Genomic DNA, 72,089 nt, shown 5'->3' with positions numbered 1-72,089 from the left:
AGTCAACGGTCGAGGGGCTAATGAAAAAGAAGAAAGGAGATAAATCAGGACCGAAGGGTGAAGGAGCCAACTCTGCAGGTTCAGTAAACAAGGATAACGCGCAATCAGAGATCAGCAGGAAGCAGAAAGAGATATTGGTGCTGCAGACGGAGAAAGAGTTCATCAAGAGCTCTTACGAGAGCGGAATTGCGAAATACTGGGATCTCGAAAAGCAGATCAATGACATGCATGAAGAAGTCTGCTACTTCCAAGAGGAGTTCAGCGAAAGCGCCGTAATTGAAGATGATGAGGCCAGAGCCCTGATGACAGCAAGTGCACTTAAATCTTGTGAAGACACCATTTCCAAACTGCAGGAACAGCAGAAGTTATCGTTCAGCCAGGCAATGGTTGAGCTGGAAAGGGCCAAAGTTTCAAGAGATAAACTGAAGAATATCATGAAAGAGCATGGTAAAGTCCTATCGGATTCAGGAAATTCTCTCTACGAGAACACGACAAATGATGCCAGCGTTGAGATGGATGATGTGTACTCTATGAAGCAGCAGAAAATCGAAATGGAAGCGATAGTAGACAAGATCAAGGAATATTTTCAGAAAGACACTGATATTTCTGTGGCAGAGATCGCAGAAAAAATCGATGATATAGTCAATAAGGTTGTTGATTTGGAACTTATGGTTTCATCACAGACTGCGAAGATAGATAGGCTGTGTCTGGAAAACACAGAGCTGGAGAAGTCCTTGCATGAACTGGAGGAAGTGAAAGCAGTAGTAACTAGTGGCTCAGGTGAACTGAACGTGAAGCTCGAGAAGGCAGAAGATGAGCTGATGAGAGTACAGTATCTTGAGAGCTCCTTCCATGAAGAAGAAAGTATAGTTTATTCAAATTTCGCTGAAACTGTAACTAGTTTCTGTGATATTACAGATATGTTGCAGTCACCTCTCATTGAGTACCAAGCTGACCAGGTGCCCACACAGACTGATGAAGCAACACCATCCAACCACACCGAACCATCTGGCGAGTGTGAGAAAATAAAACCAGAAGATGAAGATAATCAGGACAAAGCTATACAAAAGGCTGAGATAGATGGATTCACAGATTGCTCTAGTAAGTCAGATTTAGCAATCATCAGTGATGATTCAGAGGATTTGGGGCCCTTTAAGACTGAAGGAAAATCTAGATTTGTCGCTCCATCATTAGATAAGGGAACAGAAGAAAATGCAGATAATGATACATTTGGTGAACATGGCAATGAAGAAGTGGAATATGCTCATGGAGTCATTGGCACCAGCATGCAACCACATGTTACACATTCCCATGAGCAAGGGTCGCTGGATCTGTTGGATCATATTTCATATGAAGGCCCAGAAGATCACAACCTAAAACAAGTAGATGACAAGCAAGATTCGTCATCAGCTGACCATATCATTTCTGAAGACCACTCAGAACAAAAGATAAAGAAAGCAGATGAGTCAGAAAACTTGCATATCAGTGAAAATTCTACTCCTGAAAATGGACTAGTTGTTGGCTCTGAAGATCAAGAGAACATGGCTAATCTGCAGCAAATCCCTATGAGTGGACTCGAAGACAAGGAAAATGTACCATTAAGCGAGTGCAAGAAACAAGATCCAGAAGAAGATCCTCAGATGGATAAAGCTACACAAAAGCCTGACATAGATGGATTCGCAGATAGCTCCGTTAAGTCGGAGTTGGCCATCATCAATGATGATTCAGAGAATTTGTGGCATTTTGAGCTGGAAGGCAAATCAAGCTTTGAAGTTCCATCAGTAGATAAGGTAACAGCAGAAAGTGCACATAACAATCCATTTGGTGAACATAGCAGTACGGAAGTAGAATATGCTCATGGAGTAATTGGCAGCGGCATGCAACCATATGTTATACATTCCCATGAGCAAGGTTCATTGGATCAATTGCATCATAATGTATCTGAAGGCTCACTAGATCACAATCTAAAAAAAGCAGGTGACAAGCAGGATTCATCAACAGCGGACCACAGAATTTTCGAAGGCCACACAAAACAAGATATAAACCATGCAGAAGGGTCAGAAAACTCATATATTACTGGAAGTTGTACTCCTGGTAATAGAGAAGTTATTGGCTTTGAAGATCAAAAACAGAACATGGCTATTCTACAGCATTCTCTTATGAGTGGACTGCAAGACAAGGAAAAGTTATCATTAACCGAGTGCGAGAAACAAGACCCAGAAATAGATCTTCAGATGGATAAAGATACAAGAAAGCATGCCATAGATGGATTTCCTGATTGGTCCCGTGAGTTGGAGCTAGAAATCTTCAGCGGTAACAAGCAGCCATCTGATGGTTACCATGAAAGTATGGCAGAAAAGCATTACAGAGCAGATGATTTAGAGGATTTGTGGCATTGTGGGCTTGAAAGCAAATCTAGCTTGACAGCTCCACCAGTGAGTAAGGAAATATCAGACGAGGATGCATCTGGTGAGCATAACAATAAAGAAGTGGAATATGTTCACGGAACTGTTGGCAACCTTGGCAGCAGCATGCAACCATATGTTGTACATTCCTGCGAGCAAGGTTCATTAGATCAATTGAATAATACTTCAACTGATGCTCCACAAGATCACGATCTAAAACAAGTGGATGACAAGCAAGATTTATCAACAGCTGGTCATAGCATTTCCGCAGGCCACTCCGAAAAGGAGATGAACAAGGCAGAAGAGTTAGAAAACACTTGTAGCACCGAAAATTCTACTCCTGGCAATGGAAAGGTTGTTGGTGCTGTAGATCAAGAGCAGAACATGGCTAATCTGCAGGAATTGCTTATGAGTGGACTCCAAGACAAGGAAAAGGTACTATTGACCGAGTACACTTCTATCCTCCGAAATTACAAGAATGCAAAGAGAAGCCTTACAGAAATGGAGATAAAGAACGAGGAATGTTTGAATGAGATGAAAGCCATGATGAGTGAACTACGGTGTGCCAATGAATTGAAGGACAAGGAGATACAGTCACTGCGTGAACTCCTGAACTCTTCTACTGACAAAGATGCACAGCACAGTGGCCATCACATAAATACAAACACGACCGTGAGTTTCAAGAGTGGGTCTTTTAGGGGGCATCGAAGGATCCCAAGCTTTTTGCCAGTTCATCAAAGGAGACAAAGTGCATCTTCTATTCAGAATTCTAGCCCTAAAAATAATGCAAACCATGAAGCCCATATGGAGGATGATGCATCACATGACACTGTTCTTGACCAAGAAAGCATTGTTCTGGGTGACCACAGATTAACTAATATTCTTGAGATGGAGAACGCCTCACCTCTTGAAGACAAGTTTCGAAGAGACATTGATGGACTTTTGGGGGAGAACCTAGAGTTCTGGATGAAGTTCAGCACATCATTCCAAAAGATACAAGAATTTCAGACCAAGCATGATCAGCTACAATCAGAGATTGGAAAGATAGTAAATGAGGACAAGCTCAAGGTGAACAGCGGACGGGCAAGTGATCCTCCTGCAAAAGTTGAATCTGAAGCCATAGAAAAGCAGCTGAGAGAACTTAAGATTGACATGCAAGTATGGTTGGAACAGAATGCTATGTTCAAAGGAGAGCTCCACTATAGGTTTTCTTCACTCTGCAGCATACAAGAGGAAATCCAAGCAGCTATGGAGATGGATGCAGAAACTGAGGAGGGAATTCAATTCACTTCCTACCATGCTGCCAAATTCCAAGGAGAGATCCTAAACATGAAGCAGGAGAATAACAAGGTTGCGGATGAACTGCAGGCTGGTTTGGATCATATAAGAGGGCTCCAAGGAGAGATCGAAAAGGTTATACCAAAGATTCTTAATAGCCCAAGCTTATCTGCGTCGAAAGGCTTTGGCACCTGGAGGAATACACCCTCTAAATCAAGAGTGCCACTCCGGTCATTCCTCTTTCCAGCCAAGAAGAAGAAGTCCTCGCTGCTGGCATGCATGAATCCGGCGTTACAGAAGCAGCACAGCGACATGGCATTCTTCGCTAAAATGGAATAGGTAACTCATGTCTGTCTGGCTAAATTACCAGCTAATGTTTCCCCTATGACTTTGTGGACTGACACGCTGTAATGATGATCAGGACTTTGCGAATGAACTAAACTCATCATGCATGGAGCTAAATAAACCGTCAAGCATACACCACTAGAAATATGATGTTAGGTTGTGTCCTCTCAATGCCGGACAGTTCCTTTCAGGGCCACATTCTCGCTGGGATTAGTTAGAGTTTATATATATTAGATGTTTATGTTCAGAGGATATACTGCTACTATACATAATTTACCTTCATAATGTTTCTATGACAATGAATGTCTGATTAGTCACAAAAGACATGATTCCTTGTTTGTGGGACTTTTTTTTGAATTCTTTGTCTGTGAGACACTTATGATGTTAGCTTGGGCTATTCTGCTGTTCAGTAAAGATGACAACAATACACATTCATTCAGAAATCTAGGTGGTGAGAGGCCATACAGAAACATTCACAAAATAAAGATTCAAACTCTTGTGGAACAACACACTTCTATGCCTTCCACAATCACCACCAGGCACCAAAAGCCATCGTTCTAACAAATGCAACCTATCCGCATATACAAACACAAAAAACAATATACAGAAAATACATATCATTACTGAAATACTGACAGTTCACATTCCATGATTTTAACACATTGGAAAACAAAAAGAAAGAGAATCGGGTACTAACTTTCTACTCGCATATAGATTGCATTTCTTGTATCAGCAGAAAGGCCTCATTGCAAGGAAAATCTGAAGTGTGCCTTTTGAGGGTTTAAGTTCAGATAGAATGTATCATGTCAACTGTGGATGTCTCCTTCCAAAAACTGATACCTTTCTGGGAGCAAATCTTTGTGCCCATGGTATATCCCTTTCCTTGAAAAGAGAGTTATCAACAGGGAAATAGTTGAAGCATCAAGCGACATGCTTTTCCCATCAACTCTGGACATATAATTGATGGCCCTGACTATTTCACCTTTTTTCAGTAACTTTCTGATAATAATATTTAGCATACGAGAGTTGGAAGCACAACCACTCCTCTCCATTGATGAAAATATACTGTCAGCTTCTTCTACCAATCCTTTTTCTATAAGGTTTGACATCATCGTGGTGTAGGTTATAGCATCAGGTACCAATCCCTTGACTGGTATTGCAGCAAACAAATTCTTAGCTTGCTCTATTCTTCCAACTTTAAACATTGCATCAATTATAATAGTGAGAGTTCTAATATCAAACTTAAGGTTCATTGCTCGCAACTTGTCGAACAGCATGACTGCTTCATCTGCACAACCATTTCTGCAAAGCCCGCCGAGAATTACATTGTATGTACCAATGGACAATCTCACTCCACTTTTGATCATCTCATGGAACTTTTCTTTTGCAGCAATGGTTCTACCAGCCTTAAATAATCCATCCATTATGATGCTATAAGTAAGAGCATCCGGTTTAGCTGCCATACCTGACATTTCTTGGAACAAAGTCAACGCAGCATCCACCATTCCAGCTTTAAAGTATCCATCAATAAGTGTACTGTACGTAATTGCACCAGGCTCAATGCCAACTGATAACATATCATCATGTACTCTGGATGCTTTCTGCATCTTGCCAACTAAGCAGTATCCATCAATCAGTGAATTGAATGTGATAACATCGGGCTTCTCACCTATATGTATCATAAAGTCAAAGATATCTTGTGCATCTGTCACCCTTCCTTGTTTGCATAGGCTGTTTATTATTGAGGTAAAGAAGATAATGCCAGGATAACGGATGCCTTTTTCCTTCATTTCATAAACCAATTCTTTAGCTCTCACTAAATCACCATGTGCACAATAACCCTGAATCAGGCACCCATAAGTCTGTATATTCGGTGGTACCCCCATATTAATCATCTGGTTGAATTGTTGAATAGCATCATTCATCCTACCCTTTCTGCAAAACGCATCTATCATGGCTAAATAGGTCACAGCATCCGGTTTCACTCCCTGTTTCTGCATGTCTTGAAAGATAAGAAAGGCCTCATCCACCAATCCACACTTAGCATGTGCATTGATCAATATGTTGAAAACATATTGGTTAGGTACGACACCTTGTCCTATCATCAAGTTGTAGAGGTTACTCATATCAACAAGGCGTCCTTCTTTAGCGTACCCGTGAATCATTGTAGCATATACAACGGTATTTGGTTTGAGGCCCTTCATAATCCCACAATCAAGAATCTGTCTAGCTTCTATGCTTCTTCCACGTTTGCACAACGCATCAATCATCGAGCTATATGTCACCACATCAGGAACAACGCCCTGCTGCACCATTTCATGGAATAGGTTGCTTGCCGTGCTGAATTTGCCCTCCTTTAAGAATCCATGGATGACCGTGTTATATGACACCACGTCAGGGGAGCAGCCAGCTTCTGGTTTTGCCATCATCCGGAGTAGCTCGAGTGCACGATTGCTCCTGCTACCATCATAGAAGCCCTTGATAACTGTGTTGTATGAGATGGCATCAGGCTCGCAGCCCAGATGCGGCATCCTGTGAAGCAGCACGTCCGCAGCCTCATCTGTCCGCTTTGCCTGGCAGAGGACGTTGAGGAGGATGTTGACGATAAGGCAGTTTGCCTTGAGGCCCGCCCTGAGGAAGCAGCCGAAGAAGGCAAGCGCTAAGTCTGGCTGCCGAGCGCGGCAGCAGAAGCCGAGCAGGATGCCGTACGTGTGGACTGTGGGCGATGCCACAGGTGGGCCATGGCCTCGGGACATGCGGATGAAGAGGGAGACGGCGAGCGAGAGGCCGTCGCTGCAGGTCGCGCGGGCTAGGGCGGCGAGAAAGCCGTTGAGGGCGCGCTCCGGGACTGGAGTGGCCTGCAGCAGCAATTCGTCGAACAGGTCGCGTGCGTCCTCAGGGCTGAACGTCCCAGACCGGACACGCTCCGTGGCGGCGGCGAGGGCGACACCTGGAGCACGGAGTGAGAGCGGCGAGGTGGAGGTGGAGGTGGAGGAGGAGCGGCGGAGGAAGATGGCCGCCGGAGCGGTCGAGTAGAGGCGAGACATGGGGCTCGTGCTGGTGGGTCGTGCGAGACGGGGAAATTCAGCGCGGCGGCGTGAGGGCTGCTTCGGCCAACCAAGAATGGCGTTCGCCGGAACCGCGCGTCGTCGGCGGAGGCGGGCGGTCGTCGAGAGACGGCGACGAACCGCGCGACGGCGATATGGGAGGAAATGGCAGATCACACCACTTGTTGGTGCTTCTTTTGCAAAGAACCACAACAATAGTTTGTTGTTGCAAGGAACACCACATTTTGCTTTAATTTTTTGCACAGAACACATAAAAGTAATCAAGCAGCTTGATGGTCAATCCGTTAGTCAAGCTTACACTGTTACGCGGGCAATTCCTCTCGCTCTACCGCATCGTCAGTTTGGACCGGCCCAAATGCCATTTTTTGTTTCGTTTTAGATTTTCCTTTTTATGTTTATTTTTTAATTTTCAAAATCAAAATATTTTTAAAATCCAACCATTTTTGTGATTCCGCGGGACCATGAGGGTCATGTCGCTAGAACCCGCGCGTCTCTGCTACTGCCGTGCCGGTTCGCGGATTGTGATTCCCCCGCCGCTGCCGCGTCTTCGATTTGGGGGCGGTGTCGTGTACCCCTTCACCTCGCGCTTCGCCGCAGTTTAAACTTCCGTATCAATGCAATTGGACTTACTAAGTGGCAAAATCATAATCTGCGAACCGGCGCGGCAGCAGCAGAGACACGCACGCGAGTTCCGGCGGTACGACCCTCCTCGCCCCGAAGCCGAAGGTGAAGGAGGAGGAGGAGGAGGAGGATGAGGACAAGGACGAGGAGGAGGCCACGAAGGCCGTGAAGGTAGCAGAGTACCTTGGACAACAACGCCTCATCGACAGTAGCGATGACCTCGATGACTGCCTGAGTTACTTTGTCACCATCTAATGAGAAAGGGTGGCATAAGCCTTGGGATGGAGGTAGTATGTGTTGATAATATGCATGTGTAGTTCATAGTGTTTTATAAAATAGTTGACTATTACAAAAAAATTGTTTAAAAATTGGTTGGCTTTTAAAAGTATGCAATTTAAAAAATATTCTAATTTTGAAAATTAGAATAAAAATAAAAATGGCAGTTGGGCCGGTCCAAACTGACGATACGGCAGACCGAGACAAATTGCCCGCGTAAGACTAACGAATTGGCCATTAAGTTACTTAATTACTTTTATGTGTTCTGTGCAAACAATTAAAGCAAAATGTGGTGTTCCTTGCAACAACAAACCATTGTTGTGGTTCTTTGCAAAAAAAAACACCAACAAGTGGTGTGATCTGCTATTTCCTCGCGATATGGAGCTCTGTCTGTGGCGCTATGTCTGCCTGCGCTGATGGGCTGCTGCCTTTGTGGCCCAATAGGTAGTCGTATTGTACTACTACTCTACTTGCTTGTCCTTTCAAATTAACACGACTTCTTCATGTCCTGTAACTGCACCCATACTCTTTCCTTTTTTCTGAAAAAATGACAAGATTTCTCTTTCTGAGGTACACATACATGATTTACTGTATAGCTCACATTTCCCTATCTGGTTGCTTGATTTATTTTATTGTTTGTACTATTTAAATTGAACCTTCTAAGACTGAAAATACAGGATCTGGTCTTAAACTTACCTGTTTCATGGTGCAAAATAATTGTTGAACCAAGATCTGGTTGTGTACTAGTAGTATGTTCTTGATGCTTTAAACCAAATGAACGTAGCAGGATAATCATCCATTGGATTTTCTACTAGTATACTAGAGCATTCTAAAATATCACTCCAACGCATCATGATCGAGTTGTATTTAGATACCATAGTAGTGGCGGACAAACTTGGTTGGAGGCGGTGGCGGCAGCGGCGCGGACGAGGCTAGATCTAGGGCTCGAGCGATGGGGCACGAGGAGTTTCGAGCTAAATGTTCAGTGTGCGCTGGATTCTTACGCGATGGGGAAAATATCTTAGTAATCCGAGTATATCCATCTTTTGGCGCCGCGAGCGGGATTTGCTGCAAAAAAAATTGGCCTCCCGCATTTTTCAGTATCTGCGCGGGTCTCAATCTACGCTAGGTACCACATATTGGCTATTATTTTCCGGTTTCAGACCGAATGGAGGGTCCGCTAGAGTTGCTCTAAGAGCATCTTCAGTCGCGTCCCCAAAGCTTTTTGGGGCGCGTCGGACATATTTTCGGTCTCAATCGCGCACCCCAAAGCCTCCTTGATGTGGGCATTACCCTTCGAGTACCTAACATTAGCCTATCTCCTCTGGCCGCAACCCATGATGGACCAATACGTCGGTTGCAGCGGTGGGAAGATGGAGGGAGACGATTCCTTGAAGGACAAGATGAGGAGACGTCGATTAAAGGAAAGATAGATTAGATCTCACCTAGTCGAACCCCTGCAGGACTCTCGGGACTTGGCCTCCTATATAAAGGCCAGGAGAGGGTCTGCCGGGGACCTACCCACACAACTTACACAATTTCGCGTACACCAAACGCTAGAAACCTTGCCTCCTGGTGAAATCACCACCACTCAATCTATCAGCTGCCCCATTGTAACATTTTTCATTGATAATCAAGATCAGACAAGCAGGAGTGAGGGTTTTTACCTCATCGAAGGTCCGGAACCTGGGTAAATCTCGTCCTTTGCTCGTTTGGTATCCGATGTCTCGTGCTAAGATTCCATCAACTCTAAGCCCCTCATGGTGGGTATTACCGAGGAACCCCCTCGTCACTCCTTCCGCCTGGCGTGGCCCAATACGGTGTTCGGCGCCCCGAGCTCGTCCCCGCTCCACAGGGGACGCGCCGGACACAGCGAGAAGCGAGGCGGGGAGTGGCGGGCCCGACGCGTCATTGGCACATGAACGGCGCTGGAAGAACATCTTTCTAACTTTACAGTTTTGTGTGTTTGATGACAACATGTGTGATACGTGGATGAGCAAGTAATCCAAACGAACAAAAAATAAAGTACGTGGGTGGGTAAGCAAGTAATTCAAGGTTACCGCAATTCCAGTATTTCTGGCTCGGTTGGTCACCGACCGGGTGATACGTCTCCGACGTATCGATAATTTCTTATGTTCCATGCCACATTATTGATGATATCTACATGTTTTATACACATTATATGTCGTATTTATGCATTTTCCGGCACTAACCTATTAACGAGATGCCGAAGAGCCGATTCGTTGTTTTCGCTGTTTTTGGTTTCAGAAATCCTAGTAAAGAAATATTCTCGGAATTGGACGAAATCAACGCCCAGGGGCCTATTTTTCCACGAAGCTTCCAGAAGACCGAGGGGGAAAGGAAGTGGGGCCACGAGGCGCTGACACGCTAGGGCGGCGCGGCCCAGCCCTTGGCCGCGCCGGCCTGGTGTGTGGGGCCCCGCGTTGCCCTTCCGCCTACTTAAAGCCTTCGTCGCGAAACCCCCAGTACCGAGAGCCACGATACGGAAAACCTTACTGAGACGCCGCCGCCGCTAATCCCATCTCGGGGGATTCTGGAGATCACCTCCGGCACCTCGCCGGAGAGGGGAATCATCTCCCGGAGGACTCTTCACCGCCATGGTCGCCTCCGGAGTGATGAGTGAGTAGTTCACCCCTGGACTATGGGTCCATAGAAGTAGCTAGATGGTTGTCTTCTCCTCATGTGCTTCATTGTTGGATCTTGTGAGCTGCCTAACATGATCAAGATCATCTATCTGTAATTCTATATGTTGTGTTTGTCGGGATCCGATGGATAGAGAATACTATGTTATGTTGATTATCAATCTATTACCTATGTGTTGTTTATGATCTTGCATGCTCTCCGTTATTAGTAGAGGCTCCGGCCAAGTTTTTGCTCTTAACTCCAAGAGGGAGTATTTATGCTCGATAGTGGGTTCATGTCTCCGTGAATGCTGGGGAGTGACAGGAACCTCTAAGGTTATGGATGTACTTGTTGCCACTAGGGATAAAACATTGATGCTATGTTCGAGGATGTAGTTATTGATTACATTACGCACCATACTTAATGCAATTGTCCGTTGTTTTGCAACTTAATACTGGAAGGGGTTCGGATGATAACCCGAAGGTGGACTTTTTAGACATAGATGCATGCTCGGATAGCGGTCTATGTACTTTGTCGTAATGCCCAATTAAATCTCACAATATTCATCATATCATGTATGTGCATTGTTATGCCCTCTCTATTTGTCAATTGCCCGACCGTAATTTGTTCACCCAACATGCTATCTTATGGGAGAGACACCTCTAGTGAACTGTGGACCCCGGTCCATTCTTTTACATCCGAAATACAAATCTGCTGCAATACTTGTTCTTTACTTGTTCTTTGCAAACAATCATCATCCACACTATACATCTAATCATTTGTTACAGACAAGCCGGTGAGATTGACAACCTCACTGTTTCGTTGGGGCAAAGTACTTTGGTTGTGTTGTGCGGGTTCCACGTTGGCGCCGGAATCCCGGTGTTGCGCCGCACTACATCCCGCCGCCATCAACCTTCAACGTGCTTCTTGGCTCCTCCTGGTTCGATAAACCTTGGTTTCTTTCCGAGGGAAAACTTGCTGCTGTGCGCATCATACCTTCCTCTTGGGGTTCCCAACGAACGTGTGAGTTACACGCCATCAAGCATATTTTCCGGCGCCGTTGCCGGGGAGATCAAGACACCCTGCAAGGGGAGTCTCCACAATCCAATCTCTTTACTTTGTTTTTGTCTTGCTTTATTTTATTTACTTTCTTGTTTGCTGCATTATATCAAAACACAAAAAAAATTAGTTGCTAGTTTTACTTTATTTACTTTCTTGCACTCTATATCAAAAACATAAAAAAATTAGTTACTTGCATTTGCTTTACTTATTTCAACATGTTTCCTCTTAATTTTACTGTAAAAGATATACCTGTGGGACAAGGGTCTATAATTGGAAGAGATAATATAGAAGAATTTTTCACCCATGTTAGTATGCATGAAGATCTTAAAGATATACCACTTGCAAAAGCTGTCCCTACTTATGAAGATGCCTCTGTTTGTTTGGTACGCATGATGGAAGCTAGATTTATTAGTCTCAACCCCATGATACAACACATGTTTCTTACACTTTTCGATATGGAGCGGGGAGAGAAGAGAGATTTTGTTCTAAAAGTCTTAGTGCCAGAATTTGAAGATATAGCTATAGAAGCTAGAAAAGTTTTTATTAAGCATAAGAGGCTTGGCTTTTATACCGACTTTAAAAGAACACTTGAAAAAATGGATATGTATAGAATAAAATACACTAATAATGCTAATGATGGTGGGGAGATTAAGGCACCAATACCATGTAAGCTCCTAGAAATGAATGAAGCGCTAGAAAATAACTATGCTTGGCTTGTTCCTGAAAATTTGTTTGATGAGAGTAGCAAGCCCAAGACTAATGAAAAGGAAGCCGCTGAAACTTATGTATCTAATATACTATGCATGGTTGAGAAAACTCCAAACCCCGCTGAAGATGCTTCATCTTTTGATAATACTTGATACACACTTTCTGCGCCTAGCTGAAAGGCGTTAAAGAAAAGCGCTTATGGGAGACAACCCATGTTTTTACTACAGTATTTTTGTTTTATATTTGAGTCTTGGAAGTTGTTTACTACTGTATCAACCTCTCCTTATCTTAGTTTTGTGTTTTGTTGTGCCAAGTAAAGTCTTTGATAGTAAAGTTCATACTAGATTTGGATTACTGCGTAGTTTACTGATTTCTTTGCTCGTCACGAATTTCGACCTGCCTCCCTGTAGGTAGCTCAGAAAATTAAGCCAATTTACGTGCGTGATCCTCAGATATGTACGCAACTTTCATTCAATTTGGGAATTTTCATTTGAGCAAGTCTGGTGCCTCAATAAAATCCATCTTTACGGACTGTTCTGTTTTGACAGATTCTGCCTTTTTATTTCGCATTGTCTCTTTTGCTATGTTGGATGAATTTCTTTGATCCACTAATGTCCAGTAGCTTTATGCAATGTCCAGAAGTGTTAAGAATGATTGTGTCACCTCTGAACATGTTAATTTTTATTGTCCACTAACCCTCTAATGAGTTGTTTCGAGTTTGGTGTGGAGGAAGTTTTCAAGGATCAAGAGAGGGAAATGATGCAATATGATCAAGGAGAGTGAAAGCTCTAAGCTTGGGGATGCCCCGGTGGTTCACCCCTGCATATTTTAAGAAGACTCAAGCGTCTAAGCTTGGGGATGCCCAAGGCATCCCCTTCTTCATCGACAACATTATCGAGTTCCTCCCCTGAAACTATATTTTTATTCTATCACATCTTATGTACTTTGCTTGGAGCGTCGGTTTGTTTTTGTTTTTGTTTTTGTTTGAATAAAATGGATCCTAGCATTCACTGTGTGGGAGAGAGACACGCTCCGCTGTTGCATATGGACAAGTATGTCTTTAGGCTTTACTCATAGTATTCATGGCGAAGGTTGAATCTTCTTCGTTAAATTGTTATATGGTTGGAATCGGGAAGTGCTATATGTAGTAATTCTAAAATGTCTTGAATAATTTGATACTTGGCAATTGTTGTGCTCATGTTTAAGCTCTTGCATCATATACTTTGCACCCATTAATGAAGAAACACCTAGAGCTTGCTAAATTTGGTTTGCATATTTGGTCTCTCTAAAGTCTAGATAATATCTAGTATTGAGTTTTGAACAACAAGGAAGACGGTGTAGAGTCTTATAATGTTTACAATATGTCTTTTATGTGAGTTTTTCTGCACCGATTCATCCTTGTGTTTGTTTCAAATAACCTTGCTAACCTAAACCTTGTATCGAGAGGGAATACTTCTCATGCATCCAAAATCCTTGAACCAACCACTATGCCATTTGTGTCCACCATACCTACCTACTACATGGTATTTCTCCGCCATTCCAAAGTAAATTGCTTGAGTGCTACCTTTAAAATATCCATTCTTCACCTTTACAATATATAGCTCATGGGACAAATAGCTTAAAAACTATTGTGGTATTGAATATGTACTTATGCACTTTATCTCTTATTAAGTTGCTTGTTGTGCGATAACCATGTTTACGGGGACGCCATCAACTACTCTTTGTTGAATATCATGTGAGTTGCTATGCATGTCCGTCTTGTCTGATGTAAGGGAGATCTACCACCTTAATGGTTGGAGCATGCATATTGTTAGAGAAGAACATTGGGCCGCTAACTAAAGCCATGAATCATGGTGGAAGTTTCAGTTTTGGACACATATCCTCAATCTCATATGAGAATACTAATTGTTGCCACATGCTTATGCATTAAAGAGGAGTCCATTATCTGTTGTCCATGTTGTCCCGGTATGGATGTCTAAGTTGAGAATAATCAAAAGCGAGAAATCCAAAATGCGAGCTTTCTCCTTAGACCTTTGTACGGGCGGCATGGAGGTACCCCTTTGTGACACTTGGTTAAAACATGTGTATTGCGATGATCCGGTAGTCCAAGCTAATTAGGACAAGGTGCGGGCACTATTAGTATACTATGCATGAGGCTTGCAACTTGGTAAGATATAATTTACATGATACATATGCTTTATTACTACCGTTGACAAAATTGTTTCTTGTTTTCAAAATAAAAGCTCTAGCACAAATATAGCAATCGATGCTTTTCCTTTGCGAAGGACCTTTCTTTTACTTTTATGTTGAGTCAGTTCACCTATCTCTCTCCACCTCAAGAAGCAAACACTTGTGTGAATCTGTGCATTGATTCCTACATACTTGCATATTGCACTTGTTATATTACTCTATGTTGACAATTATCCATGAGATATACATGTTATAAGTTGAAAGCAACCGCTGAAACTTAATCTTCCTTTGTGTTGCTTCAATACCTTTACTTTGATTTATTGCTTTATGAGTTAACTCTTATGCAAGACTTATTGATGCTTGTCTTTAAGTGCTATTCATGAAAAGTCTTTGCTTTATGATTCAGTTGTTTACTCATGTCAATACTATTGTTTTGATCGCTGCATTCATTACATATGTTTACAATAGTATGATCAAGGTTATGATGGCATGTCACTCCAGAAATTATCTGTGTTATCGTTTACTGATACTGATACGTCTCCGACGTATCGATAATTTCTTATGTTCTATGCCATATTATTGATGATACCTACATGTTTTATGCACACTTTATGTCATATTCGTGCATTTTCTGGAACTAACCTATTAACAAGATGCCGAAGTGCCGATTGTTGTTTTACTGCTGTTTTTGGTTTCAGAAATCCTAGTAACGAAATATTCTCGGAATTGGACGAAACAAAGACCCGGGGGCCTATTTCGCCATGAACCTTCCGGAAGACCGAAGAGCATACGAAGTGGGGCCACGAGGTGGCCAAACCACAAGACGGCGCGGCCAAGGGGGCCCGCGCCGCCTGTGGTGTGGGCCCCTCGTCGGCCCCCGACTCGCCCTTCCGCCTACTTAAAGCCTCCGTCGCGAAACCCCCGATGCGAAAAACCACGATACGGAAAACCTTCCGGAGACGCCGCCGCCGCCAATCCCATCTCGGGGGATTCGGAGATCTCCTCCGGCACCCTGCCGGAGGGGATTCATCTCCCGGAGGACTCTACGCCGCCATGGTCGCCTCCCGGAGTGATGAGTGAGTAGTTCACCCCTGGACTATGGGTCCATAGCGGTAGCTAGATGGTTGTCTTCTCCTCATTGCGCTTCATTGTTGGATATTGTGAGCTGCCTAACATGATCAAGATCATCTATCCGTAATACTCTATGTTGTGTTTGTCGGGATCCGATGGATAGAGAATACCATGTTATGTTAATTATCAAGTTATTACATATGTGTTGTTTATGATCTTGCATGCTCTCCGTTATTAGTAGAGGCTGCTGGCCAAGTTTTTGCTCTTAACTCCAAGAGGGAGTATTTATGCTCGATAGTGGGTTCATGCTGCATTGACACTGGGACGATGACGAGAAAGTTCTAAGGTTGTGCTTGTCTTGTTGCCACTAGGGATAAAACATTGGCGCTATGTCAGAGGATGTAGTTGTTGATTACATTACGCACCATACTTAATGCAATTGTCTGTTGCTTTGCAACTTAATACTGAAAGGGGTTCGGACGATAACCTGAAGGTGGACTTTCTAGGCATAGATGCAGTTGGATGGCGGTCTATGTACTTTGTCGTAATGCCCAATAAAATCTCACTATACTTATCATGACTTGTATGTGCATTGTTATGCCCTCTCTATTTGTCAATTGCCCGACTGTAATTTGTTCACCGAACATGCTTTTATCTTATGGGAGAGACACCTCTAGTGAACTGTGGACCCCGGTCCATTCTTTTAATACTGAAATACAAATCTGTTGCAATACTTGTTTTACTATTTTCTCTGCAAACAATCATCTTCCACACAATACGGTTAATCCTTTGTTACAGCAAGCCGGTGAGATTGACAACCTCACTTGTTTCGTTGGGGCAAAGTACTTTGGTTGTGTTGTGCGGGTTCCACGTTGGCGTCGGAATCCCTGGTGTTGCGCCGCACTACATCCCGCCGCCATCAACCTTCAACGTGCTTCTTGGCTCCTCCTGGTTCGATAAACCTTGGTTTCTTTACGAGGGAAAACTTGCTGCTGTGCGCATCATACCTTCCTCTTGGGGTTGCCCAACGAACGTGTGAAATACACGCCATCAAGCTCTTTTCTGGCGCCGTTGCCGGGGAGATCAAGACACGCTGCAAGGGGAGTCTCCACTTCCCAATCTCTTTACTTTGTTTTTGTCTTGCTTTATTTTATTTACTACTTTGTTTGCTGCACTATATCAAAAACACAAAAAAATTAGTTACTTGCATTTACTTTACTTGATTCATCATGTTTCCTTTTAATTTTACCACAAAAACATACCGGTAGGACAAGGGTCTATAATTGGGAGGAACAATATAGAAGAATTTTTCACCCATGTTAGTACCGTTGAAGATTTTGAAGATAGACACTTGGTAGAACTTGCTCCTACTTATGAAATTGCTGCTTGCTGCTCTAGTTCGCATGTTGGAAACTAAATTTGTTAATCTCAATCCTATAATCCAACACATGTTTCTTACACTTGGTGATTTGGAAGAGGGGAAAAGAAAGATTTTGTTTTAGAAACCCTTCTTAGAGAATTTGGTGGTCTAGCAAGAGAGGCTAGAAAGGTCTTCGCTAAATTTAATATGCTTGGTTCTCATACTAATTTTGTTGGACTCCTTGAAAAAATGGATATGGATAGGATAAGGTGCACTAATAATGCTAATGATGGTGGGGAGATCAAAGCACCAATACCATGTAAGCTCCTAGCTATGAATGATGCACTAGAAAATAACTATGCTTGGCTTGTTCCTGAAAATTTGTTTGATGAGAGTAGCAAGCCTAAGACTAATGAAAAGGGAGACGCTGAAACTTATGTATCCAATATACTATGCATGGTTTAGAAAACTCCAAACCCCGCTGTAGACGCACCACCATTTGATAACACTTGAGTTACACTTTCTGCGCCTAGCTGAAAGGCGTTAAAGAAAAGCGCTTATGGGAGACAACCCATGTTTTTACTACAGTATTTTTGTTTTATATTTGAGTCTTGGAAGTTGTTTACTACTGTAGCAACCTCTCCTTATCTTAGTTTTGAGTTTTGTTGTGCCAAGTAAAGTCTTTGATAGTAAAGTAAGTACTAGATTTGGATTACTGCGCAGTTCCAGATTTCTTTGTTGTCACGAATCTGGGTCTACCTCCCTGTAGGTAGCTCAGAAAATTAAGACAATTTAAGTGCATGATCCTCAGATATGTACGCAACTTTCATTCAATTTGGGCATTTTCATTTGAGCAAGTCTGGTGGCCTAATAAAATCCATCTTTACGGACTGTTCTGTTTTGACAGATTCTGCCTTTTTATTTCGCATTGCCTCTTTTGCTATGTTGGATAAATTTCTTTGATCCATTAATGTCCAGTAGCTTTATGCAATGTCCAGAAGTGTTAAGAATGATTGTGTCACCTCTGAACATGTTAATTTTTATTATGCACTAACCCTCTAATGAGTTGTTTCGAGTTTGGTGTGGAGGAAGTTTTCAAGGATCAAGAGAGGAGTATGATGCAATATGATCAAGGAGAGTGAAAGCTCTAAGCTTGGGGATGCCCCGGTGGTTCACCCCTGCATATTCTAAGAAGACTCAAGCGTCTAAGCTTGGGGATGCCCAAGGCATCCCCTTCTTCATCGACAACATTATCGGGTTCCTCCCCTGAAACTATATTTTTATTCCGTCACATCTTATGCACTTTGCTTGGAGCGTCGGTTTGTTTTTGTTTTTTGTTTTGTTTGAATAAAATGGATCCTAGCATTCACTTTATGGGAGAGAGACACGCTCCGTTGTAGCATATGGACAAGTATGTCCTTAGGCTCTACTCATAGTATTCATGGCGAAGTTTCTTCTTCGTTAAATTGTTATATGGTTGGAATTGGAAAATGCCACATGTAGTAACTCTAAAATGTCTTGGATAATTTGATACTTGGCAATTGTTGTGCTCATGTTTAAGTTCTTGCATCATATACTTTGCACCCATTAATGAAGAAATACTTAGAGCTTGCTAATTTGGTTTGCATATTTGGTTTCTCTAGAGTCTAGATAATATCTAGTATTGAGTTTTGAACAACAAGGAAGACGGTGTAGAGTCTTATAATGTTTACAATATGTCTTTTATGTGAGTTTTGCTGCACCGTTCATCCTTGTGTTTGTTTCAAATAACCTTGCTAGCCTAAACCTTGTATCGAGAGGGAATACTTCTCATGCATCCAAAATCCTTGAGCCAACCACTATGCCATTTGTGTCCACCATACCAACCTACTACATGGTATTTATCCGCCATTCCAAAGTAAATTGCTTGAGTGCTACCTTTAAAATTCCATCATTCACCTTTGCAATATATAGCTCATGGGACAAATAGCTTAAAAACTATTGTGGTATTGAATATGTACTTATGCACTTTATCTCTTATTAAGTTGCTTGTTGTGCGATAACCATGCTTACGGGGACGCCATCAACTATTCTTTGTTGAATATCATGTGAGTTGCTATGCATGTCCGTCTTGTCTGAAGTAAGAGAGATCTACCACCTTTATGGTTGGAGCATGCATATTGTTAGAGAAGAACATTGGGCCGCTAACTAAAGCCATGAATCATGGTGGAAGTTTCAGTTTTGGACATATATCCTCAATCTCATATGAGAATAATAATTGTTGCCACATGCTTATGCATTAAAGAGGAGTCCATTATCTGTTGTCCATGTTGTCCCGGTATGGATGTCTAAGTCGAGAATAATCAAAAGCGAGAAATCCAAAATGCGAGCTTTCTCCTTAGACCTTTGTACAGAGCGGCATGGAGGTACCCCATTGTGACACTTGGTTAAAACATGTGCATTGCAAAGATCCGGTAGTCCAAGCTAATTAGGACAAGGTGCGGGCACTATTAATATACTATGCATGAGACTTGCAACTTGTAAGATATAATTTTCATAACTCATATGCTTTATTACTACCGTTGACAAAATTGTTTCATGTTTTCAAATAAAAGCTCTAGCACAAATATAGCAATCGATGCTTTCCTCTTTGAAGGACCATTCTTTTACTTTTATGTTGAGTCAGTTCACCTATCTCTCTCCACCTCAAGAAGCAAACACTTGTGTGAACTGTGCATTGATTCCTACATACTTGCATATTGCACTTGTTATATTACTCTATGTTGAGAATTATCCATGAGATATATATGTTACAAGTTGAAAGCAACCGCTGAAACTTACTCTTCCTTTGTGTTGCTTCAATACCTTTACTTTGATTTATTGCTTTATGAGTTAACTCTTATGCAAGACTTATTAATACTTGTCTTGAAGTACTATTCATGAAAAGTCTTTGCTTTATGATTCAGCTTGTTTACTCATGTCATTACCATTGTTTTGATCGCTGCATCCACTACATATGTTTACAAATAGTATGATCAAGGTTATGATGGCAGGTCACTTCAGAAATTATCTTTGTTATCGTATTACCTGCTCGGGACGAGCGAAACTAAGCTTGGGGATGCTTGATACGTCTCCGACGTATCGATAATTTCTTATGTTCTATGCCATATTATTGATGATACCTACATGTTTTATGCACACTTTATGTCATATTCGTGCATTTTACGGAACTAACCTATTAACAAGATGCCGAAGTGCCGATTCTTGTTTTCTGCTGTTTTTGGTTTCGAAATCCTAGTAACGAAATATTCTCGGAATTGGACGAAACAAAGACCCGGGGCCTATTTCGCCACGAACCTTCCGAGAAGACCGAAGAGCATACGAAGTGGGGCCACGAGGTGGCCAAACCACAAGGCGGCGCGGCCAAGGGGGCCCGCGCCGCCCTGTGGTGTGGGCCCTCGTCGGCCCCCCGACTCGCCCTTCCGCCTACTTAAAGCCTCCGTCGCGAAACCCCCGATGCGAAAAACCACGATACGGAAAACCTTCCGGAGACGTCGCCGCCGCCAATCCCATCTCGGGGGATTACGGAGATCTCCTCCGGCACCTGCCGGAGAGGGGATTCATCTCCCGGAGGACTCTACGCCGCCATGGTCGCCTCCGGAGTGATGAGTGAGTAGTTCACCCCTGGACTATGGGTCCATAGCGGTAGCTAGATGGTTGTCTTCTCCTCATTGTGCTTCATTGTTGGATCTTGTGAGCTGCCTAACATGATCAAGATCATCTATCTGTAATACTCTATGTTGTGTTTGTCGGGATCCGATGGATAGAGAATACCATGTTATGTTAATTATCAAGTTATTACATATGTGTTGTTTATGATCTTGCATGCTCTCCGTTATTAGTAGAGGCTCTGGCCAAGTTTTTGCTCTTAACTCCAAGAGGGAGTATTTATGCTCGATAGTGGGTTCATGCCTGCATTGACACCGGGACGATGACGAGAAAGTTCTAAGGTTGTGCTTGTGCTGTTGCCACTAGGGATAAAACATTGGCGCTATGTCCGAGGATGTAGTTGTTGATTACATTACGCACCATACTTAATGCAATTGTCTGTTGCTTTGCAACTTAATACTGAAAGGGGTTCGGACGATAACCTGAAGGTGGACTTTCTAGGCATAGATGCAGTTGGATGGCGGTCTATGTACTTTGTCGTAATGCTCAATTAAATCTCACTATACTTATCATGACATGTATGTGCATTGGTATGCCCTCTCTATTTGTCAATTGCCCGACTGTAATTTGTTCACCCAACATGCTTTTATCTTATGGGAGAGACACCTCTAGTGAGCTGTGGACCCCGGTCCATTCTTTTAATACTCGAAATACAAATCTGCTTGCAATACTTGTTTTACTATTTTCTCTCGCAAACAATCATCTTCCACACAATACGGTTAATCCTTTGTTATAGCAAGCCGGTGAGATTGACAACCTCAACTGTTTCGTTGGGGCAAAGTACTTTGGTTGTGTTGTGCGGGTTCCACGTTGGAGCCGGAATCCCGGTGTTGCGCCGCACTACATCCCGCCGCCATCAACCTTCAACGTGCTTCTTGGCTCCTCCGGGTTCGATAAACCTTGGTTTCTTTCTGAGGGAAAACTTGCTGCTGTGCGCATCATACCTTCCTCTTGGGGTTGCCCAACGAACGTGTGAAATACACGCCATCATTTACCTGCTCGGGACGAGCAGAACTAAGCTTGGGGATGCTGATACGTCTCCGACGTATCGATAATTTCTTATGTTCCATGCCACATTATTGATGATATCTACATGTTTTATACACATTATATGTCGTATTTATGCATTTTCCGGCACTAACCTATTAACGAGATGCCGAAGAGCCGATTCTTTGTTTTCTGCTGTTTTTGGTTTCGAAATCCTAGTAAAGAAATATTCTCGGAATTGGACGAAATCAACGCCCAGGGGCCTATTTTTCCACGAAGCTTCCAGAAGACCGAGGGGGAAAGGAAGTGGGGCCACGAGGCGCCGACACGCTAGGGCGGCGCGGCCCAGCCCTTGGCCGCGCCGGCCTGGTGTGTGGGGCCCTCGTGTGGCCCCCCGCGTTGCCCTTCCGCCTACTTAAAGCCTTCGTCGCGAAACCCCCAGTACCGAGAGCCACAATACGGAAAACCTTACTGAGACGCCGCCGCCGCCAATCCCATCTCGGGGATTCGGGAGATCACCTCCGGCACCCCGCCGGAGAGGGGAATCATCTCCCGGAGGACTCTTCACCGCCATGGTCGCCTCCCGGAGTGATGAGTGAGTAGTTCACCCCTGGACTATGGGTCCATAGCAGTAGCTAGATGGTTGTCTTCTCCTCATGTGCTTCATTGTTGGATCTTGTGAGCTGCCTAACATGATCAAGATCATCTATCTGTAATTTTATATGTTGTGTTTGTCGGGATCCGATGGATAGAGAATACTATGTTATGTTGATTATCAATCTATTACCTATGTGTTGTTTATGATCTTGCATGCTCTCCGTTATTAGTAGAGACTCTGGCCAAGTTTTTGCTCTTAACTCCAAGAGGGAGTATTTATGCTCGATAGTGGGTTCATGTCTCCGTGAATGCGGGGAGTGACAGGAACCTCTAAGGTTATGGATGTACTGTTGCCACTAGGGATAAAACCTTGATGCTATGTCCGAGGATGTAGTTATTGATTACATTACGCACCATACTTAATGCAATTGTCTGTTGTTTTGCAACTTAATACTGGAAGGGGTTCGGATGATAATCTGAAGGTGGACTTTTAGGCATAGATGCATGCTTGGATAGCGGTCTATGTACTTTGTCGTAATGCCCAATTAAATCTCACAATATTCATCATATCATGTATGTGCATTGTTATGCCCTCTCTATTTGTCAATTGCCCGACAGTAATTTGTTCACCTAACATGCTATCTTATGGGAGAGACACCTCTAGTGAACTGTGGACCCCGGTCCATTCTTTTACATCTGAAATAGAAATCTGCTGCAATATTTGTTCTTTACTGTTCTTTGCAAACAATCATCATCCACACTATACATCTAATCCTTTGTTACAGCAAGCCGGTGAGATTGACAACCTCACTGTTTCGTTGGGGCAAAGTACTTTGGTTGTGTTGTGCGGGTTCCACGTTGGCGCCGGAATCCCTGGTGTTGCGCCGCACTACATCCCGCCGCCATCAACCTTCAACGTGCTTCTTGGCTCCTCCTGGTTCGATAAACCTTGGTTTCTTTCTGAGGGAAAATTTGCTGCTGTGCGCATCATACCTTCCTCTTGGGGTTCCCAACGAACGTGTGAGTTACACGCCATCACCAGGCGGTAATGAACAAACAAGAATCGCGCGCACAACATCAGCAAAACTATTAGAAGTCGTTTGGAAGCCAGGTTTTCATTTCATTTGTAGCATTTTGAAATGAATACATGTATTCATTTCATTTACATTGTAATTTCAGAAATGGACACTTGTTTGGTTGCCACAGGAATTGTAAATGACTGTAGAATTTAATATTGAATTTGTTTGGTTGCCACAGGAATTGTGAATGACAGGTTTCAGCTCGAAATTGTGATTACACATGGCATCATTTTGCTGGATTTTCCAAATAAAATGATGGCCCAATTCTGTGGCAACCAAACAGCCAACCTATGAAATTTTAAAATAAATTTCAGGATTCCAAGATTAAATAATGGATACCAAACGACCTCTAAGTGATGATTCTCACCGGCGTTGGTTAGAGGATTCCGAGCCGGTCTTGATGCGCTGTAGGGATCCTTAAGTTGCGTGCGTGCGTGCCTGAACAACGGCGCAGCACGGGTCCAGGCCGGCATGGCATTCCGTCGAACAAGTCGGGGGCCTGATCCAGGGGAAAAAAGCATATCCTCCACTCGTGCTATTTCCGACGGCGAAGCCCGGCGTGCATTCCCGAAATATCAGTCTTAAGGTGGCGCTGCCAAACTGCTCGGATTCCAATTCTCCGCGCGCGACGCGAGTGGACGAGTGGCAGCCGAATCGGATTCCCTGGTATAAGAAGAAGTGGGGTGGGCGGAGGGAACCCAACTCGCGAAATCGGATCCTGCGCTCCTCCTCCTGACGCATCGTATCGGCTGCTGCCTCTGAATTGGTATCAATCCCTTCCTATCTTCGTCTCTGGGACTTTCTTCTCTTGTTCTTGCTCGATTTCTGCGGGTTTTTGTGGTCATGGAATGAACGCGGTGATCTATCGATCGATCAAAACATGATCCTTGTCGTAATTTCATTGATCGGTTGATCGGTGAACGACTAACCAGGATTTTAGTTTGTGAATTGTGTTCTCTGTTCATCGTGGATTCATGGGCACCCAGATCAGCACAAAGTTGCATGTACACCGTAGAAGCAGTGTTTTTCCAAATATTTTTTTGGTAACAACTCGTGGATCTCGTGGTACCTCATGGGTTCTAGACTCGAAATGATACGATTGCGTACCAGTGCTCCAGTTTTCTAAAAATATTTAAAAGTTGCACTTCTATGTTCTATAAAAAAATCAGCAAATGTATTCTCTGGATACATACACATGTCCTGAATACTCGTGCGAAGTTTAGAAATTGTGTTGTATTTTGAGCTACGGGAAAAAAAATGTTGTTGTGTATGGGAGTAGATATTTGTCAGAAATTTGTTTTTTTTGTATAACTCAAAATATAACATATTTTTCTCTAAAATTTCTACTGTACCTTTGAAATATTCATATGTATATGATTATTTAATTGTACAAAATTTAGAACCCAAAAAAATAGGATTTTCAAAACTCAGGAGTATTGGTACTCTTGTGCCAAAGACACTTTCCGCTGCTCACACCCTTTTCAAAAACACGCTTGAGGGTTGCGTGCCTTCTTCATTAAGATAGAAAGGAGAAACATTTACAAGAATTCAGGTTATAGGCAGAGCACCGATCACATGCGAACGGTGACTACACACTCCACACATAGGGCTACCGAAAAACTACTTGATCTCTCTCGGTTTTCCACATAGGCCTGCCCTCTTCCACCGCTTAAAGTCTGATTTGATCTTGCGGCAAAGCTTCATGGGCAGGGTAGCAAATTTGTCGAAGACCCTGCTGTTTCTCTCCAGCCATAGACTTCTGGCCACTAGGACGTTGATCTCCTTCCTGTTCTTTCTAGGTACTGACTCTGAGAGCGCACTCCACCATGCCGCGATCTCTGCGTTAGCCGTTGGCGTGAACCTGTGCAACCTCCATTGAAGCAAGATGTTGTACCAAACTTGACGTGAGAAGGAGCACTGGAGTGTCAAGTGGCTTGTCGTCTCCGGTTCTTGACAGCAAAGAGGGCATTCCGCCGGGTGCTGCAGCCCTCTCCGCTCCAACCTGTTAGGCGGTTTTTCATGGCAAACCACATGTGCATCTTGTGCTGCCATGGGGCTCCTGCACTCCACAGATCAGATCAGTAGCTACCATGGCTCTCTCTCTGCCCAAGAAGAAGGCTTGGTACGCGGACTTTGTTGTGTAATTTCCCGAAGAGGAAAGCTTCCAAGTGACTATCGGAGCCTCGTTCAGAACCACCTGCTGAACACGTTTCCAGGTCAGCATGAACTCCACTGTAGCTGGTACCGAGGGTGCACCCCTGATCGCACCCACCCAGGCGGGGCAACTGTCATAGATTTGGCCGCCGTGTTTACATAGGTCATCAGGGTTGAAGCCAATTGATCTAGCCCCTGCCAAGATAACCATCTCTCCTTCCAGAAAAGGAGCCTCTTGCTATTGCCCACTTGGCACTTGATGCAACTCTGAAACATCTCTTCTGCTTCCCCCCAATCTCGAAATCCAAATCCTTCCACGGCTTGTCCTCCTCCGACATCGCCATCTATCTCCAACGCATACTCAAAGCGTACTTTAGAATTTTTAGATTCTTGACGCCTAGGCCCCCTAGGTCCTTTGGAGAGTAGACCGTGTCCCACGCAACAACACAGTGCCCCTTCCTCGCCTCAGTGGTTGCTGACCAGAAGAAGCCTCCGAGGAGTTTGTTGATGGTCGTGAAGTACCCCTTTGTTGTGTAGACTAGTCACACGGTAGTTCACAAGTCGATGTGGAATGGTCCTCTAAGCCAGTGGCTTCAAACCTCACATGATTTTTACTTTGTCTCATCATAACGCCGGCTTGAAACTCTTAGTGGTGATTCATGAATGCTAAGATTGTTAAATATATAGCTACGATGGGGATTATTGTATGGTCTGCCTAGTGTTCATTTGAATTCGAATGATTATTGGTTTAAGTGTCATTCAAAAGATGTTACACATAGTTGAAAAGACAATATCAGTTGCAATCATAGTTCAACTTGGAAAAAAAATCAACTTGGAATTGAATTTTCCGGTTATAACAAGTATGCAACCGAATAAATTTAGTTGTAACCATAATACAACCGGATTTTTTTTTCTTTCATGTGACATTTCTCTCCTTACAATTTACAATGTCAAGCGCTATAGGTACCTTAGCGGCGCACAATGGAAGGAGGAAGAGACAAGCATGAGGAGAAAGACAAGCACGATGAGAAAGATAGGGGGCTGTTCTCGAACATGATGCATGGTGGTGGTGGTTATGGGTACCCACCTCAGGGATATGGATATCCTCCACAGGGGTACCCACCACCAGGAGTACCCTACCCGGCATATCCTACTCCACCTATTGCATACCCTCCGCAATATGGGTACCCTCCATCCAGTGGCTATCCTCATTCCGGATATTCTCATGGTAATTTAATGCTTATTCTTAAGTTATATGTGTAGCATCCTAATTGTATTTGGAATGTTAGATTGCTTAGCAAACAGACTTCAGCTTCCTGATATGACTACTAGTTTCAGTTATCCTTGCATCGTTTATGGGTCTGAAGCCATGCGTTAACCAAATCATTTCTGTTAGGCTATGGGAGCAGCCATGGTGGTGGACACATGGGACCATGGCTAGCTGGAGGTGCAGGTCTCGCTGCCGGTGCATATGGAGCACACCATCTCTCTCACGGGGGACATGGAGGCTACGGTGGACATATGGGATATGGAGGCTACGGCGGCCACGGCCACGGACATGGACACCACGGTTATGGACATTACCATGGTGGGCACGGTTACGGCCACCACGGCCACCATCATCACCACCACGGGAAGCATGGTCACGGCAAGTTCAAGAGGTGGAAGTGCTGATTTGCATGGTTGATTGTACTCCAACTCTTATATTTGTAGCTGGGCTGCCAGCACTCTTACTCTAAATGTATCACCTTATATTATCCTACGTCAACAACTTGGTGCTCTGGCTATGCTTAATTGTGCCCGCTCGACTTATGCTATGTTTGGATAAATAAGGAGTAGCAGAGTACACATAAACCAATCAGTTGCTGAAGATTGATCGATCTGTGTTTAACTTGCTTTGGATTGACCCAGATGGATCGGAGAGATATGGTGGATATATGGGCTAAGTTGAATTGCCTGGAAATTGGATCCAGTACTGATCGAATTTTGGTTAATTTTAATTTGGATTCAGTACCATTAAAGCGTACAGAGTGCAAAGGTTGTGTACAAGGCAAGGATTTATGTTCATATTTAAAAAGAAATAGTTTTGGAGAGGGATACGGCGGTCGGACCGATCCCAAATAAACAAATACCTACTAGCTCCACGTGCGTACATGCACCGATCTTCTGATTCCTTTTCTTTCGTATACACGGCGCGGACAAGGGCAGAAAGAGATCAGCTGAAGCTACACGGCATAACCGACATGGCATTCCATCAAACTTGAATACATATATTCATTAACTTTTTCTAACATTGGATGTCTCATTAATAGCTAGAAAAGACATGATTATCCATCTGTAGTACACCAGTACTTATGAGGTTTAGCTTGTGCTAATGTGCCGTTCAGTTAAGATGACAGATAATATTGCATTCTGGAATCTAGGTAGTTAGACGGCATTAAAAAAAGGTCGTCGTGCTTCTACGTCCACATACTGCAACAGGAGTATTTCTGTCTTGGATCGCCTAGCAGTAGAGAGCGATCGAGAATGACAATCCGTCGAACAGGTCGCGGGCATGCACCCGGCCGAAAGCGGCTCCTCGGTTCGTGCTCTCTCCGACGACGACACGTAGCGCGCCAGGGTGGGCAAGAGGCCCCACACGGCAGAGGCGCTCCGAGCCGCACCCACCTGCTAGCTCTGGTTCGATCAACTGAAATCGCGCGCGATGCGATCGGGTGAGTGGTGGCGGGAATCCAATTCCTTCCAATCTTTGTCTCTGCATAAGAAGTGGGATTGGGCAGAGCTGAACCCACACCCAACTCGCAAAATCGGATCCCATTCCCTCTTCCTCCACCTCCTGCCGCTGCTCCTCCGGAATTGGTATCAATCCCTTCCAATCTTTGTCTCTGCAAAGCCTTGGTTTCGAAATTACTTTTGCTCTTTTGCCCGATTTTCGCGGGTTGGTTTACATATCTATCGAATTATCGAAAATATGGTCCTGGTCTGCATTGATCGGTTGGCTGGTGAACAACGAACCTGGTTTTAATTTCTGAACTGTCTCACACAGTTGTTGCATCATGATTGTCTACTTTGTCTCCACACATCACCATCTTGAAGTTTTCAGTGCTACGAGATTCATGTCGTGCCACGATGACCCGCATGTATACTCATGGTGGGGATAACTACACCTGGTTGTTATAATGTACAATGCAAAATTCTTGAAGGTATATATAACTCCACGGCGCAGCCATGGAAGGAGAGAAGGACAAGCATGAGGAGAAAGACATGGTGATGGTCTCAACTATGATGCATGGTGGCGCAACGATGGAAGGAGAGAAGGACAAGCATGGGGAGAAAGACGTGCCAGTCGCAGCCATGATGCATGGTGGTCGACATGGGCATCCGCCGAAGGGATATGAATACCCTCCTCTAGGTTGCCCGCCACCTAGGGTACCCTACCCTTGTCCTGACGCATATCCTCTGCCTATTGTATACCCTCCGCAATACGGGTACACTTCCTACTACCCAACGCGGTACCATGGTAATGTGTCCCTCCTTTCTCAAGTATACGATGTGTCACCCTAGTTGTTGTATTTGCCATATTTAGCATAAATTATTCTTGTACTTTTATGGGTCTCCATTCATGCATGTCAATTGTTTGTTCTTGCTTATCTCTTGATCGTCATCGACCAGACTCATTTTTTTCCGCACTAGCATAATGTATTGTTCATGTATATACCGTATATATGATGTTCCGTCCTAATTGTGTCTGCAATGTTTGATTTCATAGCAGACAGACTTCAGCCTCATGACTGTTAGGAGTCCGAATACATGTCGTTGGTTCCTCATCATCCCATCTTCGTCTCAATTGTTTCTTTTTTTTCTTTCTAGGCTGTAGGAGCTGCCATGGAGGACACACGGGACCATGGCTACCTGGAGGATATTGGCTTCCTCATGTTGGGCACGGATGCTACTGTGGACATATGGGATATGGAGGCTACGGCGACATTGGCTATGGACACCCTGGTTACAGACATTACCACGGTGGGCATGGTTACGCCCACCATGGCAAGTTTGGTTGATTTGCAAGGTTGAATGTACTCCAAAGTCCCTTATACTTGTAGCTAAGCTGCGACTCTGCGATATACTCCAAGTGAGTAGCAGGCTCTCAGGACAACTATGCATCACCTTATCCTACCTACCTTCCCTTCGAACTCTAGCTACCCTTAATATCGCGTGTCAGAGTGATGCTATGCGTTGCTAAATAAGGAGTAACAGTTGGTGAAGATGGATCCCTCCCGAGTCTCCCTCCCTCCCGAGCCACTGATGTCTACGGGAGCTTCTATTCTTGTAGACAGTGTTGGGCCTCCAAGAGCAGAGGTTTGTAGAACAGCAGCAAGTTTCCCTTAAGTGGATCACCCAAGGTTTATCGAACTCAGGGAGGAAGAGGTCAAAGATATCCCTCTCAAGCAACCCTGCAATCACGATACAAGGAGTCTCTTGTGTCCCCAACACACCTAATACACTTGTCAGATGTATAGGTGCACTAGTTCGGCGAAGAGATAGTGAAATACAAGTAGTATGGATGTATATGAGTGGTAATAGCAATCTGAATAAAATATGGCAGCGAGTAAACATGCAACAGAACAGTAAATAAACGGAGATTCGATGTTTGGAAACAAGGCCTAGGGATCATACTTTCACTAGTGGACACTCTCAACATTGATCACATAATAAATAACTCTTTCTCTTATGTGCTACATACACTCTTTTGTTGGATGATGAACACATTGCGTAGGATTACACGAACCCTCAATGCCGGAGTTAACAAGCTCCACAATTCAATGTTCATATTTAAATAACCTTAGAGCATAATAGATCATTGCAAAATAAACCAAGAACTAACATAGTGCACACACTGTCCACATTACACTATGAAGGAGGAATAGATCACATCAATACTATCATAATGATAATTAACTCCACAATCTACAAGAGATCATGATCATAGCCTACGACAAGAACCACACGGTGCACACACTAGTCACCTTTACACCATGCGGGAGGAATAGACTACTTTAATAACATCACATGAGTAGCACATAACCTAGTAGCGATACAAAGCTCATCATATGGATCTCAATCATGCAAAGCAATTCACGAGATCATTGTATTGGAGTACGAGAGAGAGATTAACCACATTGCTACGGTAGAGCCCTCAGCCCCGAGGGTGAATTACTCCCTCCTCATCATGGAGACAGCGATGGCGGTGAAGATGGCGGTGGAGACGGCGGTGGAGATGACTCCGGGGGCAATTCTCGTAGGATAACGTTGCATAGAAAACAAAAAAATTTCCTACCGCGAACACGCAATCCAAGCCAAGATGCAATCTAGAAGACGGTAGCAACGAGGGGGTATCGAGTCTCACCCTTGAAGAGATTCCAAAGCCTACAAGATGAGGCTCTTGTTGCTGCGGTAGACGTTCACTTGCCGCTTGCAAAGCGCGTAGAAGATCTTGATCACGATCGCTTCCGGCGCCACGAACGGGCAGCACCTCCGTACTCGGTCACACGTTCGGTTGTTGATGAAGACGACGTCCACCTCCCCGTTCCGGCGGGCAGCGGAAGTAGTAGCTCCTCTTGAATCCGACGGCACGACGGCGTGGTGTCGGTGGTGGTGGAGAAATGCGGCGGAGCTTCGCTTAAGCGTGCGGGATGTGGTGGAGGAGAGAGACCGCTAGGGTTTGGGGAGAGAGGGGGGTTGGGCGCCGGCCCTCTAAGGGGTGCGGCCAAGGCTGAGGCTTGAAGTGGTCAGCCCCTGTAATATCCCAGGTAATGGGGTTACAAAAAATAGAGGACACAGATGTGTGCATTGCATTCATGCATAGAAAATCTGGGGAATTTTCGCGCTTTAAAGTAAAACAGTCACGATGGCTGAAGTTTCACTTGACCTTGGTGGAATTGAAGTAGCTCATCAAGTCAAGCGTTATAAACCTCAATGTGACATTGTTAAAACATTGTTTTGGGTAGAGATAATTTGATCTAAGGGGTTAGATCAAATGGAATTAAAATCAACACAACAACACTAGAATCAATGATCAAATGATTGATCTCATAAAAGATCATAATATGGAATTCCCTGACATAATATATGAACATACAAATAATGGGAAATCAAGTAACAATATAATGGAGAACTATTCTAGACTTATCTTTCCCATGTCTTAAACTAATCCTTGATTCTACCATGAACCCCATGGTATTCGTTTTACTTCATTCATGGAATCATGACAAGGAGATCAACCCTAGAAATATTTATCCTTCTCTATTCCATGTTATTATACATCAAACCTAGAGAGGTGAGAGTTCTATATTAATAATTAAAGAAGCAATAACAAACCTTGAGTTAAACCTTGGATATACATCCAAGTATTCAAATCATCATCTTCAAGAGGAACCCTAGAGTATCATTCAAGTCCTTCCCAAATGAGTGAGATCATTCATACCACTCTTAGCTCTACTTATTTAAGACTCAAGGACAATCATGAATTAAACTATTAGGTTGAAAACCATTTCCCTTGGAGAGGTGAGATAACCTAATATCACATGGAATAATACCATACCCCTGAATTGATAAGGTGAGGAAGAGACCAACTCAATTAAGCTAGCCAAATGAAACCTTAGCCTAGAGACCTAAGGAGCTATTAGGAGTACACCATAAACCCTAGAATAACCATTCCTAAATGAGAAAGCTCAACCTATGGTGTTATACTCAAGATAATTGAGACAACCATAACCACTGCCCATTCAAGAAACTATAAAAGATAGTATATATTTAATTGATCAAGTCAACACTTGATCTTGGGAGTGAGAAACCCATTCAAGGAGAGATACCTTAAGAAGTCCAACCTTGATCATTATAAATTGTGTAATGATCATAAACCTTAAGAATTTGAAGTAAAGATATTAAGAACAAGATGATCATATATAATATATGATCATGCTTTGGAGATATGTGAGGATAAGTTAAACCCTACTAGTATAAGTAGATCCCATTTCCACATGAAATTATAGGGAGATCACTAGTAAGAAACTCTAGACTTATATCCCAACCTTAACTTGTGAACCACTTGGTGATCACAATTAGAATCCTACCATATCTATATTTCATAAATTAATGAACCTAAGAAAACCTTAGAGTTAAACTCCATACTTAATATGGTGAGAAACCATTCATACATAAGACCAAAGTTAACTATAAAAAGAACTATAACCAATGTAGTTAATTTAATGATAAATTAAGGATAGTAATTGTAGTTAATTGGTAGAAGATAAAACCAGTTCTCAAATCCTTAATAAATAAATGAGCACAGAAGCAATTAAGAAAGTAATCATATTATCTTGGTTAGGGGAGATTAACCCTAGCACATGCAATATGGTGACATCTCATCTCACCACCTTGAATTAAACCTCAACCCTAGTTTATGTATCACTATGTGATCATAAAACAAACCAGGCCATAGATGAGATTCAAACCAATTGCCATTAGGTGAATCTCATTAGAACCTTAGAAACTGCTCACAAACTATATCTTTGGTTTCAATTATGAACCAAAGATTAACCTTGTGCTATATTTAATAATTCACACCCATAAGTGGTAATCAACCACTTATCATTAGAATCAAAACCAAACCCCTGATGAGAGTAATACCTACTCTAAGTATTTCAAGGTGACATTAAAATATTACTTAGGGAACAATTTGAATAATTCAAAGTTATTATTCAAATTCATCTCCATATGGAAAATTTAATCCACATACCAATATTAATTAATAAATTAATGATATAGTGTCATGTTAAATTTGCAAATACAACACTCAAGAAATTGTAGTACCCTGGACTAACCCTTGTATGAATTAAATTGCAATACCTGCATGATAGAAAATTAATTCAGATCTAAATTCAAAGTAGAAATACAAAACAGAAAATAAAGAAGAAAAAGAAGAGAGAAGAAAAACCACCTGGACCTTACCTGGCCGCAGAAGCCCACCAAGTGCAGCCCAACACGAGCCCAGCAGAAGTCCACCAGGCCAACCCAACCCAAACCACATACCGTTTCACCTTGCTTTAAAAATCGTGTGAAGACGTGGTCTTCGTCTTCCTGCGCATGGACGACACGGCGTTGGCGTACCACACTTTGCCGGCCACCTCCTCGTCGAGGATAAGGGCGGGCGGACGCCAAGGACCAACCACAGGGTGCCCATAATCTCTCTCACGTCCACCGCATCCAAAACCGCCAAGATTCGTGCCCGGTGGTAGCACCAACTTCGTTGTGCATCCCGGCCGATCGTCGCCGTCGTGCCGCCGTTGCCGGCCGTCCCAAGCCCTATAAATACTTCCCAAGCATCACCAAAGAACCCTAATGCCGCTCCGCTCACGCAATTGCTCTCCGAACCCTTCTAATTCTCGCCACCGTCTCACAGTAGTCGCCGGAGTCGAGGAAGAACCCGACGAATGGAGCTGCCCCAGCATCCGTGAGGAGATCCAGGAGATGCGCCTGAGTCTGGTGATCAACCTGGTGGAAGGAATCGATCTGGGGAGATCCCAGAAGCCTCCAATCATCCGTTCCCTTTCACCCGTATCCCGCGGGGAAAAGGAAATCACCGTCGTCTTCGTCTCCGATTGCCTTCCCCGACCATCTGTGAAGCATCACGGTGAGCTAGCGCACTTCCCAAGCCCTTAATTGCCCCGATTCATAGCCTGTAGCTCACAGTAGCTAGTTGGCCGGATTTGCTCCGCCACGGTTTCAGTTTCCGGCGGTGCTCCGGCGAGCCATTCGAACAACCAACCTTACCAATGGATTCAGCGTGTCGAGGGGGTTCGAGTAGTGGTAGTAGCGCGTCCGGGGGTGCCAGGAATTGGCGGCGCCGCCGCACGCGTCTCGCCGGCGTTTAACCGCCGGTAGAGTCAAACTACCAGTCAAACTGTGACTAGTCGTTGCTCACGTGGCAGCCTACGTGGCCCTGGCCCCACGGGTCAGTGACTAGGGTTAGGTTCTGCCACGGTAACAAAATCGTTATTCATTTAAGTTATTCCAGAAAATTGCTGTAACTTCAAATAATTCTAGAAAATTCATTATAATTCAGAAAAATTCAAATGAGATACCAAAATGATCCTAAAAATAAAATCTACCCAATAAAAATATAATATGAAATTTTTATTTTTAATAAAAATTTAATTGTTTTAAACTTAATAATTAAGTCTTTTCTTTTAATTCTAAATGTAATTAAAATTCAGAAATTAAGAAAAACATTAATAAAATAAATAAAACCAGTAAGCAAATAAAGAAAATATAAAAACTAAATTTCTTTATTTGATACCTTATTTAATCTTTATTAGTGGAATTTAAACCACGATTAATAATTACCCTAATTATTAATTGGTTAAAAAGAATAAAATGCCAAATTCAATATTATTTTATTTACAAGTTACTAAAAACTTCAACCTTTAATTGAAGTTATTAACCATAGTACTATATGGTAAATAGCAAACCCCAATTCCATATTGAATGATATTACAAACCATCATTACATGTGAAACCTAAAACCCTAACTTAATTAGGAACCCTAGTTCCATTATTACATGTGAACCCTAATTTGTTCCTAACCTAAACCCAAGATTAGAATAGGTGATCATGGTATTTTAATTCAAATCATAGAGCCACCATTAGCAACTAAAAGACATACCTATGCCCACCTAAAATGTAGAACCTGTTGACTGCCAAAACCCACCGGCGGGCAGCGGCCTTGTCAACACTGTAGAGCCGGGGGGAGCCTAGAGCTGCGGCTGGCTGAGACCCCTCCGAGCGACGGCCCGCAATGCTCTTCTGGTCACACGCGGCGTTGCGAAGTGCAGGGCGTGCCACCTGACCTATACCTGGTCGGGAAGGTGATGAGATTGCCTCGCTTAGTTTCTGCAGGGCATACATGTAAACGTTAAATACGAGCCTCGATCGGCTCTCGGGTTATCCCGTGAATCGGCTCAAAGAGCAGATCCACCCATGATCCGTACGGGGTGTACGAATACCTGGTGGTCCTGCTTGATCAAGATGAAGCTAATGAGATCTACGACGATTTAGGGTTTTCACCACATAATCGGATCATCCTACTCCGAGGTTGGGCCGGATGGCCACGCACGGTGCTCGTAAGCCGATCCTAAACAAGGCCAAAAAACCAACATGAAGTTGATCCTAGGAACATCCCGTTTAGGACTTGCGAACGCCACCCTACGTGCCACGAGATCCTCCCCCCTTTGTAAGGCCAAACTATTGCGAGATATTAAACTAATCCTTGTAGAACAAGGAGCAATCGTAACGGACCAGATCTACTAAATAATGATCAAGCGGGGTGCCGCCCCCACACCTGAGATAGGCGTGAGGACGGCTAGATATGCAAGGGTCGCACTACGTAAGCATGCTTAAACGAAGAACAATGCTAACCCTAACACATCTAATGATAACTACGTTGCTCGCCATCAAAAGCGCTTCGATACGAGCAACGCATGAACAACGTGGGGCTTGTGCTGCCTAGATCGCAAGATGCGATCTAGAGCGGCATGTCGCTACTCCGATAGAAACCCTCGAGACGAAGGAGTTGGCGATGCGCCGAGATTGGTTTGTTTTGGGGTTGAACGTGAGTTGTTGTTTATTCCATAAACCCTAGGTACATATTTATAGTCCAGGGGACTTTCTAATGTGGGCATGCACTAAACCGTGCACGACTAAGATTCTATCTCTAAACTAAAACAGATCTAATATGTTACAGATACACGGGCAATTAAGCCCAACTTGGTATAAAAGGCCGATTCATGTAATTCTCCACGTATATTTCCTTAAGCCCATCTTGATCTGCGGCCCACCTCCGACTTGGTCAAATCTTGGTGATAACACATGCCCCCCTGGTTTTGGAAATATCATTTCCAAAATCATCATGCTCTTCTCTCGTCGGGTCATGTCGTGGCATCACCGTTGCAGTACCTCTTGTCTCTTCATATTTTGCAGTGAGGAGCCATGATGCCGATAATGAAGGCAGCGAGATTTAGTGACATGGCATCAGTGGTATGCAAACAATCGGCTCTCCTTGAACAATCGGCTTTTTTAAAAAACCCTCTTTTAATACTGAAGAAGCGTTTCCAGCCAGCCGTTTTGCCGATAGTCGAAATCACACGATCTTTTTTTAAAAAAGGAAACCGATGGCGCCGCATCGGTCTCTCTCTCATAAACACACCGGGTAACGTTGAGCTAGCCATCCTTCCAAACGGTAACCCGCGACCTCCATCTGCAAAGACAGAGTCAGATCCCCAAATAGTCGCCTGAGCAGTTCCAATCCACCACCCCCTACACCAGATCTCGACCGCGCGGCTTCCAATTTCTTCAACGCATCTCATGGCGGAATCAGCTAACACCGGTACCACGGTTTCTGGACTGAAGGTAATCCCCAACCTCTTCTCGCCGTTTGACTTTGACACGGGATTAATGCAAACGCCTGAATTAATGCCTCGTTCTGCCACTAATTTAGGTTTCAGACATTCTTCCGCCACATCCTTCTCTCGCAAATTCGATGTGCCTCGGTCCTCGTTCTTCCGAGAGCCCTGCCCTGTTAATCTCATGCGAAGCTAACGGAATCCCCTTTGTGAGCCAAAACCTAGATCTGACTTCTCGGGCCGACCGCTGCGAGCCCGGCCCAATCCCCACGAAGGTTGGGTGGCATGGTACGGTAGGGTATCAAAATCCCACTATGCCACTTGGGAAACCATAGGAATAGCCGATGCCACTGTCATTATCGCTGTCTCCTCTTGAGAAGAATGAGAACATCTTGAAAACCATCGGCTACTTCGGTCCGACGCACTGAAGCTGTTTCATGTTTGGTCATGGCCCTATGACTCCGACCTGCTGGATGTGGCCATGATCACGGGGCTAGACATTGCATCTCCCGGCCCTTACGCATTCAAGCTGCCAAAGGTCCCTTTCACTCTCTCCTCTAAAAAAGAGTGTACCAGCTCGGGGTGCCTATCTCAATCGTTATATGAAAACCAAAGGCCCAGTGACAGAGAGGGAGCACACGGCCTTCTTGAACTTCTGGTTGGAGCACTTCATATTCTGTGGTCCGTCACTTGCTCCTACCAAGAACTACCTCTCCCTGGCCTATGAACTTGCCAAAGGCACCCAACTTGGTCTAGGCAAGTTATTCCTTGGAGAGATTTATCGATCCCTTCAACTGATGTCCGTCAAGCTTGTTCACCCGCAAGACAGGTTAAAGCGGCGGCCCACGGTGGTTCATTCAGCTGTGGGCCCAACTATACTTCCAAAGCCAAATCCCGGACTTCCCATCGCTGACCAACTGCACCTTTCCGGATGAAAATGGCAAGGAAATTCGATGCACCAGCCTACGGCCAAGCCCTGTATGGTCTCCCGGGTAGCGAGATTGATCCCCAAGGAAGCGAGCGGGGTGGTTTAAGATTTTCTTCTAGGGTTTAGACAACCCCCTGTTCCACCCTTATACTTGAATCGGCAAATTTTGAAAACCCCGTCTCTTTCCGATTGGACGACTTTGCCGATGACGCCGGCACCACGGCACTTGTACTCCCTCATGATTCGTCCTTGCTTTCTCCCTGTTGGCATGAGCACCTCGAACCGGATCATCAAGCCCGGTTATGAGTGTTATCAACCGGTAATAGCGGCTCGGCAGCTTGGTCTCGGACAGGTGCCCCCACACTTCTTCCTACACCACCCGACGGCAAGTAGAGCTGAACCGCTCGACATCCTCACCGCCCAAAGGTGCTATACCTTCTTCGACGCCTTGGTCATACCAATTCCCCACGACCTCCATTTCTCCTTCACCACCGACGGTTTTGAAACTTGGTGGTCTATGTGGAAGACCCATGTCTTCCAGGAGGGCACTAGGACCGCAGCTGAAGGAGCTTGACGCCGAATATGATCCCCCTGCCGACCAGGTACCGTCACTTAAGTATTTCTTGTAACTGCCTTATGGTGATTGTCCGTGAACTGACTCTCTTCTCTTGGCAGCAACACGATGGCCCAGCTCCTACACAAGCCGACGGCTCCCCTTTCGTCTTTCTTCCTCCGGCACCAGTGGTTCTCTTCCGCGGAGTTCGCCTCCCCGAAGAAAGTTATAATGCGAAGTCGGCCGATTTCACCGAAATCGGCTTCTAAAGTAAAGCATCTTCGGGGCCCGTTGCCCCCAGAGCCTCGACTCGGGCGAGGACGGCGGTGAGGAAGGTAGCGGCGGGAAAACCCTGAAGCGTAAAGCTCCGGCCCGGGAAAGCTTGCGTGTAAGTTGGTTCGGACCACTGCAGGTGTTCGTCCGCTTTTTTCGAGAGAATTTGTTCATGACGCGCTTGTATCCTTTCCTACGGGCCTCTGTCGAAGGATCCTCCGGCGGAGCCGAAGAAACCAGCCGGGGAGAATCGAACTCGGGTGATTCCGAGAGGTCCACTACCCGGAGTCGGACGGCTTCGCCGGCGCCGGCTTCCAAGAAGAGGTTGATCACCGGAACCCCTGTTCCTCGGGCCCCGACCCGGATCGGGGTTACGTACGAAGCACCGTTGTGTCAAAAGGGCTCGTAAGAACCCACCAACCTCTTCATCAAGCCGGGAGGTCTCGAATGTAATGATCTTCGAGGTCACGCTTTCATGCTGTCCCATTATCATTTGGATCGGCTAATCACTTCCTCTTGTAGGCCGCCGAAACTTCTAGCGGGGATGTTGAGGAGGTACAGAGGCCGTCCGCTACCCTGGATCTAGCTGCCCCGACGCCCGCGGCTGTACGAGCGGTTGATTCAACCGAGTCCCCAGAAAAGCCGATCGTTACTGCGCCGGCTGCTCCTTCCCCCTTGGGAGAGGTATGTTTTTTTTTTTTTTTTTTTTTTTTTTTCTTTTGGTTCTGTCAGTTCCTTGTCACCTGCTAAACTCACTGTGTTTGCCTCGCCAGGGTTGTGATCTCTCGAGCTTGCTTGCGTTCGACCCAGCATCCATCGATCCCACCCCTTCCAAGGCAAGTGGGGAGCCGGACATCGGCACGGTCCGTGGCCGGCTCCAGCGCCTCAAGGACTTGCTCTCTACCTCTATTGAGGCTCTGATTGAGAATTCCGAAGAAGTCAAAGGCATCCTCGCGGGTATCCATTCTCATCTCCCTATGACCCTGCAAGTGAAGCTTTGGCCCGCCGTCACCCTGTCGGTCTTCAAGTCACGGATTCAATCCGCTCGCCAAAGGATTACTCTTCGCCACTCCCAACTTCCGCTGAGAGCCGATATTGCCGAGAAGTGCCGACGGCTCAATGAGAAAAAGGCTGCTCCGGACGCCAAGACGGATACTTCTGCCACCCGTGCCGAACTCGAAACCTTGCACAAGGAGTTGGAGGACCTCGAAGAGAGGGTAAGGGTGACCAAACAGCTCATCCAAGATAAGGAGGCCCTTGTCGCCCGCTCTGAAGAAGAAGCAAAAGATCTCACAGCCGATCTGAAGACCGATCTGGCTGAAATCCGTTCCACGAGCAATCAGGCTGGTGACGGGCAAAGACGCGAGATGATGAAGCTGAGATTGCTGAGGCGGAACGCATCCGTGTTGATGCTATTATCGCCCTCGGCGTGTTTCTCCAGTAGGGCTTTCATAGACAAATGATTCTGCTTCTCGGTAGGGCCTTGATATGTTGATCGCTACGTTTGCAACGTTTTGCTTCTCTCCTTCTTGTTTTTTTTTTATTATTAGCCGATTTTCCACCGGCTATCGTTTACCATCTGTCCGGCGTGGTGACCGTATGCCTCCCTCGAGCCGAATCTGTCTGGTAACTACAGATATCGGCTCTGCGTTACGCCCAGGCGCTGTACTTGCGAGTCAGCCCCGTTGGGACTCGTGTAGTCGACGTGGCTGCTGTCCGTTAGATCGCCGCTTGACCCAAGCAACCATGTGGTGAACATAACCTCAGTCGGATCGTCGGAAATCTGGAGCACCGAGGCTCCGTCGGGAGGACGAGTAATGCGTCCGCATCGGCCCGAAGTCATCGCTATCGGCCTTCCTTTGATTGTTTGTTTCGCGCATCGGCCGAGCAACGTAGTTACCCGGCAGATCCTCGTAGGTGACCGGCGTGCCGTCCGCCATCTCGGATGTAGATGGCGATGTGGTTGATGTAGACGATAGTCCCACCGTGCGTGCCGGAATGTGTTGGCTGCCAAAACCCACCGGCGGGCAGCGGCCTTGTCAACACGCGTAGAGCCGGGGGAGCCTAGAGCTGCGGCTGGCCGAGACCCCTCCGAGCGACGGCCCGCAATGCTCTTCTGGTCACACGCGGCGTTGCGAAGTGCAAGGGCGTGCCACCTGACCTATACCTGGTCGGGAAGGTGATGAGATTGCCTCGCTTAGTTTCTGCGGGGCATACATGTAAACGTTAAATACGAGCCTCGATCGGCTCTCGGGTTATCATGTGAATCGGCTCAAAGAGCCGATCCACCCATGATCCGTACGGGGTGTACGAATACCTGGTGGTCCTGCTTGATCAAGATGAAGCTAATGAGATCTACGACGATTTAGGGTTTTCACCACATAATCGGATCATCCTACTCCAGGTTGGGCCGGATGGCCACGCACGGTGCTCGTAAGCCGATCCTAAACAAGGCCAAAAAACCAACATGAAGTTGATCCTAGGAACATCCCGTTTAGGACTTGCGAACGCCACCCTACGTGCCACAGGATCCTCCCCCTTTGTAAGGCCAAACTATTGCGGATATTAAACTAATCCTTGTAGAACAAGGAGCAATCGTAACGGACCAGATCTACTAAATAATGATCAAGCGGGGTGCCGCCCCCACACCTGAGATAGGCGTGAGGACGGCTAGATATGCAAGGGTCGCACTACGTAAGCATGCTTAAACGAAGAACAATGCTAACCCTAACACATCTAATGATAACTACGTTGCTCGCCATCAAAAGCGCTTCGATACGAGCAACGCATGAACAACGTGGGGCTTGTGCTGCCTAGATCGCAAGATGCGATCTAGGCAGCATGTCGCTACCCGATAGAAACCCTCGAGACGAAGGAGTTGGCGATGCGCCGAGATTGGTTTGTTTTGGGGTTGAACGTGAGTTGTTGTTTATTCCATAAACCCTAGGTACATATTTATAGTCCGGGGGACTTTCTAATGTGGGCATGCACTAAACCGTGCACGACTAAGATTCTATCTCTAAACTAAAACAGATCTAATATGTTACAGATACACGGGCAATTAAGCCCAACTTGGTATAAAAGGCCGATTCATGTAATTCTCCACGTATATTTCCTTAAGCCCATCTTGACTGCGGCCCACCTCCGACTTGGTCAAATCTTGGTGATAACAGAACCCTATCACTAGCAAATTAGTATTCCATGTATGCATATCACTAAACCTAGTTGATCAAGTAGGATCAACCAAGTTTAAACCCTAGCTTCTACTGTCAAAACCATCATCCTTAGTTATCCATGATTAGCATCACACCATTGTGATGAATCCAAATAGCATCTAGGCCCAATATTTAGCATTACATACCATATTCCACTAAACCCTACTATTATTGGATATTTATCAACCATCATATTCAGGAGCCCATTACTCCTTACCTAGTCGAACCAACAGTAAAACCTAGGCCACCTCAAACCTAATTGATATACTTCTTATTATTTAAGAAGTATGTTCTTCAAAGATTATTCTTTTGAAGAAAATAAGGAATCATCATCACCCCTGCCTATAAGGACCTATAAACCTAGCCAGCTACCACTAGCAAGATACACCAACCACGACAACAACTAGGTATAATGAATTTCTTAGAATGCCTAGACTTATCTCAACCTTTCAAACCCTAGTTGCTGATGAATCCAACATTGTTGAGATACATCTAATAAGCTGCTTCAGAAATTAGATGAAACCATAGTCAACCATAGAACCCCACCGAGTCTAATTATCATACTTGTTCTTTATTAAAGAACATGTTCTTCAAAAGTTATTCTTTTGAAGAATATAACAAGTAATCATTAACCATGCCATATGGTACTAAAAATTGACAAGCTGTTCTTTACACGTTAACATTATGCCCATTTATCATTCTTGGTGTGCTCAATTAATTACTTGTACTTCATTATCTACTGTTCATGATACCAAGTAATCACACCTGAATAAGAACCTTGTTTGTGAATCACTCTAAAAGTGCAACACACCCTGAATCAATTATTACCACTCACTAATCCTAAATCATCGGGGTTAGGTCGCGCTTAGAGCGATTGCATCTCATTCTTATGCATTATTGCATCTTTGCCAATCTTTTAAACATCGTCCTTACCGGACGATGATGCTATTTCAGAATTTGGAGTTATTACGTATCGAAGACCTTGCTGCATAATCTTGCAGTCAAGAAAGGCAAGTTCATCACTTGCTCATGTCATTTGAGTATTTTTATCAAATTACTTGCAAAGTATTATGGTTATCACTATTGCATAAAAATCAAAACCACTATTTTCATAACTATGAATATGACTATGTGGTGGGCAATGGAACCATGGATTGTGTTGATATGGTGGAGGTTCCATTGTACGGGTTTATATCCATCTAGGATTAAACAACAAATGTCGCCGAGTGATTCTTGTGCCGTAATACCCGTGTTAACCATAAGATCCGGAGTGGGACGGAGTAGTCAAAAGTGTTTCCACCTCTCGTTCATCAACGGATGCGCTTTACCGTAGTACACTTGTAATCCAAGGGGGCAAGGCTGGTGAGGCTGGGGAGTCCTAAGTCCCCACGGCATAGTCCGTAGTACACTTGTCGCCCGAAGGAGCAAGATGGTGAGGCTGGGAGTCCTAAGTCCCCACGGTATTGCGGTCTAGGATGGGTTGCGGCTACCGGCGTAGGAGTGTATGGTAGAGCCCAGCACTGTTGTCGTGGTCGGGGTCCACCTTGAAATCTACAGGAATAATGGGACCGACGTGGACCCAGGGTCGGGGCATGCAACAAAGGGTGGGTGTTCGAGGTAGCGGAGGAACATGATTGGCTAGACCTTATACCGGGCCTCACACCAAAGGAAGTGTGGACGAGAACTTAAGCTCGGTTGGCACCAAGGTTAAGATCTCTTATGGGTAAAGCAACACACCTCTGCGAGTGTAAAGAACCGTGACCTGTCACTCCCTGTTCCGGGATATGGAACTGCGAACGCGGCCGGAAAGGAGCTCCATGAAGTTCTAGTAAACCGGTGAAGGCTGACGGACATAGTTCTTTGGAATAAAAGCAACCTTTTGAAGAAATGATTATGAAAACTTGCATTGGTATTAGACTTTCTGGTCTAATGCCGTAGCTAGTGCATTAAACACCTCTTTCCTATAATGAACTTGTTGAGTACGCTCGTACTCATCCCACTCTTAAATCCCCTGCTTAGATATGGAGGCATCGAAGGAGGAGCTACAGTGCAACTCGAAGACCGAGGAGTCAACAACTACTTCAAGAGACAGGACCACTGTCGGATGAGTCGAATACCACATCCAACAAGGAGGAAACCTAGTTTAGCCATAGAAGGGAACTAGCTTCCTAAAACTAGCTCCTATTTAGCTAGAGTCTATTCTTAGCCTCTCGTAGTTAGTGAAATACTCTTCCAATAGAGTTCGTGATAGGATTAGACTACGAGTCGTTCTTCGGAGTTTATTTGCGGTTTTACCTCATTGTAAAGTAGGAGAGTCTGTGATGATCTTATGTAACGAGTCCGTGTTGTAATTCTATAGACATGCCTTGGACCCGCATATGTTTCTGTTGTACCACTCCGAGCGATATAATACTAGTGGAACGGTGTTTCATTGGTGTTATATCAGACTTGCATACTACACCATGCAGTGGTATGCCGGGTCACCACAGTTGGTATCAGAGCAAATGCTTTGACCTTAGGATTAAAACCCTTTAAAGGAGACCTATAGGATTGGTAGTGTCTATAGGAAGTTGTCCTAGTTAAACCAAATATCCTTATGACTTGAGATGGATATTCACTTGAGAATAATCCTGACACACTTGAGTCAACCTTATTAATCAATCTTTTCTAAGCAAAGTTAGTTAGCTAATTCCCAAATGAGTAAGTAAAATTATCTAAACTTGGGAAACAATTGATAGTAAGTGATAAAAACAAGTGATATGAGTATTATAGACCATGATAAGTCAATCATGGGAAGTAAGGAAGAGTGATTGGAATAATTTATGACTACCTACATGGTAGAGTTGTTAATCATATATGATTCACTTGAGAATCATTATGTGATGGAATAGAACATTATAAGTATTTTGAAGGAGTACAATAAGAAGCCAGTTGTTCAACAATAGTGCAAGAACTGTGTACCAAAAATATGGAAGTGTGCCAAGCACATCATGACCATATGCTTATGGTAGAAACACTTAGAAGTATAGGAACTATATCCTAATAAATATGTATTCAGAGCAACCATATTAGAACTAGAGGTATCATACAAAATAGTCCTCAATAGCACTTATATATGGTATAATACTAAGTTAAGTAGTACTTCCAAAGAAAATTAGGTTAACCTTAACTATCCTAGACCATTTTGTTTCAAGTTTATCTCATTGCAAATGGGCAATTAAGGTAAATGTTGAGACAAATAGTAGAGTTCCCTATATTCGTGCTAAGTATCACGATATAAACCTATATTATGTGGTGTTCTATACTACACATCAGAGCCTGATGTTTAGAGATGTCTTACTCAACAATCATATTCAGGCTTATGATGATATGTATTATAAGCACAAAGCTGAATCTTCTTGGATTTTATTGGATTTTCATTGATTGACTAGATCCATACATGAAGTTTGACTTTGATATGCAAATGCATGTTGCAATATCAAGTTCTTACTTGATGCTATAGATCTAGAGGGTAATGGTAAACGTGTGAGGAAGTGACGAATTCGAAGATCTTGAAGACAAGATGAAGGTACATCACACAAAGGAAGAAAAGTTGTGGGAAGCAACCACAATACTCCGAAGGAAGTACCAACCTAAACTTATGCTTGTACCTCAATAAAGGAGTACTTTAGTACGGAAGAAGCATGAAGGTGAGAAATATGATGATTATGGTGAAGCTCAAGCAGATCCCTAGTCATCATGGAAGAGGGAATGCATGGGAAATCATTTAGGATACTATAATCATAGTGTCAGCTAGTGGTTTTCTTGCAAAATAAACCCTGAATGAAGGAAGATGACCTATGAAACCATAGCAGAGATAAGAAGATCATAGTTGGTATCAGAAGACCACTGTGTGGTATAGGATCAAAACTGCGAGATAAAGTAGAAGATGTCTCGTCCAGTTGATCAGAACCTATAATAGAATCCATTTTTAGATATCAAATAGCCACAGTTGGTATAATAACCACAGTTGCTTATCAGTTGGAATTACAAGTAGTTCACGATTTAATTATTTTTATCAAAAGTTTGTGAACAAATAAAACTCTTGTCAGCCAAATAGCTAGATCTATAAACATTTAGTCGAAGGATTCACATTGGATGTCCACAACTGAGTGGATATACCACAAACATCCTTCATGAGACCTTAGAAGAAGTACAACCATAAGTTAGACCCAGACCAATATTCTAACCATAAGTCCAATAGTTGGAAGAAAAGGAGTGAAGACCATAAGAAAACTCTAAGGGGTAGAGTAAAGACTGAGTTGGATGTACAATAACCCAATATTTGGAGTAAGAAAGATGAAGAAGGTCTGAACTGAGAGGAAGTTCAATCTTATTTTCATAAGATGGTTGAACACTACTTTCAGAAGGATGTCAGACCAGAAGCCGAGGTTTATACCTCGAGAAAGTAAGAAGATGACTATCACTTGAGAAAGGGAGAAATGTTTACTCAGAAGTACGAAAGCTCAAGTAAGTCGAACATAAAGAAGTTGGACGAAGAAAATACCATAGACCAAATACATCTCAAGAAGGCCAAAGACCGAAGGAGATTGACTATACCAAAAAAAAAAAAAAAAAACTAAAGTCTATTTGAATGATTCCTTTCATGGAACCTAAATAACCCAAAATAGTTAGAGGTATCAACTATAAACCATGATTGGATGGACTAAATGAGTCTAATCCATTCTTAGGAAAAATAAACCATCACGACCAATTCCATAGTTAGGACCTCATTAAGTACCATTACTGCAATTTTGGTAGTAAGGGAAAAACAAAGACCTATTTTATCAAATAGGAGAATGTTTTCCAATCAGTCCTCAATTAAGACTATCAGGACAATAAGTAGTCTTAATCATTGAATCTTCAATGAGAAAGGAAACAAGCTTATGGAGTTGGAAGAAATCCATGAATCAAAGTTAGAAGCCATGATTCAGAGACAAACCCTAATGGATTCCAGGAAGAATCTGGACAAGGGATATATTCAATTATATCCAGTGAGATCACCAAGGAGTTTGAGAAAAGATGTAGTCTGCACAAGTCAGATCCACACTCCGAAACGTGAGAGATATCAAACTTCGAGGACGAAGTTTAGTTTAAGGGGTAGAGACCGTAATATCCCGGGTAATGGGGTTACAAAAAATAGAGGACACAGATGTGTGCATTGCATTCATGCATAGAAAATCTGGGAATTTTCGCGCTTTAAAGTAAAACAGATCACGATAACTGAAGTTTCACTTGACCTTGGTGGAATTGAAGTAGCTCATCAAGTCAAGCGTTATAAACCTCAATGTGACATTGTTAAAACATTGTTTTGGGTAGAGATAATTTGATCTAAGGGGTTAGATCAAATGGAATTAAAATCAACACAACAACACTAGAATCAATGATCAAATGATTGATCTCATAAAAGATCATAATATGGAATTCCCTGACATAATATATGAACATACAAATAATGGGAAATCAAGTAACAATATAATGGAGAACTATTCTAGACTTATCTTTCCCATGTCTTAAACTAATCCTTGATTCTACCATGAACCCCATGGTATTCGTTTTACTTCATTCATGGAATCATGACAAGGAGATCAACCCTAGAAATATTTATCCTTCTCTATTCCATGTTATTATACATCAAACCTAGAGAGGTGAGAGTTCTATATTAATAATTAAAGAAGCAATAACAAACCTTGAGTTAAACCTTGGATATACATCCAAGTATTCAAATCATCATCTTCAAGAGGAACCCTAGAGTATCATTCAAGTCCTTCCCAAATGAGTGAGATCATTCATACCACTCTTAGCTCTACTTATTTAAGACTCAAGGACAATCATGAATTAAAGTATTAGGTTGAAAACCATTTCCCTTGGAGAGGTGAGATAACCTAATATCACATGGAATAATACCATACCCCTGAATTGATAAGGTGAGGAAGAGACCAACTCAATTAAGCTAGCCAAATGAAACCTTAGCCTAGAGACCTAAGGAGCTATTAGGAGTACACCATAAACCCTAGAATAACCATTCCTAAATGAGAAAGCTCAACCTATGGTGTTATACTCAAGATAATTGAGACAACCATAACCCTGCCCATTCAAGAAACTATAAAAGATAGTATATATTTAATTGATCAAGTCAACACTTGATCTTGGGAGTGAGAAACCCATTCAAGGAGACATATCTTAAGAAGTCCAACCTTGATCATTATAAATTGTGTAATGATCATAAACCTTAAGAATTTGAAGTAAAGATATTAAGAACAAGATGATCATATATAATATATGATCATGCTTTGGAGATATGTGAGGATAAGTTAAACCCTACTAGTATAAGTAGATCCCATTTCCACATGAAATTATAGGGAGATCACTAGTAAGAAACTCTAGACTTATATCCCAACCTTAACTTGTGAACCACTTGGTGATCACAATTAGAATCCTACCATATCTATATTTCATAAATTAATGAACCTAAGAAAACCTTAGAGTTAAACTCCATACTTAATATGGTGAGAAACCATTCATACATAAGACCAAAGTTAACTATAAAAAGAACTATAACCAATGTAGTTAATTTAATGATAAATTAAGGATAGTAATTGTAGTTAATTGGTAGAAGATAAAACCAGTTCTCAAATCCTTAATAAATAAATGAGCACAGAAGCAATTAAGAAAGTAATCATATTATCTTGGTTAGGGAGATTAACCCTAGCACATGCAATATGGTGACATCTCATCTCACCACCTTGAATTAAACCTCAACCCTAGTTTATGTATCACTATGTGATCATAAAACAAACCAGGCCATAGATGAGATTCAAACCAATTGTCATTAGGTGAATCTCATTAGAACCTTAGAAACTGCTCACAAACTATATCTTTGGTTTCAATTATGAACCAAAGATTAACCTTGTGCTATATTTAATAATTCACACCCATAAGTGGTAATCAACCACTTATCATTAGAATCAAAACCAAACCCTGATGAGAGTAATACCTACTCTAAGTATTTCAAGGTGACATTAAAATATTACTTAGGGAACAATTTGAATAATTCAAAGTTATTATTCAAATTCATCTCCATATGGAAAATTTAATCCACATACCAATACTAATTAATAAATTAATGATATAGTGTCATGTTAAATTTGCAAATACAACACTCAAGAAATTGTAGTACCCTGGACTAACCCTTGTATGAATTAAATTGCAATACCTGCATGATAGAAAATTAATTCAGATCTAAATTCAAAGTAGAAATACAAAACGAGAAAATAAAGAAGAAAAAGAAGAGAGAAGAAAAACCACCTGGACCTTACCCGGCCGCGAAGCCCACCAAGTGCAGCCCAACACGAGCCCAGCAGAAGTCCACCAGGCCAACCCAACCCAAACCACATACCGTTTCACCTTGCTTTAAAAATCGTGTGAAGACGTGGTCTTCGTCTTCCTGCGCATGGACGACACGGCGTTGGCGTACCACACTTTGCCGGCCACCTCCTCGTCGAGGATAAGGGCGGGCGGACGCCAAGGACCAACCCTGGGGTGCCCATAATCTCTCTCACGTCCACCGCATCCAAAACCGCCAAGATTCGTGCCCAGTGGTAGCACCAACTTCGTTGTGCATCCCGGCCAGTCGTCGCCGTCGTGCCGCCGTTGCCGACCGTCCCAAGCCCTATAAATACTTCCCAAGCATCACCAAAGAACCCTAATGCCGCTCCGCTCACGCAATTGCTCTCCGAACCCTTCTAATTCTCGCCACCGTCTCACAGTAGTCGCCGGAGTCGAGGAAGAACCCGACGAATGGAGCTGCCCCGAGCATCCGTGAGGAGATCCGGGAGATGCGCTCGAGTCCGGTGATCAACCTGGTGGAAGGAATCGATCCGGGAGATCCCGAAGCCTCCAATCATCCGTTCCCTTTCACCCGTATCCCGCGGGGAAAAGGAAATCACCGTCGTCTTCGTCTCCGATTGCCTTCCCCGACCATCTGTGAAGCATCACGGTGAGCTAGCGCACTTCCCAAGCCCTTAATTGCCCCGATTCATAGCCTGTAGCTCACAGTAGCTAGTTGGCCGGATTTGCTCCGCCACGGTTTCAGTTTCCGGCGGTGCTCCGGCGAGCCATTCGAACAACCAACCTTACCAATGGATTCAGCGTGTCGAGGGGGTCGAGTAGTGGTAGTAGCGCGTCCGGGGTGCCGGGAATTGGCGGCGCCGCCGCACGCGTCTCGCCGGCGTTTAACCGCCGGTAGAGTCAAACTACCGATCAAGCTGTGACTAGTCGTTGCTCACGTGGCAGCCTACGTGGCCCTGGCCCCACGGGTCGGTGACTAGGGTTAGGTTCACGCCACGGTAACAAAATCGTTATTCATTTAAGTTATTCCGGAAAATTGCTTTGTAACTTCAAATAATTCTAGAAAATTCATTATAATTCAGAAAAATTCAAATGAGATACCAAAATGATCCTAAAAATAAAATCTACCCAATAAAAATATAATATGAAATTTTTATTTTTAATAAAAATTTAATTGTTTTAAACTTAATAATTAAGTCTTTTCTTTTAATTCTAAATGTAATTAAAATTCAGAAATTAAGAAAAACATTAATAAAATAAATAAAACCAGTAAGCAAATAAAGAAAATATAAAAACTAAATTTCTTTATTTGATACCTTATTTAATCTTTATTAGTGGAATTTAAACCCTGATTAATAATTACCCTAATTATTAATTGGTTAAAAAGAATAAAATGCCAAATTCAATATTATTTTATTTACAAGTTACTAAAAACTTCAACCTTTAATTGAAGTTATTAACCATAGTACTATATGGTAAATAGCAAACCCCAATTCCATATTGAATGATATTACAAACCATCATTACATGTGAAACCTAAAACCCTAACTTAATTAGGAACCCTAGTTCCATTATTACATGTGAACCCTAATTTGTTCCTAACCTAAACCCAAGATTAGAATAGGTGATCATGGTATTTTAATTCAAATCATAGAGCCACCATTAGCAACTAAAAGACATACCTATGCCCACCTAAAATGTAGAACCCTATCACTAGCAAATTAGTATTCCATGTATGCATATCACTAAACCTAGTTGATCAAGTAGGATCAACCAAGTTTAAACCCTAGCTTCTACTGTCAAAACCATCATCCTTAGTTATCCATGATTAGCATCACACCATTGTGATGAATCCAAATAGCATCTAGGCCCAATATTTAGCATTACATACCATATTCCACTAAACCCTACTATTATTGGATATTTATCAACCATCATATTCAGGAGCCCATTACTCCTTACCTAGTCGAACCAACAGTAAAACCTAGGCCACCTCAAACCTAATTGATATACTTCTTATTATTTAAGAAGTATGTTCTTCAAAAGTTATTCTTTTGAAGAAAATAAGGAATCATCATCACCCCTGCTTATAAGGACCTATAAACCTAGCCAGCTACCACTAGCAAGATACACCAACCCTGACAACAACTAGGTATAATGAATTTCTTAGAATGCCTAGACTTATCTCAACCTTTCAAACCCTAGTTGCTGATGAATCCAACATTGTTGAGATACATCTAATAACTGCTTCAGAAATTAGATGAAACCATAGTCAACCATAGAACCCCACCAGTCTAATTATCATACTTGTTCTTTATTAAAGAACATGTTCTTCAAAAGTTATTCTTTTGAAGAATATAACAAGTAATCATTAACCATGCCATATGGTACTAAAAATTGACAACTGTTCTTTACACGTTAACATTATGCCCATTTATCATTCTTGGTGTGCTCAATTAATTACTGTACTTCATTATCTACATGTTCATGATACCAAGTAATCACACCTGAATAAGAACCTTGTTTGTGAATCACTCTAAAAGTGCAACACACCCTGAATCAATTATTACCACTCACTAATCCTAAATCATCGGGGTTAGGTCGCGCTTAGAGCGATTGCATCTCATTCTTATGCATTATTGCATCTTTGCCAATCTTTTAAACATCGTCCTTACCGGACGATGATGCTATTTCAGAATTTGGAGTTATTACGTATCGAAGACCTTGCCTGCATAATCTTGCGGTCAAGAAAGGCAAGTTCATCACTTGCTCATGTCATTTGAGTATTTTTATCAAATTACTTGCAAAGTATTATGGTTATCACTATTGCATAAAAATCAAAACCACTATTTTCATAACTATGAATATGACTATGTGGTGGGCAATGGAACCATGGATTGTGTTGATATGGTGGAGGTTCCATTGCACGGGTTTATATCCATCTAGGATTAAACAACAAATGTCGCCGATGATTCTTGTGCCGTAATACCCGTGTTAACCATAAGATCCGGAGTGGGACGGAGTAGTCAAAAGTGTTTCCACCTCTCGTTCATCAACGGATGCGCTTTACCGTAGTACACTTGTAATCCAAGGGGGCAAGCTGGTGAGGCTGGGGAGTCCTAAGTCCCCACGGCATAGTCCGTAGTACACTTGTCGCCCGAAGGAGCAAGATGGTGAGGCTGGGGAGTCCTAAGTCCCCACGGTATTGCGGTCTAGGATGGGTTGCAGCTACCGGCGTAGGAGTGTATGGTAGAGCCCAAGCTCGTTGTCGTGGTCGGGGTCCACCTTGAAATCTACAGGAATAATGGGACCGACGTGGACCCAGGGTCGGGGCATGCAACAAAGGGTGGGTGTTCGAGGTAGCGGAGGAACATGATTGGCTAGACCTTATACCGGGCCTCACACCAAAGGAAGTGTGGACGAGAACTTAAGCTCGGTTGGCACCAAGGTTAAGATCTCTTATGGGTAAAGCAACACACCTCTGCAGAGTGTAAAGAACCGTGACCTGTCACTCCCTGTTCCGGGATATGGAAGCTGCGAACGCGGCCGGAAAGGAGCTCCATGAAGTTCTAGTAAACCGGTGAAGGCCGACGGACATAGTTCTTTGGAATAAAAGCAACCTTTTGAAGAAATGATTATGAAAACTTGCATTGGTATTAGACTTTCCGGTCTAATGCCGTAGCTAGTGCATTAAACACCTCTTTCCTATAATGAACTTGTTGAGTACGCTCGTACTCATCCCACTCTTAAATCCCCTGCTTAGATATGGAGGCATCGAAGGAGGAGCTACGAGTGCAACTCGAAGACCGAGGAGTCAACAACTACTTCAAGAGACAGGACCCTGTCAGATGAGTCAGATACCACATCCAACAAGGAGGAAACCTAGTTTAGCCATAGAAGGGAACTAGCTTCCTAAAACTAGCTCCTATTTAGCTAGAGTCTATTCTTAGCCTCTGTAGTTAGTGAAATACTCTTCCAATAGAGTTCGTGATAGGATTAGACTACGAGTCGTTCTTCTGGAGTTTATTTGCAGTTTTACCTCATTGTAAAGTAGGAGGCTGTGATGATCTTATGTAACAGAGTCTGTGTTGTAATTCTATAGACATGCCTTGGACCCGCATATGTTTCTGTTGTACCACTCTGAGCGATATAATACTAGTGGAACGGTGTTTCATTGGTGTTATATCAGACTTGCATACTACACCATTGTTGACTGCCAAAACCCACCGGCGGGCAGCGGCCTTGTCAACACCGTAGAGCCGGGAAGAGCCTAGAGCTGCGGCTGGCTGAGACCCCTCCGAGCGACGGCCCGCAATGCTCTTCTGGTCACACGCGGCGTTGCGAAGTGCAAGGGCGTGCCACCTGACCTATACCTGGTCGGGAAGGTGATGAGGATGCCTCGCTTAGTTTCTCGCGGGGCATACATGTAAACGTTAAATGCGAGCCTCGATCGGCTCTCAGGTTATCTCGTGAATCGGCTCAAAGAGCCGATCCACCCATGATCCGTACGGGGTGCACGAATACTTGGTGGTCCTGCTTGATCAAGATGAAGCTAATGAGATCTACGACGATTTAGGGTTTTCACCGCATAATCGGATCATCCTACTCCAGTGTTGGGCCTCGCGGCCACGCACGGTGCTCGTAAGCCGATCCTAAACAAGGCCTAAAAACCAACATGAAGTTGATCCTCGGAACATCCCGTTTAGGACTTGCGAACGCCACCCTACGTGCCACTGGATCCTCCCCCTTTGTAAGGCCTAACTATTGCGGATATTAAACTAATCCTTGTAGAACAAGGAGCAATCGTAACGGATCAGATCTACTAAATAATGATCAAGCGGGGTGCCGCCCCCACACCCGAGATAGGCGTGAGGGCGGCTAGATATGCAAGGGTTGCACTACGTAAGCATGCTTAAACGAAGAACAATGCTAACCCTAACACATCTAATGATAACTACGTTGCTCGCCATCAAAAGCGCTTCGATACGAGCAACGCATGAACAACGTGGGGCTTGTGCTGCCTAGATCGCAAGATGCGATCTAGGCAGCATGTCGCTTACCCGATAGAAACCCTCGAGACGAAGGAGTTGGCGATGCGCCGAGATTGGTTTGTTTTGGGGTTGAACGTGAGTTGTTGTTTATTCCATAAACCCTAGGTACATATTTATAGTCCAGGGGACTTTCTAACGTGGGAACATCCCATCGTGCACGATACAAACTCTAACCCTTATCTAAAATAATAAACTACTAAATAAAGATACACGGGCAATTCAGCCCAAAACCCTTCGTGCCGAGCCGCTTCGAAATCTTCCACATGTAATCTTCCAAGCCCGGCCCACCTCCGGATTTGTCTAAAATCTGGTGATAACACATGCCCCCTCGGTTTTGGAAATAACATTTCCAAAATCATTATGCTTTCCCTTCGAAGGGTCATGTCATGGCGGAGCAGAGCCGTTACAGCATCCGTCATCATTATGCCCTGTCTTCTCGCCTTCTCTAAAAATTCGACAGCCTTTAGCATCGATCCCTTGGAAGCTGTAATGGCATTAAACCTTCACCGGATTTCTCATTATTTAACCGTGCCGACTGGTTAGCTCTCTCTATCCTCTATTCCATCCCAGCTATCGGCACCAAAAAACCCTCTCCTCCTCGTAGCAATGTCTTCCTCTTCCTCTTCCTTCTCAAAACTCTTCCCCCAATCTTCGCCGAAGAAGAAGAACGAGGACAGCCTCCACCCCGCGGTGAATCCCTTCTCCTCCGACAAGGAGGAGAAAGAAGGAGAAGCAGCAAAGGCCAAGGCCTCCCCTTCCGCCCAGCTCCCGCCGAAGAAGCGCCCCGCATGTGGGCGGACAGCGAGGACGAAGATGATGACGAAGAGGAAGAGGAGGAGGATGACTCCTCCTCCTCCATCGGGTATCCGCCGACCAAGCGCTTCCGCTCCCGGGCGGACAGCGAGGATGATGATGATGACGAGGAGGAAGAGGCTCCGGCCAAGGGCCGGGGCAGCAGCGACGAGGAGCTCCTCGGGAGCAGCGCCGACGACGTCGACGGCGGCGATGACGAGGACAGCGACGACTAGTAGTATAGGACTAGTAGTAGCAGTGCACTAGGCACCGGATCCCTCTTTTGAGAGCCATCGGCTCTTTCTTGTAAAGCCGCTCCTTGGAATTAATGAAATTGTTCTTTCCATTCATCTTTTAATCGCTCCAATTTCATTCCTTCCGTTTGTCATGCTAAGACCGATAGCAACGCGTCGGACTTCTTTCCTTTTCTTGCAAGCAACAGCACAGCTCCAAGCCCTGTACTAGACGACGGCTTTTCCTTCCCGGTTCCTCCCCGAGACGACCATGATGCAGCCGCAGCCGAGGTGACTCTAATCGGCTCTTAAAAACAGGGCATCTTCCAGGCTTGTTGCCCCCCGAGTCTTAGCCGAGGCAAAACAGAGCTGTACGGACCTGGGCTCGATCATGTCTGAGGGAGCTCCTTATGCCGAGCTAGCCGATTTAAACATAAATCGGCCTCCCAAAGCAGAGAGCCCTCAAGGTGAGCTGCCCCCCGAGTTTCTTCAGCTCCTGCCGGCCAGATAGGCTCCTTTCCTTTGGTGGACCTGATGCAATCCATCCTTGACCTGACCCGCACGCCCATGCTGCTCCTGACATTTTTCTCGAAGAGAGGATCTGAGCTTCCAAACTGCTCCATTGAGGAGTTCCTTCATAAAAAATCTCCCTTTGTGCTCCATTGACCCTCTGATCGTAACAGTTACTCCCCTTGAGTCGATGGTCATGCATCGGCTTTCATATCCTTAAGTCGATGCCTGCTGCATCGGCTGTGTTCGAAATTTTTTCGAATTTTCATATATTTTTTATATTTGGCCGATTTCTCTTAGTCGGCCCCCAATGTTTCCTTGCACGTATGTTCTCACATGTTTATCTGCACATGTTCATCTGATTATATGCCCCCCGAGCCGATACCTGCTGAATGACTGCAGATATCGGCTTGTATGGTTAGCCAGGGCATTGCACTTGTACGTCGGCTCCGTAAAAATCCGCGCTGACTCTCGTATGCCGACGTGGGTACTGTCCGAGTAGATCGGTGCTGAACGCAAGCGGAGCATGTGGTGGAAGTAATTTTGGCCGATTGCTCGGAATCGGCCTCCATATTCATTGGAGAGCTGACCGAAGGTCCCGTAATGTCCCTTCATAAACTTTTTGGTGCCGATCACAAGGATCAGCCTCGCTCGGTTTGCTCATTGGTCTAGTCTTGCTACTTGGTCAGGCTGGATAAAACCAACCCGACCTCTGACTTGATGCGCTTGCTGTCGTCCACCTTGAGTGCTCCGTAGAGTCGTGGAGCGCTACGCTCTGTCGGCAAGACGAGTACCATGTTTGTGCCAACCGATGTCTCATCATCGGCTTTCCTCCGTTTAGGGCGCCACTCCATTTTCCGTGGACGACCCTCTTCATCCAGGGTTCGCTGAACCTTTGCAGCCGGATCAGGCCGTGCCTTCCTTAGCGTATGCGGGTACAACCTTTCGGCTTCCTCCGGGCCGCGCAATCGCTGAACCCCGCGCTTTTGGGAACGGCTGAGTCCGTCGGGGCACCACCTTGGCCGGTGGTACCTATCTTCTTCCACTTCTCCCTCGTCTTCCGAATCCTCAAGATCTGCCCAACGAGGTGACTCAGCCGCGTTTGCTTTGTGGCGGGAGAGGCCCTAGGCGCTCGAACACGGACACGTTGGCTGCCTCCTTCTTTTTCCGATTGCATCTCGGGCAATTGCCGATTGTGGGCAATCGGCTCATTCCCTGAATCCCAGCGAGTGTCCGAAGAAGGGGCAGTCCCAATGCCCGGCGTTGTCATCTTGCTCCCTTGATGCTTCCGTGGCACGGCGCTCGTGCTCCTCCTCATCGCGATCCCGCCGATGATATCTTCTGGCTTCTCTAGCCGGACGATCTCCTCTATCATCGTAATTGGACCGTCGGCGTTGGTCATACCGACTCACATATTTGTTGAGGAGGTGATCGAGAGGGGTCGCCGATATCTTATATTCTTCACCTCTCCCTCTCGTGACATAGCGCTTGCCATCATGACGGAGCCGATCGCGTGGAGCGGCCTCCTCTGTATCCTTGCTATGAGAGCAGCTGCCCTCATCTCCATCTTTGCCGAGTGGTTCCCGGGTCCTACCATGTTGATGCTGAACGAGGGACCCGGCTGGCAACCTTCGAGGTAGGTAATTTCTACCATGTTAACGGCGGGGAAGGGTTGGGTGTCGACCTTCATGGCGTATCTGGTTGAAAATTAGCCGCCCCTTCTCTATCGCCGCTTGGATGTGCCGACGCCACACCCGGCGGTCGTTGGTGGCATGGGAAAGCGAGTTGTGGAATTTGCGATACGGCTTTCCGTTTAGCTCTTTCGCCGTGGGGAACTTGAGACCTTCCGGAACCGTCAACTCGTTTCTCCTTGAGCAGGAGGTCGAAGATTTGTTCGGTCTTGGTCACGTCAAAATCAAATCCCCCGGGCGGCCCCGGTGGCTTTACCCATTTGCAGGCCACGGGGTTCCTCCCGAGTCCACTCAGCCACTGCTATTTCTTGGTCTCCCGCAGGCACTTCATCTTCCTCTGTATCGACCATAACTACTGCACGCTTGAACTTGTCTTGGTACAGGTCGGGGTGGCGCTGTTCATATGCCGATAGTTTCTGAACCATGTGCGCCAGCGAGGGATAATCTCGCTTGGGAGGCCATGTCCTTGAGCTGTGTTGCAAGGCCTGCTACCGCCAACTCGATCGCTTCCTTTTCGGTTATACGAACCGAATAACATCGGTTCCTAAGATTCCTGAAGCGCTGGATGTATTCTGTCACCGTTTCCCCGCGCTTCGACGTAGTTGTGCTAGATCGGCAATGCCGGACTCGGAAGCTTCGAATGGTATTGCATATGGAACTGTTCTTCCAATTGCTTCCAAGACTCGGATGGAGTTTGCCGGCAAAGAGGTGTACCATCCAAAAGCCGATCCCGTGAGGGACCGTGAAAAGAGCCTCACGCGTAGCTGATCCGACACCGAAGCCGGTCCTAGTTGAGCCAAATATCGGCCGACGTGCTCGATGGAGCTGGAGCCATCCGATCCACCGAATTTGGAGAAGTCGGGGAGCCGATATTTAGGTGGCAGCGGGATCATCTCGTAATCGTCGGGGTACGGCTTGGAATAGCCGATCGCCCTTCTTTTCGGCAACATGCCGAACTGGTCTCTCGGCATGGTACCGATCTGATCCGCTGTGCTGGCCGTAGGAGTTGCACTCTGAAGATTCGCCGGGGTGGCGTACTTGGCCTGCCATGTTTGCTTTTCCAGCTCTGAGCCATCTGCAGGAGCTGGACTCGGGAGTTTCGTCGGTGTGGCGTATTTAGTTAGCCACGTCCGCTCCGTCGCCGACGTTCCTCCCTGTCTTCGCCGAGTCCCCGATGTTGTGGCCTGGTTTGTGAGTGCCCAGTCACCACAATCCGGCACATACATGCACGCGTATCCATGAGGGATCTCCTTAGGCGCCTCCATTAAGAACTGGTAGTCACTAGGGTCGCCACCAATCCTGTAGATGAGGAATGCCGGTGTAGTCGGCACTTCAGCAGGTGCTGCCAACGCATATGGCAGCGGTGGTCGGGACTGGAATGGCAACTCTCCTTGATGAGTCCCGAGAGCTGGTCCCGACGGCGAGTACCGGTGGCTCATGATCTCCCGGATCACGCGCGAGCGACACGCTCCAACACGTTGACCAAGTTCTCGCAGTGGCGGTGTAGCGAGTGAGCCACCGGGTAGTTGATCTCCTCGCCGCGGACCCCCGGTGCGTTCCTCCGACGGGGTAGAGAGGTCTATCCCATCGAGCGCACCTTGCGGTGAGAATCCCTTCCATCCGATGCCATGGGAACGGGTTCTCCGAAAAGAGCCGATGAGGTCGGCTTCGAGGGTGGCCTTGATCTCGTTGTATTGCTTCTTGAGGTCGTCGGGAAGATCCCCGTAGGTGATCGGGCGTGCCGTCCGCCATCTCGGATGTAGATGGCGATGCGGTTGATGTAGACGATTGTCCCACCGGGCGTGCCGAATGTGTTGATCGCCAAAACCCACCGGCGGGCGGCGGCCTTGTCAACACCGTAGAGCCGGGAAGAGCCTAGAGCTGCGGCTGGCCGAGACCCCTCCGAGCGACGGCCCGCAATGCTCTTCTCGGTCACACGCGGCGTTGCGAAGTGCAAGGGCGTGCCACCTGACCTATACCCGGTCGTGAAGGTGATGAGGATGCCTCGCTTAGTTTCCTCGCAGGGCATACATGTAAACGTTAAATGCGAGCCTCGATCGGCTCTCAGGGTATCCCGTGAATCGGCTCAAAGAGCCGATCCACCCATGATCCGTACGGGGTGCACGAATACTTGGTGGTCCTCGCTTGATCAAGATGAAGCTAATGAGATCTACGACGATTTAGGGTTTTCACCGCATAATCGGATCATCCTACTCCAGGTTGGGCCTCGCGGCCACGCACGGTGCTCGTAAGCCGATCCTAAACAAGGCCTAAAAACCAACATGAAGTTGATCCTCGGAACATCCCGTTTAGGACTTGCGAACGCCACCCTACGTGCCACCGGATCCTCCCCCTTTGTAAGGCCTAACTATTGCGGATATTAAACTAATCCTTGTAGAACAAGGAGCAATCGTAACGGATCAGATCTACTAAATAATGATCAAGCGGGGTGCCGCCCCCACACCCGAGATAGGCGTGAGGGCGGCTAGATATGCAAGGGTTGCACTACGTAAGCATGCTTAAACGAAGAACAATGCTAACCCTAACACATCTAATGATAACTACGTTGCTCGCCATCAAAAGCGCTTCAAGTACGAGCAACGCATGAACAACGTGGGCTTGTGCTGCCTAGATCGCAAGATGCGATCTAGGCAGCATGTCGCTTACCTGATAGAAACCCTCGAGACGAAGGAGTTGGCGATGCGCCGAGATTGGTTTGTTTTGGGGTTGAACGTGAGTTGTTGTTTATTCCATAAACCCTAGGTACATATTTATAGTCCAGGGGACTTTCTAACGTGGGAACATCCCATCGTGCACGATACAAACTCTAACCCTTATCTAAAATAATAAACTACTAAATAAAGATACACGGGCAATTCAGCCCAAAACCCTTCGTGCCAGGCCGCTTCAGAAATCTTCCACATGTAATCTTCCAAGCCCGGCCCACCTCTGGATTTGTCTAAAATCTGGTGATAACAACCATGCAGTGGTATGCCGGGTCACCACAGCCCCCTCTCCTATGCCCCTCATTATATAGGTGGAAGCACCAAGAGTTCTAGTCCAAGTCTTCGAATAAGACCCCAACACTAAAACCTCCCATATGTGGGAAACCTACTCAAGGAGGGAGTCCTACCCAAGGTGGGACTCCCACCTTTCCTTGAGGTGGGTTGGCCGGCCACCCTAGGGGAGTCCACCTTGGACTCCTCCCCTTTAGGCTTGGCTGGTCATGCAAGGTGGAGTCCCTCCGGGACTCTACTTTCCATGGTGATTTCTTCCGGACTTTTCTAGAACCTTCTAGAACCTGCCATAAATGCACCGGATCATTTCCAAACTTGGAATATGACTTCCTATATATGAATCTTATTCTCCGGACCATTCCGGAACTCCTCGTGATGTCCGGGATCTCATCCGGGACTCCGAACAAATATTCGAACTCCATTCCATATTCAAGTTCTACCATTTCAACATCCAACTTTAAGTGTGTCACCCTACGGTTCGTGAACTATGTGGACATGGTTGAGTACTCACTCCGACCAATAACCAATAGCGGGATCTCGGAGATCCATAATGGCTCCCACATATTCAACGATGACTTTAGTGATCGAATGAACCATTCACATACGATACCAATTCCCTTTGTCACGCGATATTTTACTTGTCCGAGGTTTGATCTTCGGTATCACTCTATACCTTGTTCATCCTCGTCTCCTGACAAGTACTCTTTACTCGTACCGTGGTATGTGGTCTCTTATGAACTTATTCATATGCTTGCAAGACATTAGACGACATTCCACCGAGAGGACCCAGAGTATATCTATCCGTCATCGGGATGGACAAATCCCACCGTTGATCCATATGCCTCAACTCATACTTTCCGGATACTTAATCCCACCTTTATAACCACCCATTTACGCAGTGGCGTTTGATGTAATCAAAAGTACCTTTCCGGTATAAGTGATTTACATGATCTCATGGTCATAAGGACTAGGTAACTATGTATCGAAAGCTTATAGCAAATAACTTAATGACGAGATCTTATGCTATGCTTAATTGGGTGTGTCCATTACATCATTCATACAATGATATAACCTTGTTATTAATAACATCCAATGTTCATGATTATGAAACTAATCATCCATTAATCAACAAGCTAATTAAGAGGCATACTAGGGACTCTTTGTTTGTCTACATATCACACATGTACTAATGTTTCGGTTAATACAATTATAGCATGATATATAAACATTTATCATAAACATAAAGATATAAATAATAACCACTTTATTATTGCCTCTAGGGCATATCTCCTTCAGTCTCCCACTTGCACTAGAGTCAATAATCTAGTTTACATTTGTAAAGATATAACACCTTGGCCTTATGGTGCTTTATCATGTATTGCTCACGGGAGAGGTTTTTAGTCAACGGATCCGACACGCTCGGAAACGTATGTATTTTGTAATTCATTTGCGTCTCAACGCATCACTCATTTCCAAATGAGTCGGCATTAAATATGTTTGATCTTCTGGTGGAACCTTAATTCCGCTGTCTGAAATATGTCACTAATATTGTCATACACAATATAGCTTCAAAGTTCTGACTCTGTCGGAACTGCTCCAAGTTCTCAAAGAACCTCTTGACTTAACATCCTTTGTCATTGTCAAAATAATGACATACTCTACCTTCTTTTGTAGAATCCGTCACAATATTTAGAACTCTTCTAAATCTAGCATAGACAACTTCTAGCTCATTGTGCTACCTTTTAAACAACACTTACTCTAATTTGAGATTGAAATTATATTTTATATGTGACAAAACCAATATCGGTGTAACACCTTACAGCGATTTGTTTGTCATTTCTTCATACAAAAAATATATATATATATATCCTTAGTTCTTCTAAAGTACTCAAGGATATTCTTACTGTCGTCCAATGATCATCATATGAATCATTCTGGTATATGCTCATAACACTTTATAGCACATGATATCTGATTGTGTACATATTATTCGTGATCTATAATCACTCATGTGTTTTTACTCATTGAGTGTCGGATACACTCAAGTCTTGTTAAACCTTCACATGACAAGAACATTTTCTTAATATTTCTATATTGAACTACTTCAATATCCATCATATGTACTTTGACTTAAACTTATTTATGTGTTTCAATCTATCTTCATAGATCTTGACACTAAATTTGTTTCGAGTCCATATCCTTTCATTGAAGTTAATTCTCAATGAAACCTTTTTAATCAAGTATATAATTACATCATTTATAACCAACTATATGTCACCTACATAAAGTATTATAAATGTGTCTTAGCGCTCCCACTTAATTTCTTGCAAATGCAAGCCTCTTCATCGTCTCTCGATGAAATCAAAAACTCTTTGACTATTTCATCTCGGTGAAGATTCCAACTCCGCAATACTTACTTCATCCAATTGAAGTTCGTATACCTATCTAGTATTCCACGGACCAGCAAAACTCTTGGTTGTATCTTGTATACACCTTTAATACATACTTCGATAAGTAATGTATTTTGCCATCCTACTAGCATATCTCATAAAAGAAATATGTAGTGATTACTAGAATAATCCACATAGACTATAAGCATTGCTACGGAAGATCTAATCTTATCGTATTCAACTCTTTGAACTTTGTCGTAAACAATTTTTCGATAAGTCAAGCTTTCTTCAAGGATATTTCATCCAAGTCTATCAATTTCATAGATCCATTTACTTTCATAAAGTATTCATCTATCTTGGATTTCATGGCGCATGGCCATTTTAACGGAGTCAGGGCCCATCATAACTTCTTTGTTTTGTAGTTGATTTATCATTGTTCAAAATCAATCCTTTGTCCACAAATCATTTATTTGATCACAAAGTAAACCATACCTACAAAGGTTCAATATGTACTTCGATCTCCATGGCTAAAACACTTTGTAGTCATGAGAGCCATGATCGTCGTGGCCGCTTCCGAAACCAATTCCGATGCTTGCGCTACTACGATCATTATGCTCAGAGTTCATAAACCTTATCAAATTATATTGTCCTCCCACTCAAATACTTCACTCGAAACAATTTCTCGGAAATAAGAAACATTGACAAACACTTTTGTCTTTGTCTCGTGGGAAGAATTCCCAATTAAATCTCTGGGATAACCAACAAAGACATTCATCCGATTTTGGTTGACTATTAGGGTTTATACCCATGCCATAACTTGTATGGTGTCATTTCAACGGATCATTATGATGCTCTATTCAGTGTAAAAGCGGTAGTCACTAAAGCATAATCCACAAAAATATAATGGCATCAATATTTTATCTCATCATTGATCCAACAAAGTTTGGATATATCTCTTCGATACTTCATCATCACTATGATACTCCAAGAAACGTAAGTTGTAGAACAATTTCATAACTCTCTTAGATGTTCGCTAAAACTCGTAATTCAAATATTTCCACCATGATCCAATCATAGATATTTGATTTCTATTACGATGATTTCCACTTCATACTGAAATTTATTTGAATCCATTCAAATGTTTCAAACTTCTTCCTTATTGAATATATCCACATATATATACTCAATTCATTGTTGAAAGTTTTCATGAAGTATAAGAATCTCCCGCACACAACTATGCCCAAGTGAACCACATACATCATCATGTATTTTTCCACTAAGTTAGTTGCCCGTTCAACTTTTGGCCTATGAACGGTATTTTAATCATTCTCTTTAGAAAAGATTTGCAAGCGCCAAATGATTCAAAAATCAAATGACTCCAAAAATCCATTTGCATGGAGTTCCTTCATGCGTTCCTTTCTAACATGACCTAAATGGCGGTTCCATAAATAAGTGGAATTCAAATCATTTGCCTTATGGCATTTTAGCGTCGTTGTTATGTATGTGTGTTTCACCATTAAGATTTATAATAACTTATCCATCGTATATGGAGTAATGTCATAATTTGAACAACTCATTGTTTTCATTTGACCGGAGCAAAATAACAATTATTAAGTTCTTTATTATAAATTCTAAGGGCTAGATAGAATGCTAACGACGAACATAATAACACTTTATTTTGTTCCAAGTCGTGCATTCCTATCATATTCCTTGTCAGTCACTTAGGCCATTGAATTCTTGTATTGCGTTATTTTGTATGACACTTCATACCAACCAATATGGTACTAATACCCAAGAATTTTATTGTGTGACTTAACTAGGAATACAACCATAACATGTATATCATTTATATACACCTGAGCTAGACTTTCTAGTATTTTCTTTCTTTCTGCCAAAATATCTTTTGCAGTTTCTCTTTTAGCTTTCCTCATTATTCGTAAAAACACTTCAACATTAATAACTTCTAGGTTTGTTGGTCTAATACCAATAACCTTGATGTTCTTATTTTGAAGTTGATCATCATATGATCAAAGTGTTCTAGATTTCACTATTAGTAACTTTGTAATATGATGAACAATTTCACTCATAATTTTATCCATCAATTCATAACAACTTTCTGAGACCATGTCTCGTACATGCTAGGCTCATAAAGTTTAACCTTAGTATTTTCATGTGCAAATCTGGCTTGCACTCGTTGTAAGCACACGTAGAATCTATAACACCCGATCATCACGTGATGCTTCGATACGACGAGTCTTAGCAACTGGTGCATACTAAGGATGATAACTTCATGGATATGCGAATATTATTAGTGCCCCAATAGTTGGAGGATTGTGACGCCTCGGCGTCTTCAACCTTCATACATTCCCATAAAACTTATGAGTTTATGTAGTCTCACCAAATTTATATTCTATCATCTTGCAATAAGGTCTTAGATATCACATATATCTCGTACCTTTGATTATTTCTGAAAACTAAATTTTCAGCTCCTTACTTTTCAAACAGATTTGAACTTCAAGTTTCACGGAGACAAGACAACTTTAGGTACTATTTGAAACCATAGCTCTTTGAATCAACAATGTGAGGTTTACTAAAAGTTTGCAATAGGACTTAATTAACTCTTGATTCTTTAACAATACGGTACCAATCCGTAAAGTTTCTTGTCAGATTTTAACAGTATTTATATCTCAATTACAAGACTAGCGCATAGTAGTAAACGGATGCCAATACTACAAAATTAATTCAAAATACTACTCAGACTATGTTTATGATAATTAGTTCATGTTTTAATCTAATTACTAATGAACTCCCACTTAATACAACATCCCTCATAGTTGTTAAGTGGTATACGATCCAAATTCACTACACCAAAAACCGATCATCACGTGAGATGATGTAGCTTCAATGGTGAACATCAACATGTTGATCATATCATCCATATGACTCGTGTTCAACCTTTCGGTTTCCGTTGTCCCGAGGCCATGTCTGTACATGCTAGGCTCGTCAAGCAAACCCAAGTATTCTGCGTGTGCAACATGGCTTACACCCGTTGTATGTGAATCGTTGAATCTATCACATCCGATCATCACGAGATGCTTTGAAACGACGAACCGTTACAACGGTGCATACGAGGGGAGAACACTTTATTATCTTGATATTAATGTGAGGGATCATCTTATAATGCTACCGTCGCGTTCTAAGCAAAATAAGATGCAAAAAGGATTAACATCACATGCAATTCATATGTGATATGATATGGCCCTTTTGTCTTTGCGCCTTCGATCTTCATCTCTAAAGCACGAACATGATCTCCATCATCAACGGGCATGATCTCCATCATCGTCGGCGTAGCGTCAAGGTTCATGGCGCCGTCTTCATGGTTGTTCACCTCATGTAGCAACTATTACAACTACTTTGAAATACTATTCAACATGAAATATAAAGACAACCATAAGGCTCCTGCCGGTTGCCACAATACAATAATGATCAACTCATACATATTCATCATCACATTATGGCCATATCACATCACCAAACCCTGCAAAAACAAGTTAGACGTCTCTAATTTGGTTTGCATATTTTACGTGGTTTAGGGTTTTCGAGAGAGATCTAATCTACCTACGAACATGAACCACAACGTTGATACTAATGTTGTCAATGGAAGAGTAAATTGAATCTTTACTATAGTAGGAGAGACAGACACCCGCAAAGCCTCTTATGCAATACAAGGTGCATGTCGAACGAGGAACAAGTCTCATGAACGCGGTCATGTAAAGTTAGTCCGAGCCGCTTCATCTCACTATGCCATAAAGATGCAAAGTACTCAACTAAAGATAACAAGAGCATCAACGCCCACAAAACCATTGTGTTCTACTCGTGCAATCATCTATGCATAGACACGGCTCTGATACCACTGTAGGATAACGTTGCATAGAAAACAAAAAAATTCCTACCGCGAACACGCAATCCAAGCCAAGATGCAATCTAGAAGACGGTAGCAACGAGGGGGTATCGAGTCTCACCCTTGAAGAGATTCCAAAGCCTACAAGATGAGGCTCTTGTTGCTGCAGTAGACGTTCACTTGCCGCTTGCAAAAGCGCGTAGAAGATCTTGATCACGATCGCTTCCGGCGCCACGAACGGGCAGCACCTCCGTACTCGGTCACACGTTCGGTTGTTGATGAAGACGACGTCCACCTCCCCGTTCCGGCGGGCAGCGGAAGTAGTAGCTCCTTCTTGAATCCGACAAGCACGACGGCGTGGTGTCGGTGGTGGTGGAGAAATCCGGCGGAGCTTCGCTTAAGCGTGCGGGATGTGGTGGAGGAGAGAGACCGCTAGGGTTTGGGGAGAGAGGGGGTTGGGCGCCGGCCCTCTAAGGGGTGCGGCCAAGGCCGAGGCTTGAAGTGGTCAGCCCCCTCTCCTATGCCCCTCATTATATAGGTGGAAGCACCAAGAGTTCTAGTCCAAGTCTTCGAATAAGACCCCAACACTAAAACCTCCCATATGTGGGAAACCTACTCAAGGAGGGAGTCCTACCCAAGGTGGGACTCCCACCTTTCCTTGAGGTGGGTTGGCCGGCCACCCTAGGGGAGTCCACCTTGGACTCCTCCCCTTTAGGGTTGGCTGGTCATGCAAGGTGGAGTCCCTCCGGGACTCTACTTTCCATGCTGATTTCTTCCGGACTTTTCTAGAACCTTCTAGAACCTCGCCATAAATGCACCGGATCATTTCCAAACTTGGAATATGACTTCCTATATATAAATCTTATTCTCCGGACCATTCCGGAACTCCTCGTGATGTCCGGGATCTCATCCGGGACTCCGAACAAATATTCAAACTCCATTCCATATTCAAGTTCTACCATTTCAACATCCAACTTTAAGTGTGTCACCCTACGGTTCGTGAACTATGCGGACATGGTTGAGTACTCACTCCGACCAATAACCAATAGCAGGATCCGGAGATCCATAATGGCTCCCACATATTCAACGATGACTTTAGTGATCGAATGAACCATTCACATACGATACCAATTCCCTTTGTCACGCGATATTTTACTTGTCCGAGGTTTGATCTTCGGTATCACTCTATACCTTGTTCATCCTCGTCTCCCGACAAGTACTCTTTACTCGTACCGTGGTATGTGGTCTCTTATGAACTTATTCATATGCTTGCAAGACATTAGACGACATTCCACCGAGAGGGCCCAGAGTATATCTATCCGTCATCGGGATGGACAAATCCCACTGTTGATCCATATGTCTCAACTCATACTTTCCGGATACTTAATCCCACCTTTATAACCACCCATTTACGCAGTGGCGTTTGATGTAATCAAAAGTACCTTTCCGGTATAAGTGATTTACATGATCTCATGGTCATAAGGACTAGGTAACTATGTATCGAAAGTGATACGGGGCGACCTTCGGTCTCCACCGCATCATGTGCGTCAACACCTACACGTCACGCAAAGGTGAATCTTTTCCTTTATGCGTTCCTACAAATGTCTCTCCTGAATGGTATTCTACTTCATCCTACGTCATATTACCATGATAGGTATGCATCGCCGAGTATGGAGGAAGTGGATGACGCCATGGAGGCTCGAGGACTCAAGGTCAACGTCAAGGTCATGGGAAGCATGGAAGAGATCGTCAAGGAGAAGGGGACGCCCCGCGAAGGCCGAGCATCGCCGTTCAAGACGACCGGCACCGCCGCCCATCTCCACCGGCACCGCCGCCCTACCACTACACCCGAGGATGACGGCCCCGTCGCCCTACTCGCGCCGGCACTACCGCTCCACCGCAAAGAGCATCAAATCCGAACCCTTTATCCCTTTGTATGCCTAAACTACCCCTCCTTTGGTGGCTCCCTATATATAGGCTCCCACCTCCTCCTTCATTAGGTAGACATAACTTGAGTGAGAACTTGGCTTATGCCTCCACCATCCCTCCGGGATTAGGGAAACCCCCTCCTCTCTTAGACACAAATCTATGAGTTGTATCAAGGCACTCCTTATATGATTTATCTTTTCGCACTTGTGATTCTACCGCGGTCTCTCACATGTGTGACTCCATAGAGATCGTATATCGGTCTTTCTCTCGGGGATTCTACCTCGTGTCTCTCCTTGAGGGATTCTATCGTGATAGTGGTTCGGGCTATCGGGAGTAAACCGGAATTGTATCGGGTTGTGTTGCGTGCGTTCGCCGTGTTCTTCGCCGTGTTCTTCGTGTTCTTCCTCTCCCCCGCCTTTCCCTCGGTCAATTCGTGAGATCGGCCAACCCACGTGGCCTTAGGCCGCATCATATGGTATCAGAGCAAAGGTTGCCACGAATTTGACCCCAAATCTCTCCAATTTTTGCCCAAAAATTTTCCCAAAAAAAATTGCCCCAAAAAATAGCTCGAAATTTGATCGCTGGATTTGTTACGTTTTTTGTGGTTTTGGTCCACGGATCTGATGTTACTGGTGTTGATCTATAAATCCCCTATCTTTTTCTGTCCAATTTCATCGATTTTTGTCCAAATTTGAGCATTTTCGATCCGTTTTCGTGAGGAACTGAGCAAGAACAGCTCGGGCAGTTCTTGGCCCGAGCGGCCATCATCGTCCACCTCCGAATCGCCTGTCGGCCTGTCGCTGTTCCCTCGCAGGCCCCAACTGCCAGCTTCCGCCCTGGCCCTGCTCACGCCGCCGTGCTCACTCGACCAGGCCGCCTCCACCTCGCATCCTCCTGGCCGCAGCGCGCCGCAATTCTCACTTGACCCGCCGCCGCACAGCACGCTCGGCCCGCGCAGCACGCCTCCGGCTCGCCCACAAGCTCGTCGTGCATTGGCCGCCCGCCCCGCCAACCAGCACACCCGCGCCACCACGCGCCCATCGAGCCGCCTGCTTTTCCCCAAGCCGCGCCGCCCGCCTGCTGCTCTCTTTGGCCCCGCATCCGTCCGGCCGCGTTCGTTTTCCTGCTCGGCCAAGCGCCCAAGCCACGTCTCGCGCGCGCAGCATCCAAGCCAAGCCATCAGCAGCCCGAGCAGCCAATCCATTTCCTCCACTAGCGCACAAAATCAGCCATTCCCCAATTTCCAATCCAGCTTCGCTCAGTCCGGGCAAGGAAAAGAAAAATAAATATTCGGCCGGTACCTCCGCCCCAGCCTCCGCCCGTGGTACCGCTTAGGGTCCGGGTACCCTGGACACTTGACCCAATTAACCGGTACCTCTTCCGGTACCTCCACCGGTACTACCGCTCAAATACATTTCTGTCCAGTTTTGGCTCAGTTTTGACTCATGTTTTTATCCCAAATTTTGACAACTTTCCGGAGCCCGTTTGACTCCAAACTTTGACAGCCATCTCACAATATTGTGATTCTAATTTTGACACCTTTTCCGAAATTTTTGGAACCCAACTTTTGACCGCTCGTTTTGATCCAACTTTTCGAGCATTAACTTAAATTGCCCGGTTTCCGTTTTGGAGTGCCTTTGGTCCGTGACAACCGCTTCCGTGCCTACATTGACATCGCGACGACGGCATCAGCACCACGGATCCCGGCGTAACTTCGCCACCACTACTTCACCATCGCAAGTTGTGTGTTCCGACACCGCCTAACATCAATAGGTATAACTTGCCCCCCTCACCCCTTGTAGCCCCGTTTCTTCCTTTGCGTATCTATCCCATTGAGAGTGGCTTTCCGAGTGTTGCGAAGCATTGCACAAGTGTCACGACCGTGAGAGGGTGTGTGTGTTGTGTTGAGCGAAGCTCCGAAGCAAGCTCGGTGAGAAAGATACACAAAAGAAGAAAAAGTGTGACATATACATAGAGAAAAATAAAGCTTCTAAGCATAGGAAAAAAAAAGTGAAAAAAAAGAGAAAAAAAAAAGAAATAGAAAAGAGTGTGTGTCCGCCGATACCGAGAAGCGCAAAGCTTGTGAGCACTAAGAGAGAAAAGAGAAGAGTGACATTTGTGCAAATCTTGTTGCTTCCCTCTTATGCAACCGAGCTACCGTCTCTCTTGTGTTAGCGTGACACCGAGCTTATAGTCTTCGTTAGGACCATCTTGTTACTTGCTCAATTCCTTGGTCGCGCTAACCCCATTGATCTTCTCGTGTGTGTTTCCGTGTTTCCTTGACATAGATCACCACTCTTGACATTTGATTTTGGATCTTACCCACATTTGACAATAGACTTTTCCGTTGATCTTTTTTGTTTGCTATCCACCCCTTACCCACCACATATAGAGTTCTTAGCCTTTTGTGTGTGCTTTGAGTGTGTGTGTGAGTAACCCGATACATTTCGTCTTTGCTCTTGACTTGAACCATTTTCCGATACTTTCTTGATAGGTGAGATACTTGTGTAGCTTTCCTTCCACCACATACATATACACATTCCTAGTGAGATATATACATGATGACCCCACAAGAGCAAGCCGAGATGAGAGCATACTTCGCCGAGCTAGATGCTCGAGAGGCCAAAATGACCCTCCAAGACAAAGCCGAGTGCAAATCCTACTTCAAACACCTTGAGAGTTTCTCGGACATCGACGACGCCATTGCCATGGAGATGAGGGACTACACTATATGTGAGATGAGCGACTCCACTATACGTGAGATGAGTGACTCCACTATATGTGAGCTTGATGAGTGCCTCCACTTCGAGAGCATGAGTGATACACCGAGTGAGATGAGAGTAGTAGTTGATAGGTCATGTGAGGCCATTTCAAGTTCTAACAACTTACCCTCTACCTCTAGTGTGTTCTCTTGTGTCTCATTAGGTACCATGGATGACGAGACGCCGATCATGGAGAAGATGTACATGGTGCATGAAGATGATGATATCACACCATGCTTGATTGAAGATGAACATGGAGGCCACATCGAGCCTACCACTTCCACAACACCTACCTCATATGAGCGGGACTACAAAGGTACACATATGGGTGTTGATGATGCCATGATCCCACTAGTGGACATGAAGATTGATGAGTGCATGCATGATATTGATGATACAAACGCTATGTCATATGCTTCTTTCATTTTCCCATGTGATGCTTTG

General features: G+C 44.3%; 3 protein-coding genes across 3 annotated transcripts; 2 read left to right on the top strand and 1 right to left on the bottom strand.

Annotated features, from left to right (window-relative positions):
* Window positions 1-4,428: 4,428 nt before the first annotated feature.
* LOC124646836 (protein Rf1, mitochondrial-like) lies at window positions 4,429-7,075 on the bottom strand. Its single transcript, XM_047186886.1, has one exon. The coding sequence runs from the start codon at window positions 7,073-7,075 to the stop codon at window positions 4,835-4,837; it is 2,241 nt and encodes a 746-aa protein (XP_047042842.1). The 3' UTR covers window positions 4,429-4,834.
* Window positions 7,076-26,499: 19,424 nt separating this feature from the next.
* On the top strand, window positions 26,500-27,443 carry LOC124708214 (glycine-rich cell wall structural protein-like). The gene is made up of 2 exons (XM_047239901.1): window positions 26,500-26,780; window positions 26,949-27,443. The coding sequence occupies exons 1-2, from the start codon at window positions 26,534-26,536 to the stop codon at window positions 27,224-27,226; spliced, it is 525 nt and encodes a 174-aa protein (XP_047095857.1). The 5' UTR covers window positions 26,500-26,533; the 3' UTR covers window positions 27,227-27,443.
* Window positions 27,444-28,530: 1,087 nt separating this feature from the next.
* LOC124650307 (prismalin-14-like) lies at window positions 28,531-29,747 on the top strand. The gene is made up of 2 exons (XM_047189850.1): window positions 28,531-29,072; window positions 29,423-29,747. Exons 1-2 carry the CDS (start codon window positions 28,781-28,783, stop codon window positions 29,611-29,613), a joined length of 483 nt encoding a protein of 160 aa, XP_047045806.1. The 5' UTR covers window positions 28,531-28,780; the 3' UTR covers window positions 29,614-29,747.
* Window positions 29,748-72,089: the final 42,342 nt, after the last annotated feature.

This window comes from Lolium rigidum, chromosome 4, assembly GCF_022539505.1.
Source record: "Lolium rigidum isolate FL_2022 chromosome 4, APGP_CSIRO_Lrig_0.1, whole genome shotgun sequence".
In the NCBI taxonomy this organism is placed as follows: Eukaryota; Viridiplantae; Streptophyta; class Magnoliopsida; order Poales; family Poaceae; genus Lolium; species Lolium rigidum.
This window is presented reverse-complemented; position numbering and strand designations above follow the sequence as displayed.

Bases quoted from the DNA above. Each gene is read 5' to 3' on its own strand.
- LOC124708214 (XM_047239901.1), top strand. From the start codon at position 26,534: ATGGAAGGAGGAAGAGACAAGCATGAGGAGAAAGACAAGCACGATGAG. The intron at 26,781-26,948 runs GTAATTTAATGC...CATTTCTGTTAG, and splicing joins TCATTCCGGATATTCTCATG to GCTATGGGAGCAGCCATGGT.
- LOC124646836 (XM_047186886.1), bottom strand. From the start codon at position 7,075: ATGTCTCGCCTCTACTCGACCGCTCCGGCGGCCATCTTCCTCCGCCGC.
- LOC124650307 (XM_047189850.1), top strand. From the start codon at position 28,781: ATGGAAGGAGAGAAGGACAAGCATGAGGAGAAAGACATGGTGATGGTC. The intron at 29,073-29,422 runs GTAATGTGTCCC...TTTTCTTTCTAG, and splicing joins CTACCCAACGCGGTACCATG to GCTGTAGGAGCTGCCATGGA.